This window comes from Canis aureus, unplaced genomic scaffold (genome assembly GCF_053574225.1).
Source record: "Canis aureus isolate CA01 unplaced genomic scaffold, VMU_Caureus_v.1.0 ptg000216l_RagTag, whole genome shotgun sequence".
NCBI classification, from domain to species: domain Eukaryota; kingdom Metazoa; phylum Chordata; class Mammalia; order Carnivora; family Canidae; genus Canis; species Canis aureus.
Genome location: NW_027554486.1, coordinates 6,649 through 63,651, shown reverse-complemented (window position 1 = coordinate 63,651; position 57,003 = coordinate 6,649). Strand labels below are relative to the sequence as shown.

Genomic DNA, 57,003 nt, shown 5'->3' with positions numbered 1-57,003 from the left:
ATGTGCTTATGGCCACCGTACACCATGCATACTCACTGCTCCAGAATATGACAAAAATCTAACTGCATGCATGTTGGGCTTTGATCTCTACAGGGTATAATCTTACTTAGGAATATTTAGTATTATTTCATAACATTTTCCTATCTATGGACAAACAGATCATTACAAATCAGGATGAAAACTGTTCATGACTCTGAAAGCTCTACATCTCTAGGGGAAGAAAATGCGTCAGAAACAGAAAAATCTTATACACTGTATGTATCCATGTGCTCTCTGATAAATACAAAAGATTTTCTCACCAAAAGAGCACGACACTTCAATGTACTTGCACAAGGCTCACATATGTCTTAAAATAATGAACAATCAGAAACTGAAGAACAATAGTAAGTTCCAACAAAAATAACAGATACAGCGTGTATCTGACTTTACTTTGTCTCTACCAATACTGGGGGGAACACTCTTTAATGGGGTGGCCGTTTCCCAGTTAACACTGTTCAAACCCGAACAGTAAAACTTTGGTTGAACAGCCAAAGTCAGGTCTCTACCCTAGAGGATCATACAATGTTAATGATAGGAAGTTTTCTATTTTCCTTCCCTCATCGCAGAAATAAAAAGTTGTGAGGAAAACAAAAGTTACTTATGGTATCCAAAACTCAGATAATGCTAGATTTAACATATGTTTATGCTGCATTCTGCAACTAAAACAATTTGCATTGAAAATGTCGAGTAGGTATTTCTCTCTATCACTACAACTATAAACCGGACAGGATAAATCAGACCACTGTGACAGTTCAAGTGGAGAATTTAGGAGCAGAAAAAAGATTTTCAGCAATATATGACAAGTTCAATTATTTTAGACTTAAATCTGGTAAAAAATGTAATTAAATTTAAAACATGCAATCAATAGCATATATATATATATTTTTTTCCCATATAGCACAAGATGATGAAAGATAAGATAATTTTCCTTATGGAGATTCCGATCTAAGCCCAAATGAAAAGAAAAAAGAAACCTATCTTCATCATGGCAGGTGACTATGTCCTACAAAAAGATCCTTGCATCATACAAAAATGCAACTCCTATAACATAACAGAACTTTAACATGGGGGAAAACGAGGCCTTTTTTTAAAGTAAACTGCTGTTGCAAGGTAACTTTTAATTTGCGCACATAATGTAAATTGCTACGGTCAGCGCACCTTGGGTCACGGAAACAACGGTAGCTGGATCCAGAGGTGCCCCGGCAGTCCGGGTGTTCAGGCAAAGTGCCGTGAACAGTGAGGATCGATGAGCTCCTCAAAGTGTCACGGCCAGATCCTCGGCAGGGTGGCTGGAGAATAATATTCAGAGAGCAAGCACATGCTTAGTGTTACACTTTAAATTGATGCTGACATTTTGGATTGTGAAAAGAAAGTTTTTCCTAAGTAATATAGGAAACAACCCAGCTAACCTTCTGGAGGATATCAGATAATCATGGTAGGTTGTTGTGTAAGAGCTAACTTCTCAGAAATGTGAGCCCATGTGAAATACAAACAAGCAGCCGTTGCAGAGATTTACTATAGTGATCAACATTTTAATTACTTTCTGTTTTCTTAGATGTACAGGACTATTGCGATGAATATTCGCTCCATCTACAAACAAAGCAGTATTTTTAGCCTGGTATTTGCATTTGGTGGCAAAAAACTCCCACAAGGGTACGAATAACCACAAGTCATGTGCTGATTAATCCGAGACTTCTCAAGTCACGCATTAATTAAAGGAATTAATATGATCTTTGCTGGTAACGCTACACATTTGTCACACGGCATGCAGAGAACGACTTATTGGATGGTCAGATTTCAAACAAATCTCCAACCCTGCAAATACAGAGAGGATTTTTTCGAATCACTGCTGATGGTGACTCAATAAAAACCGAGGGCCTAAGTATGAAAACAAACTCCTACCAGAAAATCGCTAGACCAGTCTACACATGTGTGATGATTGACAAATAACTCGAGTGTGCAAAGAAGTGTTCTCCACATAAGAGAAAGGAGGACCACAATGGAAGGTGTGCAATGCAGGCCAAGCCACATCCTCAGCCGGCCCCGGCCCCCCGGCTCCAGGCCCCCCAGCCCCGAAAGGGGCGCGCACACACTGCGGCCCTGCTGCTCCGTACTCCTGCCAATGCCCTACGCTCTGGACATGCAGCCTTACCTCAGAAGCCACGGACTATCTATCAAGTGGGTTAAATTGCTTCATGTTTTCAAGGCGTCTTATAAAGCATTCTCGGGAAAATGTTTTGCTCCGTCATTCCTGACCTTTTAGAAACGGTGCCCCAGCAAGTATTAATATTGATGAAAACCACATGATCTCGGTCATTTACTGCCGACTGACACACACAGGCCCAAGGTAACACAACACAGCTTCCCTGGTTCTTAGAACGTATACATAGACCAAAGTTGAAATACTGAACTTTCTTTTTTCAGAAGAAGATCCTACATTTTTCTGGTTAAAACTGACCCATTGCTTAAACTCTGCCCTTTATTTTTATTTTTTTATTTTTTATTTTTTTAGTTTCAGAAGCAGAATTTATTTATTTTTTTAAGTTTTTCTTTTTTTTGTTTATAATAAATGTATTTTTTATTGGTGTTCACTTTGCCAACATACAGAATAACACCCAGTGCTCATCCCCTCAAGTGCCCCCCTCAGTGCCCGTCACCCATAAACTCTGCCCTTTAAACATCTCTGATAAAATCGAAGATGTCAAAGAAACCACATAAGACATTTCAGAAAATCAATTTGAAAGGTGTTAATCTCTATATGGGAAATATTTTTCTGCCGCAAAGGAATCTATATGCATCCTTCCTTCCTTAACAAAACAAAGTGAATTTTGTCACGTTCGGTTCTATAAAAAGAGAAGCCCCACAGCCCTATTCTGAATGTGTCAGCAGGTCTTCTCGTGTAGGGAGTCGAAGGGTACAAGTCTCCTCTTCCAGAAGTGGGCAGGCAGCAGCGCACTTACAAGCCACAGGCCAGAAGAAGAGGATTATTTCCACAACAGGCAAAACTGCCAGGAGGAACAAGCCACGACAACCGCGTGCATATTAAAGCCTTACAGTGGCTCCACAAGACCAAGGGAGCACCGAGAGCTCCCACTCATGCAGTTTAGCTCGAGATTCGGGGAAAGCATTTGACTATGGGGTTTGGAGGATGGAGCATGAACAGTACTTTTGTAAGACTTCTGCAGGTGGGAAAACTGGGCTGTGCTCACATAGCTATCACCCACCAAGACCAAGAAAGCCTCAAACGTTATTTTTAAACACTGGATTCTCACATCCATTCCTTATTTTTCATGCCTGAATTACAGATGTCATGATACCATGAGATACTTTAGGATGCCTACGCATTGCGAAGTAAAAACTTCTACCAGCAGCTGGCTGACCACTAACCCTAGGTCAGAACATGGGCTACTGTATTTATCACTAATCCTGATATGACAATTTACTATAAACTTAATTATTAAAGCTCTCCTAAAACATCAAGAGTCTGACACCATGTGTTTACATCAAAGCCAACAGACATATAAAGGTGAAATCGGAGTATATTAAGTATTACTCCTTTTTCCCCACTGGATAATCAGTATTTGATATTTCAAACACTCAGAATATTTCTCAATGTTTTCTGTCAAAGTATTGTTAATGAAAGGAAAGAGGGAACGAGTTACAGAACTTTAGAACTGAGCTGATGCAAAGAAAATTAGACATTTCTTTGAAATCTCACATTTTTGTAACTGGCTACATAAAATATGGGTTTACTTTAATATAAAAATGACAATCTTCTCCATTCCTCACGTATACACAGTAAAGCAACTACCACGTTTGGTGGAAACATGAAGCGGAAGATGGGTCAGAGGGAACGAGAGATGGATGCTTTAGCACCAGCTCTCAAGCTTAAACAAGGAAAATAATAAGTTAGGAAAGATTTACACATAGCATTGTTTTCACAGTAAATATTTAGAAATATAAATTAAAGTAGCGTGAAATTGCAGTATCATGATATGGATAAACAACAGATTGTGAGGTCATTAAATTATAATGTAAATCTGTTATCTATAAAATATATGCAATGATGTCTATGATATATGGAGGAGACAGAGCATGCTGCAAAACATCATGATCAACAGATTCTCCTTTATACAAAATCCTATATGTACATTTCTAAATATGCACGAGAACACGTGACCAGTGAGAGACATCAGCAAGAGCTAACAGGAGCTGCCTCTGAGTGACGAGATCTGCAATTCCGTTTACTTTTTGCACTTCTATATACTGATTGCATTTTTAACGATCATTTATCTGAAAAGTTCTTTCCAAAGTAAAATGTCTTTTTTTTTAAAGAGATTCTGACATGAAATGAGAAAAAAAACAAAGGGCTTTATTTTTAAAGAAGAAAAACTTCTAGCAAGGTCATGTGCTAGTCTACTACCCTGAAGGGACTGTGCACTTTGAAGACTTTGGGAAATGTTCACTGTGCCTACAGAGTAGTCCCATGCTCATTCTGTCATTTCTGCAGTGAGTAGCACCAATAGAAGAGGTATGGAGGGCAGCCCCGGTGGTGCAGCGGTTTAGCGCCGCCTGCAGCCCAGGGCATGATCCTGGAGACCCTGGATCGAGTCCCACGTTGGGCTCTCTGAATGGAGCCTGCTTCTCCCTCTGCCTGTGTCTCTGCCTCTCTCTCTCTCTCTCTCTCTCTCTGTCTCTGTCTCTGTCTCTATGAATAAATAAATAAATAAAAATCTTTAAAAAAATAAAAGAGGTATCGAGAAGAAGTGAAAGGTACTCCACCCTCTGGTACAGAACGTGTTTTCATGTGAGGCTCAGGGACCAGTAGTGGGTTATTCTCGACTATACTGCTCTCAATGACATCAAGCACAAACCCACTAAGAGACTTAGGCGTGCCTCTGCTGTTATGACATTTTGGTCAAAATGGCAAAATGCATCTTAATTACAGTTTTGATAGGTATGTACTTATAGGTGTCATATATTCAACGACCTTTCAGGTTCAGGATATAACTGAGTACACTTAGGACATGTAAAGTTAACAAATTAAAACTCTGATAGATGATAGGAAAGAAAATTCTATCCAGAGTTTCACCGATACCATGAAATTATCATTTTGATGGCCCACATTTATGATGCTCTAAATATATGCACAGTGTAAAGTAGTCAATCTGGATTTCTACAAAAGGACACTGAGCACAAAATGGAAACATAAAGACAGTTCTATGAAATGAATCTCATAAACTATCGACCGAAGAACATTATATGTTTAAACTAAACAGTTTTTGACTCCATGATCATTTATCATACTCAAGATAAAAATAGATAAAAAATAATTGATAATTGATGATTAAGACAAAATTCATATAACACTAGCATTATTCTTTCCAAGTATTCCAAGCAGAAATTCTTATAGGACACAACCAAAAGTATGGGCTATTTACTTGCTGTTATTTTAATAAAAGAACAAAGAAAACTAAGACCTCACAAAATGTTGAAATAGCTATCTATCTACAGACATTGTGAATTTTTAGGAAGACACGCTGAAACATCAATACCATTGCAAACACACACGCATGCGCATATTCTGGTACGATGAACTTGAAAATTAACAAGCTATATTGGAGTTATGAATAATGGTCCTAATTATTCTTTTCCCAAAGTAGTAAACAGAAATACTATGTCAGAGTTTTCTGATCAGTGACAAAGTCATTAATAAATGAAATCAAAATGGCTAGCAATCAATAAAAAACTGTATTTGTGAGGGAAACATTCACTGCTACACTAGGCTTCCATTCCGTATAGGCAACAGATTCATTTTAGTATGTAAAATGCTCTGGGTTGAAGAATGCTTTTGACAAGAAATGATAAAGATTTTTCCCTATCACAGTAACAAAAACATATATTCACGTTGTGTTTTTTGAACTGCTCATCTTCCTAAAAAAATTAAGTAATGAGGAAGGCCATAAGATGGCTAGGAAAACATAAACTGTAAGAAGCAAGAGGTTCATTTCCCTTAAACAAAATTCCCAGAAAGCAGGCAAGAAAAAAAATAAAAGACCTCAACAATTGGAAAAGTTGGGGAAGGAGGGGAAAATCTGAAAGCAAGCAAGATGAAAATAATGAAAATACCAGCTGACATAAACAGGGATAGAATGCAGTCTAATCCCCAGACTCCTGAGCAAGGACATATGCAAAATTAGCACGGGAACACAAAACTACAACAGAAAGATGGTACGCGTAGCACCGGGACCAAGTATTAAACAAAGCATATCGAATTCAGAACTTGCTCATCAAACTGGATTAATTCTCCCTTTTGACGAAATGCATTTTGAGTTCAGGTTACGTCACAGGAATATTTTTATGGAATGACTTTAAAAATGTAGAGAAAGACTCTGATTCCTCTGACTCCCCTTAGTGAAAGAAAATCTTCGAATGCTGCTAAAGTTAATTAAAAACCATGAGGGAGGGATCCCTGGGTGGCGCAGCGGTTTAGCACCTGCCTTTGGCCCAGGGCGCGATCCTGGAGACCCGGGATCGAGTCCCACATCGGGCTCCCGGTGCATGGAGCCTGCTTCTCCCTCTGCCTGTGTCTCTGCCTCTCTCTCTCTCTGTAACTATCATAAATAAATAAAAATTAAAAAAAAAAAACCATGAGGGATCAATGAAATGAGAGATTCAATACAGACTGTGACATTCTGGGCCAAAACTGAAGTGTCATCAAAAAGTAATGGTTTTGGTAGACCCTGGCTAACAAACGAGAAAGGATATCAAACACAAAGACTTTTTTTTGTCAAGAATGGTAACACTGATGAGAGAGAACCTCAAAGTGACATACATACATACCGACAACTGAGTATGTATATTCAGCGTAAAGACTCACCAGAAGCAGGTGTCCATGCCTCTGTGGACAAAAAACAAAACAAAACAAAACAAAACAAAACAACTTTGGTTAACAGATCAACACACATATTAAAATCCAGACACTATAAGTTCTGGCACAGAGGCTGAAGCACACATTACATGAGAACACTGTTGCTGTCTCTATCTGGTGAAACACAAAGGAGTGTGAACCTCGTAAATGCAATTTTGGGTATCAAAGTCCAACTGACTCTTTGTAATGTGCTCTGGCTTTGCAATTCTCAACATAGCAGGTGATAACCTGATATAGAAGCGAATACTACCGTGACTTCAGTTAGCTGCATGTGAGTTGTTTAAATATCAAAAGGTGAAGTACGACAAATTAGGAATAAAACACAAGTTTATGGAAAGGGTGCTTCAAAGAATGAAACCTGGATAAAACTCAAAAGCAGGAATCCTCCCAAGTGATCCTTTGCTACAAAATTAATTCACATTAGTGGAAGGCTTTGCTATGCCCAGTGCTGGGAATGTTTTTGTCCTGTCGGAAACAGTTCACGCAAAATACCGAATTTCCATATTTCACCGTTATGTCCCGTTGTTTTGCTCAGAAAGAGCACCAAATCTCTGTGCTTAATTTAAAATGAATTACAATTTTGCTGGGGGTTTAATTGCTAAGTAATTTGTTTGAACAGTTTAAACCACTTACAATTTTAGTCAACATAAAAATTTGTGGGCAATCATACGGGAAAACTCATAAAACCACAGCTAAATTCCTAGGGATCAAAGTGTTATAGACTGAAATAGCCTTTAACTAACAAATGATCATTATGATTGGATGTCAACTGCATTCCTATATTGTAATTCATTTGCATATGTAAGAAAAAATAGAAAACCATTAGGCCAAGTAAAGGACTAAAAATTGCTTTTAAAGCAGCAACACTATGCAAATCTAAACAGAAATTCCAAACGTCCTGTTATTCTTCTGGGAGTTCAGAGCAAAAGTCGTTCTTACGTAAAAACGGAATTAAGGTTGAGAGCCCACAAGACTTCCTGACGGTGCTTCGTAAGTTAGAAAATGAGCCCATAGATAGGAGATCGTAAAGACGCTTTTCTTCCAACAGAGACGGCTTCCTTACTGCTCACCCAGTTCCTGACCTCTGTCATGAGCTAGTGAACCCCCAGAACAAAGCTGAGAACAAAACCTGGGTTTCGGTACGACTCCACAGTTGAACTCAGAACCAGATTAAAACCAGGGCTTACGAGAGCTTTCCCGCTGTCAGATTCAACCGTGGGTCATCCCTAATCCCGCCCCAGACCAGCGAGAAGACAGCAAGCTCCCATCCTTGCAGGAGTGTGCCGTGGAAGCGTCACAAGCCAGAGACAGAGGGGTTGTGTCCCTCAGAGTGAAGCTACAGGAAATGGTTTCCTTCTTTTCATTTTTTCGTTCTTAAGGAACTTTCATAAAACAGCTCTGAATCATGCAGTCTCCTTTAAAAATGTTCTCCTCATAAGGAAAACAGAAGAAAAATCAACCACCAAAGGTCACACTTGAAAACGCAGAACTTCAGAACTTGTGGAAGAAACACCTGTAAGACCTCTTTCTTTGTACCACTTCATGCAAAGTTTCTCATGAGAAATTTATGTACTGGTTTGTGTTTTATGAATCAGACCTGAATAAAAAGAGAGACTTCTGCCATGAAACTTAAAGGGTAAGAAAATCTCCGTGTGCGTGCCACTCCCAGCATCATGAGTCAGGTTTTTCCCCTCCCCACGCAGACTGTTCCAGAGTCTCACCTCAATCCCCCCTACTGGTCCTTACAGATGCGCTAAAATGGATTACCACTGCAGTGGTTTATCAGTCCTCCTCCGATATCCATAGAAAACTAAAGAAGACCAAGGAGGGTCCTCAAACTCCCATTCCCGACCTGGTGAAAATGGCATTTAAAGTCCTTAACACCCGAGAGGAAGTGGCTGAACTTAAGAGGCAGGCCAGGCTCCAGCAGAAGGTCCAACTCCAGACCCAAGCGTCGGTGGCAGCCCTGCGGCCGGCGGGCTCCAGGAGCCCGCAGAAAGGGGGAACCAACCGAATCCCACCTGGGGCTTGCTTCAGATGTGGCACCGAGGGACAATGGGCCCGTCAATGTCCCAATCCCAAGGAGCCAACGCGGCAATTCCCTCAATGTGGAACGATGCGCCACTGGAAATCCGCCTGCTGGGTCTCGGGGGATCCTTGGCGCCTCCACACAGAGGAAACCCTGAGCCGGGAAGTCCAGCCTTTCAACTACTCGGATTGGATGATGACTGACGGGGCCCAGACTCAGACACCCCCTAAGCCAGGCCAAGCCCAGGGTCCTGCTCCAGGTAGCAGGGAAGCCCATCTCTTTCCTGTTGGGCACGGGGGCGACTGACTCCATTGTGCCTTCCTACTCGGGGGCCAGCTTCCCCTCTCCAGTAGCCGTGATGGGAACTGATGGCACCTCCTCTATTCCACGGACTGCCCCACTCCTCTCTTGCAGCCTGGATGGGTTCTCCTCCTCACACTCCTTCCTTACAATCCCTTCCTGCCCAGCTCCTTTTCATCGAAAATCCTGACATCTATCTATCAGCTTCTCCTCGGCTAAGTCCGGCTACCCTCCTACTTACCCCCTCTACTAACCCAGAACCCTCCCATTCCTGCTCTCAACTCCTGGAAGAGCTGCCCCCTCCACATCCAGGACTTTAGAATCAGCCCTTCCCTAACCCTGACCAAATTCTCTTTGTGGCCAGAGACACGCAGCATAGGCCATCGTTACCCTAGATGCCATCCTAGAGGCAGTTCCCCCCTCCTCGGGACAAGCTCTCGGAAGGCAGAACTTAGAGCCCTCACCAGGGCTCTTCGCCTGTCCAAAGGGCAATGAGCTACCATATACACGGACTCCAAATGTGCCTCCAACATCACACATACACATTCTGTCCTCTGGCAAGAGAAAAGGTTTCTTACAACCAAGGGAAGCCCCATAATCTATGGGCCCCTCATTTCAAAACTACTAGAGGCCCTCAGCCTTCCCACTGAAGTAGCCATTGTCCACTGCCATGGACATCAATCCTCCATGGACCCGGTGTCCTGGGCCAACAACAAAGCTGACTCAACTGCCCAAGCCACTGCCTTAGGCTCCTCATCAGCTCCCCTCCTCTTCCTCAACACACCACATTCCCCCTCTTACACAGATGAGGAAACTCACACACTAAAAAAGATGGGAAGAATAGCCGGGGAGAAAGACTGGATCTTCATTCAAAAGAAACTCGCTCTTCCAAACCATTTAGCTCCTGTGATCATTTCAGACATACGTCAATCCCTACACATTGGTCCCAAGGCCTTACACCAGTTCCCAGGATTCCACTATCCACATCTCCAAAAGGTAATTGGAGAGGTGCGTTAGTCTTACAAAACCTGCTCCACTGTAAATGCTCAAGGGGGGAATTCGCAGGCCAGGACCCAATCACCAGCTCCATGGCTACCAACCTGGCAAGGACTGGCAGCTTGACTTTTCCCACATGCCGCGCCATAAATCCTTTCGCTACCTATTAACCTTAGTGGACACCTTTACAGGCTGGATAGAGGCTTTTCCCACAGCTCGGGAGATGGCGGATGTGGTGGCCACCATACTCATCGAACAGATCATTCTGAGATTCAGCCTCCTGGAGATCCTACAATCTGACAACAGCCCGGCTTTCATCTCCAGCATCACCCGGCAAGACTCCGAGAGCCTAAATATTACCTGGAAACTCCATATCCCATATCACCCCCAGTCTTCGGGTAAGGTAGAGTGGGCCAACGGCCTTCTCAAAGAACATCTCACCAAACTTGCCCTTGAAACTCCACCTGTCCGGGCCAACCCTCCTCCCGCTGGCTTTAACAAGGCTCAGAGCCACCCCTAGAGGGCCGTCGGGCCTAAGTCCCTTTGAGCTTCTCTACGGGGCGGCCCTTCCTGCTCACTTAAAATCTTCCATTATCACCTCCTCCTCTCCTATCTTACTCACCTACCTTCCCTAACTCTTCTAAGAGCCCTCTTGCGGGCCCATGTGGATTCAGTCACCCCTACTCCAGGAGCACCCACCTACAGGCTAACCCAACTCAGGACCAGGGCCCCTTCTCCTGGATAAAACTTATCCAACAAGGCACTTCCCTCGCCAGCCTTTCCTGCATGGGCAATCTGTCCCACTGTTTTATCTGTGCCGCTTTAGGCAAAACTCCCCTTGTGGCCATTCCCCTCCCCAAGTGCATTCAGCTGCACCAGCCCCGCACCCACACCTCCAGTGCCTGCCTCATCCCTCTCTCACTAATGTTGCCCTATTTACTGACCCTCTCAACCATCAATTCCCCTTCTGTTATTCTGCCCCTAACTCATCCCTGTGCAACGTCACCCGGTCAAACGTCACCTCTCATCATGCTGCTATTGCCTGATTCTTTTGGTGCCATGGCACCCTATCTCAATCTCTCAATACCTCTGCCTCGCTCCTGACTGTCTCCCTAGTTCCGCGATTAACTATCTATAGTCAGGCAGAAGTAGCCCTCCTCATCAGCCCCCTGGAAAAGCAGAAACGAGTGATCTTTCTCCCACTGGTTGTCAGGGTCTCCCTGGCCTCAACCCTGGTGACCACTGGGTAAGGGGCCCTTATTCTACTCTGTAGATTCCTCCAGGGACCTATCCGAGAGGCTTCAAATGGCTATCGAGGCTTTGGCAGAGTCTTTTGCTTCCCGACAACGCCAAATAAACACGGTGGCCCAGGTAGCTCTTCAGAACCGACGTGTCTTGGACCTCCTCACGGCCAAGAAAGGAGGAACTTGTATGTGTCTCAATGAAGATTGCTACTACTACATCAACGAAACAGGTGTAGTTGAAAGCAATCTCCACGTCCTCGCCAAAGTTCGTGAGTCTCTCCAAAAACAGTATCACCCTGTCGACCCAACTACACCCCAATGGTGGCAGACCCCACTAACCATATGGCTCCTCCTCTCTCTAAGCCCACTCCTAATCATTGGCATACTATTAATGGTGGTCCCTTGCTCTCTCTGAATCATCAAGGAAGGAATCCGCGAAAGATCTCGGTTATCAGTCAACCAACTTCTTTTACACCCCTACGCTGGCCTGCCCACCTCCGACAGGCACCACGACGCCCCTAAATCAGCAGGAAGCAGCCGGATCTGAATCATCGCCCCATTATAACATAACAAAAAGATCTGAATGTTGGGCTGGGGAGACTGGGGACCTCAAAATGGCTGACCCCAGGCCAGCAACCTCCCAATAAGGCCGCCTTGCGGCCCTACCCTAACTGAGCACCCAAAGACCTGTAACCCTTGCCCTAATTGGAATGCCGCCCCGCCCCCATCTTCCAGAGGAAAACTCTTTATAGACCCCCCCTGCAGTTTGCTTGGGTGTGACTCCCCCCCTCGCTCTCTCTCCCCTGCGGGCCTCAGAACCTAGCCAGGGAGCGCATCCCATTAAAAGCCTGTTTCAAACAAAATAAATAAATAAAAATAAAAGCCTGTTTCCACCAACTTTTGCCTGGCCTCTCTCTTCCAGTTCACTACCAATCAGATTAAACCTGACAAAAACCATGGTCCTTTTGTACCAAACTGCCACTTAAAGACTGTGACAGCTAATCTCTATGTTGTTAGGAACTATATCATTTCAATATGTGTGAAACTGGCAGGGACATAAATTCCAGACATCATTCACTCTTGGCTTTGAAACAGGCTCATGGTATCTGGTATTAGGCAATGTTCTTTGGAATTTGTAGATGAATCTGACCACATCTAGCTTCAGACGTGGAAAAAAAAAAACATATCTTATTTAGCAAAGTGATAATGCAGTGTTTTAAATACATCCCAGCTTAGATGACACACGATACTTTTCTCAATGGTTCCGGGGAGCCTCAGTCATTGTGATTTGATAGCACGCAAAGTCAATGAGAAACAGACACGTGGAATTTGAAGCAGAAAGGTACGGTCTTTCTGGATCTTCACATTTGTTTCAATTTCTCACTAATGACTCCTCAAGGCCTTGAATACATGAGTCACCCTTTTAGGCAACTACTATGATTAAAAGTAAGAGAAGAGCAAGTAGGATGTTACCTATTCATTTGGCTGAGTCTTCGAACTCTAAAAGACGATGATGAGACCACCAGTCCATGGGGTGTCAAACTTAACAATGCAGCAGAGGCAACAAGAAACTGCTCGACCCAGGAGTAGATGTGAGTGAAGGCTCACCGGAGGAATCATTCTATACCATAATCGACAGTCTGTACACGTCACTGCCTCGGGCTTGGCTCGGCTTCATCTGGTGCACGTGTTGGTCTCACCCAGGAATTCAAGAAGGGCACTGAACACTAGTGATGAAACTGCTCTGCAAGGATATTCTGATTGTTCCATCACATGGGCCTCTTAACAATCCTAGCTTCCCAAACTGCATTCTCAGTGTGTTTCTCCAAAACAATGAGGTGCCACCCTTTATCTGAACTCTTGAATACCACCTCTGCCTGTGGCTGTCCTGTTATGGGGACACCTTTTGCAGCTGCATGCTTTCCCCATTTCTCATTGTGTCCCCTGCCAAGTTTGGACCCCTAGAATACCTACCCTGTCCTGTGTCCAGGCTTGCCGTGTCGGTGATTCATTCACATGGACATTCTGCTGTGGGCTTTGTTCTCTCGGGGCTCACGATATTTACATTCCTTCCCAAGCTTTGCTGTAGGCCAAATCCTTGCTCCTCACCTGGTCCCATCTGGTCTACCCAGACTCAAAAAAATAATCACAACCAAAAGTCAAAACAAAGGAGGAGCAGGTGGAGATTTTTCCAAGCCGAGACCCTGAAGACGAGAACTGAGGAAGACGGACTCGACATTTACTGGTGTGAGGATGAAAAGAGATACTCAGGATGATGGATATTACACACCATCTCACAAGCTTTCCGTGCCTGAAGTGTCTAGCCCGTTGTTCATTCCACGCAAAACTGTGAGACTCAGGCACTCTTTCAGAGCCTTCTGGGACAATATGGGACAACATGTATAAAATATGGGATGATCACCAAAATGAACCCGATTAAACTCAAACAATGGACTTAATTTTTTTTATCATCTCCTTTTTTTAAAAAGATTTATTTATTCATGATAGATATAGAGAGAGAAAGAGAGAGACAGAGACACGGGAGGAGGGAGAAGCAGGCTTCATGCTGGGAGCCTGACGTGGGACTCGATCCCGGGACTCCAGGATCGTGCCCTGGGACAAAGGCAGGCACCAAACCGCTTAGCCACCCAGGGATCCCGATCATCTGCTTCCTAATCCCCATCTCCCTACAAAGGTGGTCAATGATTCATTATGTTATTATCTGTTTCTCACCCCAACATTTCTATCTACCTGTATCCATCCATTTGCTGATGACTGAAACCAGGCAGCCATATCTGTTTCTACATCTAACCCATGACCGTTCTGATTTAAAATATACTTTTCATCCATCTTATTATTTTCTTCTCTATATTCAGCACCCAGGTCACATTTATATGTCCCATTGTCATCTCTCACTAGAACTAATATCATTGCATTCTGGCTAGCCTTCCCACTTGTAACTCAAGTCTTTTCAATTTTTTAAAGATGACTTTTATCTCTTTGAGAGAGACCATGAGAGAGAGTGCATGAGTCGGAGTGGGGAGAGGCAGAGGGAGAGGGAGAAGCAGATGCCCCACTGGGCAGGGATCCTGACCTGAGCCGAAAGGCAAAGGCTCAACCGACTGATCCCCCCCACACCAGGTGTCCCTAACTCTGTTCTTTTCTGAATCGTTCCCAAACCCACAACAGGTAGCCTAATAGTGAAAGCCCCAAACATCATTATGTTGTTACTTTGCTTATTAGTTCTCTTCAAAGTCTTCTCTTTGTACCTTGGATGAAATCAAAACCCTCTGAGCCAATAAATCCTGGTGTGATCTAGTCCATGCTGACTTTAGTCACATCTAATGCTGCTCTCCTATCTATCTATTCATTATGTTCCACCTTCCCTGACCATTTTTTCAATCTTTCTCAATCTTGGAGACTCCCATCAATATTTTTTTTACATTCTTCAACATCTCAATGGCTATTAAGATTTCCTATGTAGGAACTTAGCCTTAGCCTTACAACATTCATCACATATGTTACTTCTTTAACGGGGTCTTCCCTGAACCTCTAATTTAAGAGCTAGTTCTCTCCATTATGATATTTTATGGTACATTGTCATTTTCTTTCATAGCACCTTTCCCACGTTTCTTGTAGGCACTTGTCAGTATGAATATTTCTAAAGTGACTGTCCTCTGAGTAGGCCGTGAGAAAGCTCCATGGGAACATGGGTCTTTTGCTTTCTACTGTATGGCAATGCCTGGTACAGGGACTGCAATCATTGGCACTCAATATATCTGTCCAATGAGTGAGTGGAAATTCTGTATCTCATAGTTTATTTGTTCAATTATTCAATAAGCTATTATCTTGTGTAAAGCATGGTCTTCACCTCATTGGGTACAGCAGAGACAAAGAGATGCAAAAGTGCCTGCTCTGGTGAAGCTTCTAGAGTGGGAAACCAGTAATTAGCAACGAATACAAAACATCACATCGCATTTTAGAAAGAGACATGTAGCAAAGAAAAAATGGAGCAGGACAACGGAAATGAGGGGTGCCAGCGAGATGGGATTTACAGTTAGAATAAATGATCAATGTAGGCCTTCATGAACAGTTTACCTCTGGGAAAAGACTTGAAGCAAGTGAAGGCTCTCTAAGAGAAATTCAAGTCAAAGAATTTTCTAGGCAAGGGAATGAGCTAGAATGAGTCCAAGAGTGGGAACTTGTATGGGTTTCTGAGAAACAGTAAAGGAAGATGCAGAGTGGTCAGGAAGGCAGACATAGAGGTTGTGATAAAAGAGACAAGGAAGGGCAGACAGATCACGTAGGCCTTTTGACCACCATCCCCACTTTGGCTTTTACAGTGACTGAGCTGAATGAGCCTTCAAATGGTTTCAGAAGAGTTATAGGATCTTACTTTTGCTTTAAGTGGATCGAGATGGCTGCTCCATGTAGAATCTCACAGCGGGGCATGGGGAAAGGCAGGAAAACCCCACAAAAGGCTTCTGAAGAATTCAGGCAAGAGAAGATGGTCACTTGAATTAGTATCTAGCAGTGGAGATAATAGAAAACAGCTGGATTCTGGATCTATATTGAAGGTCAAGATAAAAGGTTTTTTTTTTTCTGATGCACTGGATGGGGGTTTGAAAGACAGCAAGGAATTAAAGACAACTCTGAGGTCTGGAGGCTGAGTAACTGGGAAGACAGCCTTGCAGTCAAGTCACAGGGGTGAAGAATACAGAGGAGTATGTGTGGTGAGATCATGTTTATTTGCAGAAACTGGAGGAGAGGTTACATGAGTAGTTGGATATACAATTCAGTGGGAGAATGACAAATGTGGGAGGTGTCCACCTACAAACAGCACGGAAGGCAGGACAGGAGATGATCTCACTCCAGACCCGGCCCCCACCCCGGAGTGACTATAAACAGAAAAGACCAATTGCCATGCACCACGCCTCGTGCAAAGCCTCGTGCCCTTGTGTTCGGGTCGCGCTCAGGTGGGCCTTACTCCTCAACTTACCAGGATTATGGGAAATATTTCAATCTGACACATATAATAAGCATGATGCATAAGTAGGTAGCCATTTAGGACAGATCTCTCATTGTCAGACTCTTAACTGTGAAATGAATAAATTAAATTTCTTCTATCAGGTAACATTTTTATTATCATGTATATTTTCTACTTGCTAAGAAAGAAAGCAATGTGCAAATATTTTGTGGTTTAAGTAAGTATCTACAGGAATAGCCATATGGTGTGATGATGGCTAGAGGGCCTCACAGATCCTACTTTCATGCAGTGCACATGCCTCCCAGGCACAACCGTACAATCTACATTAGAGAAAATATAGCATTTGAATAACAAGAGATCACTGCGATAAACTGGGCCCATAAGGCTTATTATAAACATCTTCTAAATATAAATTGCTCTTCGAATTCTATCCTGTAGGAGGAATAGAGTTTTTCATGCAAACCAAAGAACGTCATAAAGCCGACTGGCAGACACCTAAAACCCTTATCATAGGAACTTAGTTTTTAGTGATCTCTAAATTATTACCCAGAAATACAGTTTGGATCCTAATAACTAACTCATTCCAGAAACATTCACCACGAGCTTCATGTGGTTTCCGACACGCTCTGACGCAGGCGCTGATGACACAGCGATGGGCAAAACACATCAGGCGACTGCCCCCATCCACAGGGTTTGGTCTTCCTCCGCAGGTGGAAGAGACAATGACTGAATAAATCTGTAACATGTCACAAGGTGGCGAGCACCACGAAGAGCGGGCACGCAGGGCAGGGGATCCGGGGCGGGGTGGCTGTCGTGTAAGTCCTGCGCTCAGAGATTTCCAACTAGATTATACTGTATGAGACTGGTTGACGACTGTCTGCTATTCAAGCACACATAACAGAACAAAGGCCCCATGGAGTGAGGAAAGGTGACCCAGCTTGGAAAGGGCAATCGTGGAAACAGACACCAGGTCTTCTAAATTGCCCTCAGAGATCTTTTCCTGCTAATGCAGTAGAGAGGGGCAGCATTCCTGTTCTGCAGACTAGGAGTAGGAGAGAGAGAGAAAAAAAAGCTCATTAGCCTTAGGGACAACTGCTGATGACTGTCTAATGATCACAGTTTAATAAGTGGGATATATATATAGTAAGAGTACAGTTGTTACTTGAACAACATGTGTTTGCATTGTATGGGTCCACTTCTTTATACAGTACAGCACCATAGATGTCTTTACTCCCATGATTTTCTTTTTTTAAAGATTTAGTCATTTAAGAGAGAATGAGAAAGAGTGTGTACACGAGTTGGAGGGGCAGAGGGAGAGAATTCCAAGTAGACTCACTGCTGAGCATGAGTCCCGATGCAGGGCTTGATCCAGAGACCATGAGATCATGAGCTGAGCCAAATCCAAGAGTCAGGCACTTAACTGACGGCATCGCCCAGGAGCCCAATGGCTGCACCACCCAGGCGCCCCTCTTCCTTATGATTTTAATAACATTTTCTTTTCCCTAGCTCACTTCATTGTAAGATACATATTAATCTACTGGTTATATCATCGGTAAAGTTCCAATCAACAGTGGGCTACTAACTAACAGTCAAGTTTTGGCAGAATCAAAAATTATATGTGGATTTTCAGCTGTGCTGGGGGATGCTGTCGGGACCCCTAATCCCCACGTTGCGGGGAGGTCAGCTATATTCTAGTGAATTTGTAGTTCTTTACGGTATTACACTGTCCAATTTTGTCACTTCTACAAAAACCTGAAGCAGAGAATACAATGTTCATTGAAACCTGTTTCAGTAACTAAATTTGAGCTACTGTTGATGAAATTGAGTACTGTATATTTCCTGTTATGAGAGTATCTCATGCGCACGCATGCACACACACCATCCCTACAGAGCCTTGTGTGCCACTCGATGCCAGAGAAACTTCCCTGTTTTATCCACAAAGTTCACATTTCCAAAGCCAACCAACAGCACTGCACACATGGACTAGCGGTAATAGAAGTGAGGGATGTCTCGGTCCAGTTAGACCAGAGGAGTGGCAAACATTGTTGCCGCCAAAACCAACGGAAAACCCATTTACAAATATGACGGTCACAAATGACACTTCCCTACAAAACAAAAGTGGCACATCCTGCTGTCTTGTCCAAACTCTCTGTGGCCACAACCAATCGAGAGCTTCCAGCTTTCCTGCACTTGCTTGCTTCCCTTACGTTTGTCACCTCAGATACATGACTTTTCTTTTTTGCAGCTCAGGTTTTGATTTTTTGGTAACTTCTAAAACTTTCTAAGGTTTGGTTGTATTGATTTCTTCAAAGAATATTAAAACTTTCTAGCTAAGGATCTCCTACAAATGACTGTGTTGTCTTTACTTCAAATAATTAATAAACTTCCTTTGTACTTAAGAGTCATTAGGCACACACACACACACACACACAAGAGTCATTAGGCACCATGACAACCCACTGGTTAGTTCTCAACATTTTGCAATTCAGATCACTAGTCAGCTTTCTTCCTGGTCTTCAGACCTGCTTCAATACAACAGGGAAGTATAAAAACAACTTTCATCAGTGAAAAATCCCTAGGAGTTCAGGATTGTTGCACTCTAATGGATACATGGAAGCAAATGTGTATTTCTAGAAATCAATGAATTTATGACTATGAAATATACAGCACCTGTAAATTGAAGAGCTTCTTCCTCAAAAATATAGCCAATAAAAAAGACAGTGCATACATACAAAAAAGCCTTAAATAATAAGGGAGGAAAATAAGTAGAACATGTTAAAAAGCTGGCCAAATGAGAGAGGCATCCTGCCTCTCAGGATGGTTTCCTTATCTTTTACTGCATTTTATAAATGTCATAAAATAATGATGATTTTTTTTATTGGAGTTCAGTTTGCCAACATATAGCATAACACCCAGCACTCATCCCATCAAGTGTCCCCCTCAATGTTCGTCACCCAGTCACCCCACACCCCCACCCTACCTCCTTTTCTTCCACCCCTTGTTCATTTTCCAGAGTGAGGAGTCTGTCATGTTCTGTCTCCCTTTCTGATATTTCCCACTCATTTTTTCTCCTTTCCCCTTTATTCCTTTTCACTATTTTTATATGCCCCAAAAGAATGAGACATTATAATGTTTGCCCTTCTCCGATTGACTTACTTCACTGAGCGTAATACCCTCCAGTTCCAAATGATGACTATTTTACAGGAGAAAAAAACACTTTTTTCTTTAAATTAAGAGGTATCACACTGGGAGAATCCTTTCAATGACTGGGAAAAAAATACGGTCACACAATACAGTTTGCGAACAGCAGACATATACAATGCCTGTTGTCAACTTTCTCCATCATTAACCCCATGACAAAACTCTTTTAAAAGTACAAGGGGAGGCTACAGAAGGAGTTGCTTCCACCTGTATTCCTGTTTGCAGTTTCTTCCTCATGTTTGTCAAGACAGAAAGAAGCATTTTTTTTCTTTTCTTGCTTTTAAGTCTTTAGTTTTAAAAAAAAGGCAAACCTATAGGATTTTCAATTTTTGGTGACAGTCATGGAAATCTGGAGACTCATGAGTTCTACGACTAGGGTTTCTGAACTGAAATTAAGAATTCAAGGATTACAGTTAAAGTCTCAGAGCAAAAGATATGAGGCTGAGTATTTTTCAACGAAAGCCCAAAGAGAAAAACAGAGGCTGATGACAGAGAAGAGCTGTGACATAAACCACAGATGATGTCGGAATTGTGATTTCTGTTAAATCTTGCCATGTATGCATGGATGTATGTACAGATACACACACATAGATCTCCGACAGTTCTTGTTCCTCAACGGTTATGCTCAAGGTTTGGTGGGGGGGGGGAACCATCATTCTTTGTCTTGGGATATTTTGCTTACTTTTTGCTATGAATGGACATAGAAAATTAAGTATAAAGATAATTTACAGATTTCAATTATAAAAGAAAATATCACCTTTTTAGTCCATAAAATCCAGACACCTACTGATAAAGCATCCTAGGAGAATCATCACTAGAAAAGTCCAATGGGACACACGGAAAAACTGCACGTTAACTACTTCCAAAGACAAAATTATTTTCACACTTTCTAGAGGTATTCAATATTTAATGTTGATGCCTGATGGAAAGGTCTTAAGTACTACAAACACTCAGACATTGTAGAAAAGGATGTAGTACTGCCACGTCTACCATCAATTCTATCTAAATAAGTGCTATTTTATGGTGTTAGTTATTACTGTATATAAAAGTATTGAAGACCAAGATTCTTTGGACATATTCTTACAGTTTCCCCAAATGTGTAAGATGGCAATAGGACTTTTTTGAGCATTTATTTTTTTCCCTCCTGATTCACTAGCACCTCTCAAAAATAAGCTCTAGAGAATCATGAAGTCCATTCAATAATTTCCTACTAAACACCCTAAATTACATATAAGACCACCATGATGATATAGATCTACTCAGATTGTCAAGGAATTATTTAACTTAGATTATGAGCAGCTACATTTACCAGTGCTTCCAGTCTGGGACCTCATTTCTAAGTGTGTGAGTTGGTTCTCCTGTTTCCATAATAACCAATTTAACAATCAGCTTGGCAGTCAACTACTTTAGAGGTAGTTTCATTAATGTTAGCCCTCTTCTCATTTATACATGAATCGACTGATACTGTGGGACTACTTATTTTTCTAATATACTTGTAAAAGGGCTCTGAATTCAAAGTAACAAACCTTCTGGAAGAATTAGCTCAGGCTCTTTTGTTTAAACTCAATCTTTTCCTTGTAGAACCTCAATGTATATTTTAGAATTTTCTTCCAATACTTTAGGACTCACTTAAAGTTCTAGTCCTAATATGACAATCTCCTTTTGTTGCTGCAAGGACCTAGAAATGCAACAAAGTTATGAGCTAGAAGTTTTTCAGTTTTTGAATGTCAGTAAAAACCAAAAAGAAAAGGAAACAATTAAGAAATTCAAGAAATTAAATTGGAATACAAAGTGGTCTTCATTTCACAGGACTCCCTCTATCGTTAATCCTCACGAGAATGAAGGAAGCTACTCCCTTACTGTATAATGAAAATTGTGATTTTTGTAATGCTTTTTCCAAATCAAAAAGCTCTCAAAACTAGTTCTTTCTCTCTCCTCTTTCCTGGTTTTGGGTAAAAGACTATTCTTAGTAGATGATCTGGTACATAATGAGCACTGCTGGTTGGCTGCACACACACGTACAACAACATGAACCCAACAAGTAGACAAACATCACTCTCCTTTCACGGCATTTGTCGTTTCTAATGGCTGAGTAATATTCCATTGTATCATAGACCACAGATTCTTGTTGTTGTTGTTGTTGTTTTCTCAACTTTATTGAGGTGGTGGGGGGAGTCAGGGAAGGAAGAGGTGTGGACTTGAAGGTTTTTGTTTTTTTAATGCAAAATAATTTATTTTGTGTTTGATACCAGATGAGACGATAAGGGTGATGGTGCTCATGCCCATACGCCGGCTCCAGGTGAAGTGCTCTAGGCTTCGGGCTCACTCTGCTACCTAAGAAGGTCTTTCTCAGCTTTAGCTCTACACAATGCTTGTGACTCAGCGCCTTGCAGGTTTGGGCATTATGGAAACTTTCACAGACTTGCTGAAGGGGATGGTGCCCTCGATGCTGGTTTCCACCTGGGGTGACGCTTCGCCACCGTCAATCCAGGGGGATTTGGGAATGCGGGAATTGGAGTTGTAGGCCAGCAGCAGCCTCACATCCACCTGGCATGGTTCTGTCCAGGCAGTATGGGAGGGGTACACCTGAGTGATAAGCCGGTGGCGCCCTGGGCCAGGATTCTGCAAGTCTGCCGGCTTAGGATGAATCATCTGAGCCTGGCCATCTGGATAGAAGACCTGGACCTTCACAGCACTCTGAGGGTCCTGGACATTTTCCAGGGTCGCATCGACATGCAGGGCCACAACCAATCCAGATGTAAACTGCAAGGGGTTGTCTGACTCACCTGCTGGCTCAATGATGCTGGCTGAAGTGTGTGGATCTGCTCTGGAAGGGGGAGGTGCAAGAAGGTACTCTGCCTCAGCATGGTCCATAGAATTTTGACCACTTCCACAGGTTTGGATGTCATGAGTCGGGGCATAAGGTCAAGAAGTTTGTCCACAAAGCTGTCCTTTAGGTGGGGCAAATCCGCAATAAAACACCTCTGAAAAAAGTCCACTTCCTGTAAAAAGTTTTGACACATCCCAAATAAGGGGTCAACTCCTCGAGTAGTCCGTGCTGTTACTATAAGTTGCAAGGCTTTGGCCTGCAGCCTCAGGTGATGTATAATCACCACCTGTTTATTCTCCACACCACTGTACATGAACTCCATTTGGTAGGTCTCTTCCATGATCTGTTTTGCTGCTGTGGAGGCCAAGTCACTCTGCTTCAAATATAAAGGGGCAGCCACATTCCAGAGCTTTTCTTGCAAGGCCTTGATGAGAAGAAGCTGACACCAAAGATAGGTAGCCGAGAACTCCTAGCAGCGACTCCTGCTAGTTCAGACTGAAGTTCTCCACGTTTTTGAAGATCCTGGATGGTGAACTCCAGCAGCTTCTGGGTTCCCTGAGGGTTCCGGTGCTCTGAAGACTGTACACCCTTTCAGAGCTCTGCTGCAGGAACTGATGGGACGGGTCCTCATGGGGCGCAATACCGGGAGAAATGGCCGATGACACTAGTTTTCTACCTGGTAACCTTAAGGCAGGAACAAGATGAGAAAGACTGTCTCAGAGGTAGGCATAATGCCTGAAGGTATGATCTGAGAACAGTGCTGGCATTGTTGAACAGGTTTTAGCAGCATTAAAAATAAGAACCAAAACTGCAATGTAAGCTGGTTCATCCATGTCTGGTTCAGCTGTGTCAAAAAACGGATGGGTGCTCAGGAGCTCTGGCACCAAGGGAAGCACCAGGGTTGGATGCCGACTTCCCAGAAACTTCAAGCACTTCCATATAGAGTCCCTATCAGTAGGGTACTTGGTTAAATTTTTCAGCAGCTCCGCCAGTGCAAGATGAAGCCCTTCTTTAGTCGAAACATTAGTACAGCATAAAAGTTCATGAAGAGCCTCTCGAATATCTCTGGATGAATCCTCTAACACAGCCAGGACAGTGTCAAGCTGATCCTCTCGGAGAGTGATATTATTAGAAATTTTTCTCATGCTGTGTATGGGCTGCAGATGTACTTCCTCAATTTCATCATTAAACATGTCAACCAGGAAATCAGGGCGGCACTTCTCCGCAAAAGAAGGTGAAGATTGGGCCAGCACGCAGAGAGCCTCCACAGCAGCAATGAGGACCTCATACATCTCATCTTCCAATCCCTGAACAAAGGCTCCACAAACTCCTGACTCAATCAAGTTCACAGCTCCTGTATCTATTTCTTCTTTGGGAGCATCACCTCCTCACTTTCTGCCACTGGAAAACTCTCCTGACCTGTAAAGTTCCTTGGCATGTTCATGTGCAGTGCATTTTCTCCTGAGATCGGACATGAGCTTCTTGTCGAGTGTTTGCTCCAGGAAATGAGAACTGACTTGTTCCATTGAGCCCAACAGCTTTGCAGCCTGAACTCGAACCACCCAGGAGCCATCATTGACCATGGGGCAAATTTTTCCAAATGCATCACCAACTAAGCGAATTTCTTCATTAGGAGAAGGAATGGAGACAACGCTTTCAGGATAGAGCTGACTGACAACCCAGATAAGTTGGACTGCAGCACTGCGCCCTTGTTCATAGTCATCAGACAACAATTTACAGGCCTGATTATAAATTGCTTGGTGTAATTTCAGTCCTCTCTCATGAAGCTGCAACATGGCTTTTATAGCTGCTGTTCTGACACGTGGGTCTTGGTCACTGAAGTAATCCCCTATCATCTTCTGGACATCTCTGACAGCTAGGCCTTCTCCATCTTTTGTGACACTTTTCTCCAAAGAGCCAAGATTGCCAAGTAATTGCAGGCACTTATTTCTTACACCATGAGACGTATCTGTGAGGTGCTTCCAGGCTACATCAACTAATCCCATCTGGATAGCTTGATTCTCTGGGAGTCTGGTGCCAGTTGCAAGCAAGCTGTCCAACAGTTGAGCAAGGACTTGATGAGACTTTTCATTCTGCAGGATGTTATTGGCATCATCCATAATGCAGTCTGGTGAAAATCCTGCAGTCTTTGATAATAAACCCAACAATGATGCAATTTTCAGTCTCACAGATGGATCATTCTCCATAATAATGTTCCAAGAGAATCCTAACTACTCCTTCCACACTTTCTGCTTCAACAGGCTTTCTGGCAAACTGGAGTAGATACTGCAAAGCATCCGCTGGGAAGGGAGCTTTACACAGATCTACGTGGAGTGCTGCAGATTTACTTGGTTTTGTCAATCGCAGTTTCTTGGTTGCAATTTCCTCCTGTTGTTGCTGGACCTCCTTAGTGAATTCGTCGTACACTCGTTTCTTTAGGTGAGCCGCCATGACTTCCCGCCAGACCACAGCTTCTTGATCCATCATCTTTCGATGGACACCGAGGTTCCTTCCACAGTTTGGCTATTGTGGACATTGCTGCTATAAACATTGGGGTGCAGCTGTCCCGGGTATTATGCTGAGTGAAAACAGTCAATCGGAAAAGGACAGACATTATATGGTCTTATTCATTTGGGAAATATAAAAATTAGTGAAAGGGAATAAAGGCAAAGGAGAGAAAATGAGTGAAAGTATCAGTGAGGGTGACAAAACAGGAGACACCTAACTCTGGGAAACAAACAAGGGGTAGTGGAAGGGGAAGTGGGTGGGGGTGGGTGACTGGGTGATGGGCAATGAGGGGGGCACTTGGCGGGATGAGCACTGGGTGTTGTGCTATATGTGGACAAATTGAACTCCAATAAAAAATTAAAAATTCAAAAAAAAAGAAAATGGGCCCTTTATGTAAAATAAGCAAACATTTAACTGATGTATTCAGTAGGTCCAATAAATGGAAATGTAGGACACTAAAAAAAAAAAAAAAAACACCAGGGAAATCTTCAGGGTTCTAAAGTATGTCATTGTTTTTCAAAAGATATCCGAGTGATATAAACAGGAACACCACAAGTACAGAAGTAAAAGCTGCTGAAGGCACAGATATGAACAATTTCACTACTATGTTAAATGCCGTAGATCATCATGAGAAAGATTTAAATGCATCAGTAAATAAGAATCTTTAAGTTTTGGACACAGTTATTTTTTTAACATAAGCAAATATGCAATAATGTATTTCAAATGTGAAAAAGTACCTGTACCCATGGCCACCCTGGAGGAAGAGCACGCCAAGGGGCATGCTATCGGGATCCCCCACATGACAGAGCAGCCACCTGCCTCAGTGAAGCAACCGACTTCGGCCACTGAGCAACATCCTAAACGAAATCAAGAGCCCGCCAGAGCTACTACACTGGGGCAAGCTGAAACTTATGGGCCTGAGCAGTTTGAGCCGGGCATGGCAGTTGGTGCTGAGTGCATGGCCCGAGCCGAGATGCTAGCTGCTGAGGCCAAGCCAATTTACAAGGCAGTCACACCTCTGATTCACTGTCCCGACCTGGAAGAGCCACCTACACACTTGGCCACCCTGCAACAAGAGCTCCCCCAGGTGCCCACTATCAATGTCCCCGGCATGCCATGCCAAAGGAATCACCTGCCTCAGTGCAGCAACCAGCTTGGGCCCCTGAGCAACATCATGTCAGCAGCCCACCCCAGCTCTGAAGGTGGGGCCTGATGAAGCTTCTGGGCCTGAGGTGATCGAGCTGGGCAGGGCTGTCGGTGCTGAGTGCTTGGCCAGAGTAGAGATACCAGCTGCTGAGTTGAAGCCAATGCATGAGGTGGTCAAATCTCTGATTCACTCTCCCAACAAGGAGGACCCACCTGCAATCTTGGCCACCCTCGCAGTAGATCATGTCCCAGCGCATGCTATCAGGGTCTGCCACATGCCGGAGCAGCCACTCGTCTCAGTGGAGCAAATAGTGTCCACCCCTGTGCAATATCCTGAACCACCTCAACAACTGGCCCCAGCTCCTACCTTGGGGCCTGCTAAAGCTTCAGGGCCAGAGGTGATTGAGCTGGTCATGGCTCGAGCCGAGAAGCCAGCTGCTCAGACCAAACCAATGCATGTGGTGGTAACACCTCTGACTCACTGTTCCGACATGCAAGAGCTACCTGTACCCGTGGCCACCCTGGAGGAAGAGCACGCCCAGGTGCATGCTATTGGGTTCCCGCACATGCCGGAGCCGCCACCTGCCTCAGTGGAGCAAATGACTTTTGCCACTGAGCAACATCCTGAACCAAATCAAGAGCCTGCCAAAGAGACTACAGTGAGGCCAGCTGAAGCTTCTGGAGATGGAATACTTCCAAACTCGTTCTATGAGGCCAGCATCACCTTAAGTCCAAAAGCAGACAAAGACCCCACCCGACCAAAAAGGAGAGTTATAGACCAATGTCTCCGATGAACACGGATGCAAACGTTCTCAACAATATACGAGCCAATAGGATCCAACGGTACATTGAGAAGTTACTCACCGTGACCAGGTAGCATTTATCCCCGGGATGCAAGGCTGGTTCAACACTTGTCAAACACTCCATGTGACTGATCAGATCTGCAAGAGAAAAAACGAGAACCAGATGATCCTCTCAATAGATGCAGAGAAAGCATTTGACAAAATACGGCATCCATTCCTGATCCAAACGCTTCAGAGTATAGGGATAGAGAGAACATTCCTCAACATCTTCAAAGCCATCTACGAAAAGCCCACGGCAAATTATCATTCCCAAGGGGGAAACGCTGGGAGCCTTTCCCCGAAGAAGATCAGGAACGAGACAGGGATGTCCACTCTCATCACTGCAATTCAACATAACACTAGACGTCATAGCCTCAGCAATCTGGCAACAAAAAGAAATAAAAGGCATTCAAATCGGCCTAGAAGAAGTCAAACTCTCCCTGTTCACAGATGACATGATACCATACACCTGGAAAACCCAAAAGACTCGACCCCAAGACTGCTAGAACTCATACAGCAAATTCGGCAGTGTGGCAGGGTACGAAATCAATGCCCAGAAACCAGTGGCCTTTCTAGACGCTAACGATGAGACTGAAGAAAGAGAAATTAAGGAGTCAACCCCATTTGGGATGGCACCCGAAAGCATGCGCTACCTAGGAATAAACCTAACCAAAGAGGTCAAGGATCTCTATCCGAAAAATGACAGAACACGTCTGAAAGAGACTGAGGAAGACACAAAGAGATGGCAAACTATTCCATGCTCATGGATCTGAAGAATGAATATTGGGAAAACGTCAACGTGACCCAGGGCAATTTACACAATGCAATCCCTATCAAAATACCATGGACTCTCTTCAGAGAGCTGGAACAGATCATCTGAAGATTTGTGTGGAATCAGAAAGGACCCCGAATGGCCACAGGAAGAGTAGCCAAGAAAACCACAGCGGGGGGCAGTACAATGCCGGATTTCAGGTTGCACTGCAAAGCTGTGCTCACCAAGACAGTGTGGTACAGGCACAAAAACAGACACATCCATCAATGGAACAGAAGAGGAATCCAGAAGTGGACCCTCCACTCAGTGGTCAAGACCACATATTCGACCAAGCAGGAGAGACCATCCACTGGAAAAAAAGACAAGTCTCTTCCATAAATGCCACTGGGAATGCTGGACAGCCACATGCAGAGGAGTGAACCTGGACCACTGTCTCACACCAGACACAAAGATAAACTCAAAATGGATGAAAGATGTAAATGTGAGATGAGATTCCATCAAAACCCTAGGGGAGAACACAGGCAACACCCTTCCCGAACTTGGCCACAGCAACTTCATGCAAGATACACCCACAAAGGCCAGAGAAACAAAAGCAAATATGAACTATTGGGACTTCATCGGGATGAGAAGCTTCTGCACAGCCAAAGAGACACTCAACAAAACCAACAGACAACCTCCAGAATGGGAGAAGCTACGTGCAAATGACCCGTCGGGTAAAGGGCCAGCATCCTAGATCTCTAAAGAACCTATTCAACTCAACAGCAGAGAAACCAACCATCCAATCCGGAAATGGGCAAAAGACACGAACCGAAATGGCACAGAGCAAGATGTAGATGTGACCGACAAGCCCATGACAAAGTGCGCTGCATCACTGTATTTCCATCAGGGAAATACAGATCAAAACCACAAGGAATTCCACCTCACAGCGGTGAGAATGGGGAACATTGGCCAGACAGGAAACCACAAATGTTGGACCGGATGTGCAGAAAGGGGAACGCTTTCAAAAAGGAAAAATTTCAGAGGTAGCCATACTCACCTGATAGGGACCAAGCGGGAGGGGCGGGCTCCCGGCCAGGCTGGGGTGCTTAGGGAGGGACCCGAGAGCAGGGAGGGGGGAGGGGGGTGAGGGAACAGCCAAGGGCCCTGGGGGGGCTCCTGGGGCCCAGCGGCCCAGGCCCTCAAGCCACCACCCCAAGGCCCTGCCCTGACATTGCAAGGTGCCTGCACCCTAACCCCTCTGAGCGCACGCACATGGGTTCGGCGGCACCTCCCTGAGCCCGGGGGGAGGGGCCCCACACCCTCCCTGAGCCGCTCCTGTGAGACCTGACCTGACACGTAGGAGGCCCCTCCGCCGCCCCCTCCGCCAACAGGTCCCACCACTCCTCCCCCATGTAGCCCTCTGCCCTTGGCAACCTGGCGGCCCAAAGGGTGTTGGCCCAGCTCGCCACGGGAGCGCCTCCATGTGGCCACCAAGGACCGCTGTCCCCCACCTGGTCCCTCCCAGGCATCCGCCACGCCACAAGCGAGGGCCAGATGCCCCTCGCACAGCCACCCTGGGGCCCGTCACGCCTCCCGGGGCCCACGCTGACCTGCGTGCCGGGGCCGAGGCCTGCAGAGCCACTGCCGCGAGCCCGCAGTGCGGGGAACCACGGGCCTGGAGCGGCGGCGAGGCCGACTAACCTCCTGCCCCAGTGGCGGGATCGCTGCATCTGTGCCCAGCTCCTCCCGGGCCACGCCCTGGGGACTTTGGTCACGCTGGGGGTCAGGCGCCAGGGTAAGCTCCCGGCCATGCCCCGGCCACGCCCTGGCCACAGAGAGGCCCGCCCCCAGCAATAAACCTAACCAAATAGGTAGATCTATACTCTTAGAGCTATAGAACACTCATGAAAGAAATTGAAGCGAACACAAAGGAATGGAAAAAATTCCATGCTCATGGATTTGAAGAACACATATATGGCCCCTGGGCCTCGAGGCACGAGGCCGAGACACTACAGAATGCTGCCCTAGAACACACATGGGGCTTCACGCTCTCCTGGGAAGACCCAGCATCACGGGGCCCCACGACCCTGGGCCGCCCGGGCTGCCGAGCTGCGGTTAGGGGCTCAGGGGTGGCTCAGGCACCAGCATGCCCCACATGGAGGGTCCCTGGAGAAGTGCACGGTGGCCTGGCCTTGCATCGCATCTCTGCCCTGTCTGAATTCCATCACACCAGACAGGGAGACAGGCGCACCACGTCCTCAGCAGGTGCTCTGTGAGGGGGTCATTGCCCCCCAGACCCTGCTCCCCCTTTGCCTGCCACGCCTCCAATTCCCACTGCTCAGGGCTCAGGTCTTAAATCCCTCACCTGTACCTACAAATACACTACATCGGATCAAACAAGGGAGACTGCCCCCCACACCCGCCGTGCCCAGCACACCGTCCTCCCCGTTCAGTATTCTCCTAATTCCCTGGAACCCCTCCCTCTCCAAGGACCCCAGCTAAGGGCACACCTCCAGGACCTGGTCTCTCCATCCCATCACTGCCCTGCACCGTGGAGTTAGGACAGGGAAATTGAGTCAGCCATAGACCACAGGAGAGTACCACGCTGGGAATGCTGGGCAGTGGCATCTGGTGCTGGAAGTGAGGCCAGGGCAGAGCTGGCTGCTGTTCCCACATCCTTTCTTCACCACTAGCACAACCGTCTAGCCTCTTACTTTCATCTGGGGCTCAGAGACCTAAGATAAACACCCTGTGATCCAGCCTGCTCTTGCAGCTAGATGTGGCCCAGAAGACAGGGGGTGAAAGGTCATGTAAGAGCTTCTGGAACGGCTCTTAAAGATGGCCTATTCTTCCTTTTGTCCCTCTGTTGCTGGGGACATGGTATTGATGTCCAGCCCTCTACCTACCATCTTGGTTAACGAGGATGAGGGCCACACACCAGCAGTGGCAGATCAGTGAAGAGATGGGAGACTGGGCTGGAAGGGCTGCATGGATCAGCCCTGCCACCTCAGCCATAAAGAGGCTCTCTGGAACCCGCACATGAGGGGGAAAGAGTGTTCACACTTGCATAAACCACTGTCATATGAAATTCCTAAGGACAGGCTGTGGCTGTCCTTCTGACCAGGGGCTCAGCATCAGCTGCACCCACGAGATTAGGGATGGTCCCTAAAGCTGACACACATAACCAAGAGTAAAAGCACACAACTTTCCCATAGGGAGCAAAGTGCCATCTGGCAAGATCAAGCACCCATCCCCGATTAAAAACAGCAAAACCTGGAACAAAGTAGTTTTCTGACATCATAAAGATATTACCTGCAATCCACGTCCAATCTCAGACCCAGCCCGAAAGCCCCAAGCAGAAGTAAACGCTGCATCAGGAGCCGACAAGCCTGATGTGTTCTGACCAGCAAAATAAAACACAAAGCCAGAAATCCAAAGGACAAACTCATGAACGTGGATCCTACAATGTCTCCCAGCATCCTACAAACATTACTACATTTAACTTGACTACCAAAACGTGACTTAAGATAAATGTATTAAGGATGCCTGGATGGCTCAGTGGTTGAGCATCTGCCTTCCAACCGGGGTGTGACCCTGGGGTCCTGGGATCAAGTCCTGCATCGTGCGGGCTCCCTGCAGGGAGCCTGCTTCTCCCTCTGCCTCTGTCTCTACCTCTCTCTGTGTCTCTCATGAATAAATACATAAATAAAATCTTAGAAAAAAAAAGAAAATCACGCAGCACATGAGAACCGGAACGATCTCAACAAATGAATAAAGACAATCAATAGACAGCAACAGCATGATTAACAGAATAATCACCATACCTAACGAGATTTTAAAGCAGCTAATGTAGGAATCATTCGATAAACAGCCACAAACACACCTGGAAAAAATGAAAGAAGAAAAAGGAACCAGCAAAGAGATAAAAGATACAAGAGAGACTCAAATACAAATGTTGGAGCTGAAAAAAAAATCAAATAAAAAGCTCGACAGGTGCAGAGAACGGAGAGCCTAGTGAACTTGCAGGCGGAATGACAGAGATAGCCCACATGGATAAAACAGAGCAGAGACTGGGAAGGAAATCCCCAAAATACAGTGACCCATAGGACCGTAACAAAAGATCCCACATTCATGTCCACGGAGTCACCAAAGACGAGTAAGAAAATGGCTACAAAACTTCAGAGAATTAGTGGATGAAAAGACCCCAAATTTGACAAAAGACCTAAATCTCCACACTCAGGAAACTGGAAAGACCCCAGTGCAGACAAACCGAAGAAATCCACACCAGGACACAACACAGTCAAACGTCAGAAACATCATGACAGGGGATGAGGCCGAACAGTAACGGGGGAGTAACGGTGCCTCTCCCACGAGAAACACGGTTGGAATTACCGCAGATTTCTCATCGGGGATCATGGAGGCCATGAGATGGTGGCCGGCTTTTCTAGTGCAGAGAGAAAAGAACTGTCTACCCAGAGCCCTTCAGGAATGAAAGAAATCAAGAGGGAAAAGTAGGAGGCCTTGTCACCAACAGACCTGCCCCAAGAGAAAGACCTGTAACCAGAAAGAAAAGGAGAAAAGGAAGCACCTGGGCATAGGGGAGGAAAAAATAACATAACATAAGCAAAAATATCCATGAATAAAATTTACTTCCCTTCTCTGCTACGTGCTGGTTGAAGCAAGTCACACAGCACTGCCTGGTGTGGCTCAAATGTATGCAGAAGAAATATTTAAGACAGTGATGTTGCAGGTGAGGCTGAAGGCCACGGAGGTGGGGTTTCTGCACTTCGCCCTATCCGGTAACATGTCGACAACAGTAGAATGTGACATTACGTGTCTGTAGTATAAAACCTCAAGCAGCACTGAGAAAGATACGCACTCACGGGCACAATGATATATCAAAGCTGAATTCTAAAAACGCGTTCGACTAACACAGAGGAAAGCAGGAAAAAGAAACAAAACATAAAATGACAGGTGGATGCTCTGACATAATAATTACATGAAAGAGAAGTGTTCTAAACATACAAAAGACAGACATTGGCAGACTGGTTTTTAACAAGTATGACCCAGGGACGCCCGGGTGGCTCAGCGGTTGAGCATCTGCCTTTGGCTCAGGGCATGATCCCGGGGTCCTGGGATTGAGTCTCGCATCCCTCCTGTGGCGAGCCTGATTCTTCCTCTGCCTGTGTCTCTGCATCTCTGTGTGTGTGTGTGTGTCTCTCATGAATAAATAAACTCTTTTTCAAAAAAAAATTTTAAGAAGAAAAATAAATGATAGAAAATCTGGACAAAGATTAGCAATGATACAGAGCACTCGAGAAGACCATCAGCCAACAGTATGTCAACAACAGGTATAAAACACCTCGCCCAAGAAGTGCAGAAAACACGTTGTCTTCAAGCACCCACAGAACTCACACCAAGACAGGCCATATCCTGGACCATGACACAAACTTCAACGTATTTACAAGAATTAAAATTCTAGAGCATGGTCTTTGAAAATCATGGACTCAAACTAAAAATCGGTAGCAGAAAAATCTCCAAATATTGAGAAACTAAGCAAAATGATTCTAAGCAATCCAGGAGTTGAAAGGAGATGTCAAAGGAAAGTTTTAAAAATACACAGAACGGAATGAAAGTGAGAATACCACACACCAATATCGGTGGTGCGTAGCTCTGAAAGGGAAATTTATGAGATTATTTGCTCATACTAAAAAAGAGAAAGTTGTCAAATAATCTAAGCTTCCATTTAAATAATCTAGAAAAAGAAGAACAAAGTAAAGCAAATTGAGAGGAAGGAATACCATAGTAAATACAAGAAAAAAATCAAAGAAACTGAAAACAGGAAAAAAAACCCCAAAATCAACGAAACAAAAATGTGATCCCTTAAATATAGGAAATAAAATACGCAAACCTCTAGAGAAATGAGTGAGAGAGAGAGACTGATATGACGTAAATTAACAAAATCAGGAAAGAAACGTTATCATTACAGACCCTGCGGAAACTGAAAAGATAAAGGAAACAGTAGTAAGACTTCACACATCAATTTGACCAATTCAAAGATACGGACAAGCTTCTCAAAAAACCACAAGCCACTACAACTCATGCAGTAACATGTAAGTACTGTGAATAAAACATCTGAATAGTTCTGTAGTCTATTAAGTAAACTGAATTCTTAATTTTAAAATTCATATACCAATAAAATATAAAGAAATAAAGAAATAAAAAATAAACAGCGTATGTTCTCATTCATTTGGGGAATATAAATAATAGTGAAAGGGAATATAAGGGAAGGGAGAAGAAATGTGTGGGAAATATCAGAAAGGGAGACAGAACGTAAAGACTGCTAACTCTGGGAAACGAACTAGGGGTGGTAGAAGGGGAGGAGTGCGGGGGGTGGGGGTGAATGGGTGACGGGCACTGAGGGGGACACTTGACGGGATGAGCACTGGGTGTTATTCTGTATGGATGAAAACCTTCTGCTGGGTACGCATACTGGGAAAAAAACCTCAATTATCATAAAACCCATGTACAAACGACCCAGAGAGGGAACGTGCTCTTCATTGGGAAAAACCTGGAGCTTTTCCCTTAAGGTCAGGAACACGACAGGGTGTCCACCCTCCACACTCTCGTTCGGCAGAATAGTAGTGGTCCTCGCTTTCCCAGCGACATTCCGAAACAGAAAAAAAAGGCATCCGGATCGGCAAAGAAGTCAAACTCTCACTCTTCACAGAGGACATGACACTCTATGTGGGAAACCTCACACAATCACTAGACTAGATCGTACGTAAGGGATCTATCCAACAAGACGACCTAACTAACGATCGTAGGTATCTATGCCCTGAATGAGGGAGTTGCCACGGATATCAATCAATCGCTAAGCAAAGTTAAGACATACTTAGATAATAATACCCTTTTACTTGGAGACTCGAATACGGCGCTTTCTGCAATTGACAGGTCTTCCAGGCACAGCATCTCCAAAGAAACAAGAGCACTAAAGGATACAGTGGACCAGGTGGATCTCACAGATATTTACAGAACTTTACATGCAAATGCAACTGAATTCACATTCTTCTCAATTGCACGTGGAACTTTGTCCAGAAGAGACCACATACTGGGTCACAAATCAGGTCATAATCGATACCAAAACTTTGGGATCGTCCCCTGCATATTTTCAGCCCATAATGCTCTGAAACTAGAGCTCAACCACAAGAAGTTTGCAAGGATTTCAAACACGTGCAGGTTAAGGACCATCCTGCTAAAAGGTGAAAGGGTCAACCAGGACATCAGAGAAGAATTAAGAAAATTCACGGAAACCAATGAGAACGAAGATACGACCAACCGTTCAGAATCTCTGGGATACAGCAAAAGCGGTCCCAAATAGGGGAAAGACATCGCAATACAAGCATCAATCCAAACACTGGAAAGAACTCAAATACGAAAACTAACCTGGCACCTAAAGGAGCTGGAGAAGGACCAGCAAATGAAACCTTCACCCAGCAGAAGACGACGGTTAATAAAAATTGGAGCAGAACTCAATGAAATAGAGAGCAGAAGAACTGAGGAAACACATCCACAAAACCAGGTGGTGGACCTCTGAAAGAACCAATAAGAGAGAGAAAAACCATGAAGCCAGCCTTATTAAAAGAAGAGAGAAAAGACTCCAATTAACAAAAACATGAATGAGAAAGGAGAGATCACCACCACCACGTAGGAAATACAAGCGATCTGAAAAACTCATCCTGAGCAGCTATACGCCAATAAATTGGGCAATCGAGAAGAAACGAACGCATTTCCGGAAAACCACAAACTACCAAAAACGGAACAGGAAGACACAGAAAACCCCAACAGGTCAATATCCAGGGAGGAAATTAAAGCAGTCGTCATCAAAGACCTCCCAGGACACAAAAGTCTAGGGCCGGATGGCTTCCTGAAACACTGTGGAACACGTCGGAAAGAAACTGAGGAAGACACAAAGAGATGGAAAAGGGTTCCACGCTCCTGGGTTGGAAGAATTGATATTGGGGAAAATGTCAACGTGACCCAGGGCAATATACACAACTAATGCAATCCCTGTCAGAAATAGCACGGACTCTCTTCAGAGAGCTGGAGCAAGTCCTCTGAAGGCTGGTGTGGAATGCGAAAAGACCCCGAACGGCCACGGGAAGAGTCGCCAAGAAAACCACTGCGGGGGCAGCACAATGCCGGATTTCACGTTGTGCCACGAAGCTGTGACGGGCAAGACAGTGGGATACTGGCACAAAAACAGACACGCCGATCAATGGAACAGAAGAGAGCATCCAGAGGTGGACCCTCAACTCTATGGGCAACTAATATTCAGCCAGGCAGGAAAGACCATGCACGGGGAAAAAGAAAAGACAGCCTCTTCAATAAATGCTGCTGGGAACACTGGACAGCCACACGCAGAAGAATGAAACTGGACCATTCCTCTCACACCATACACAAGGATAAACTCAAAATGGATGAAGGATCTCAATTTTGCAAGACAAGAGTCCATCAAAATCCTAGGGCAGGACAAAGGCAACAACACCCTTCTTGAACTGGGCCACAGCAACTTCGTAGAAATGACATCAGCCACGAAGGCCAGAGAAACAAGAGCGAAGAAAAGGATTGCTGGGACTTCACCAAGTTGAGCAGGTTCCACACAGCAAAAGAAACACCCGACAAAACTCAAAGCCAACCCACAGAGTGGGAGAAGACATGTGCAAATGACCCTGTCAGGTAAAGGGCCAGTATCCAAGATCTCTGAAGAACTTCTGCAACTCCACAGCAAAGAGACCAACGATCCAATCCGGAAGACGGGCAAGAGACATGAATGGAAATGTCACAGAGGAAGACTAGGCATGGCCGACAAGCACGTGAGACAATGCTCCGCATCACTGGCCGTCAGGGAGATATGGGTCAAAAGCACCACGAGATCCCACCTGACACACCAGTGACTGCGGTGAACGTTAACAAGATAGGAAACAGCGAAGGTCGGCGAGGATGTGGCGAAAAGGGAACCCTCTTGCACTGCTGGTGGGAATGTGACCTGATGCAGCCACGCCTGGAAAACCGTGTGCAGGTGCCTCAGAGAGGTAACAACGGATCTGCCCTGCGATCCAGCATGGGGGTGCACTGGTGGAGATGTACCCCAAAGATACAGATGCGGGGAAACACCGGGACACGTGCACCCTGAGGTTTCGAGTTGCAATGCCCACGATAGCCACACTGCGGAAGGAGCCTCGGTGCCCATCGAAAGATGAATGGATAAGGAGGGCGAGTGGTCTCTGTACACGATGGAAGATTACTCAGCCATCAGAAACGACAAACACCCACCATTTGCTTCGATGTGGATGGAACCAGAGGGTATTATGGCTGAGTCAAAGAAAAAGAAGGCAGTCGGCGAAGGACAAACATTCTATGGTCTCGTTCTTTTGGGGAGTATGAAAAAAATAGTGAAAGGGAACAGAGGAGAAAGAAGAAAAAAATGAGTGGGAGATGGCAGAAAAGGAGACAGAACAGGAGAGACTCCTAACCCTGGGAAATGAACAAGGGGTGGAAGAAAGGGAGGAACGCGGGGGGCGGGGTTGACTGGGTAACGGGCACAGAGGGGGGCACTTGATGCGATGAACACCTGGGGAGTTACACTCGATGTTGGCAAAATGACCTCCAATAAGAAAGAAACCTATAAACAAACACACAAACCTCCCAAGACACAAAAGTCCAGGGCCAGATGGCTTCCCAGGGGAATTCTATCCAGCGCTTCAAGAAGAAAGACTACCTATGCTACTAAAGCTGCTCCGAAAGATAGAAAGAGATGGAATACTTCCAAGCTCGTTCTTGGAGGCCAGCATCACCTTAACTCCAAAACCCAAGACCCCAAAAGGGGACAATGCTGGACCGATGTCCCTGATTAAGGCGGACGCACACCTTCTCCACAAGATATGAGCCAACAGGATCCGACGGGACATGATCAAGAAGTTACTCACCACGACCCAGTGGGGTTAATCGCCAGGGTGCAAGGCTGCTTCAGCACTCGGAGAACACTCGATGGGCTTCATCAGATCTGCAAGAGAGAAAACAAGAACCAGATGATCCTCTCAAGAGACGCAGAGGAAGCATTTGACAAAATACGGCATCCATGGCAGATCCAAACCCTTCAGAGTACAGGGATAGAGGGAACGTCCCTCAGCATCTTCAAATCCATCTACGAAAAGCCCGTGGCAAATTATCATCCACAATGTGGAAACACTGGGAGCCTTTCTTCGAACATCAGGAACGAGAGACAGGGATGTCCACCCTCACCACGTCTTCTCAACATACTACTAGACATCTCGGCCTCAGCAATCAAGCGACAGAAAAAATAAAAGGCATTCACATTGGCAAAGAAGTAGTCAAACTTGCCCTCTTCACCGATGGCATGCATGGTACTGTACCCGGAAAACCCAAAAGACTCCACCCCAAGATCGTAGAACTCATACAGCAAATTCGGCAGCGTGGCAGGATCCTAAATCTATGCCAAGAAATCAGTCACCTCTCTATACGCCAACGATGACTCTGAAGAAAGAGAAATTAAGGAGTCGGTTCCAGTGACAACTGCACCCAAAAGCATGAGATACCCAGGAATACACCTAACCAAAGAGGTAAAGGATCTCTACCCGAAAAACCACGGAACACATCTGAAAGAAATTGAGGAGGACACTAAGAGATGGAAAACTATCCCATGCTCCTGGATTGGAAGAATTCATATATTGGGAAAATGTCAACGTGACTGACCCAGGGCAATTTACACATTGATTGCAATCCCTATCATCAAAAATACCAAAGGCTCCCTTCAGAGAGTCGCCACAAATCATCTGAAGATTAGTGTGGAATCAGACAAGACCCCGAATGCCCAGGGCAATATTAGAAAAGAAAACCACAGCTGGCGGCATCACAACGCCGGACTTCAGGTTGTGCTACAAAGCTGTGCTCATCAAGACAGTGTGCTACTAGCAGAAAAACAGACACACGGATCAATGGGACAGAAGAGAGAAATCCAGAAGTGGACCCTCAACTCTACGGTCAGGACCATATATTCGACCAAGCAGGAGAGACCATCCACTGGAAAAAAGACAGCCTCCTCACTAAAGGCTGCTGGGAACGTTGGACAGCCACATGCAAAAGAATGAAACTGGACCATTCTCTCACACCATACACAGAGATAAAACTCAAAATGGATGAAAGATGTAAATGTGAGATGAGATTCCATCAAAACCCTAGGGGAGAACACAGGCCACGTCCTTCCCGAACTTGGCCACAGTAACTTCTTGCAAGATACACCCGTGAAGGCCAGAAAACAAAAGCAAAGATGAACTATTGGGACTTCATCGGGATGAGAAGCTTCCGCACAGCCAAAGAGACACTCAACAAAACCAACAGACAACCTCCAGAATGGGAGAAGCTACGTGCAAATGACCCGTCAGATAAAGGGCCAGCATCCACGATCTCTAAAGAACCCATTCAACTCAACAGCAGAGAAACCAACCATCCAATCCGGAAATGGGCAAAAGACACGAACCGAAATGGCACAGAGCAAGACGTCGACGTGGCCGACAAGCCCATGAGAAAATGCGCCGCATCACTGTTATTTCCATCAGGGAAACACACGTCAAAAGCACAACGAAATCCCACCTTACACCGGTGAGAATGGGGAACATTGGCCAGACAGGAAACCACAAATACTGGACAGGATGTGCAGAAAGGGGAACGATTTCAAAATTCAACAATTTCAGAGGTAGCCATATTCACCTGAAAGGGACCAAGGGGGAGGGGGGCATGCTGCCGGCCAGGCTGGGGAGCTTAGGGAGGGACCTGAGAGCGGGGAGGGGGTGGGGGGAGGAGGAACAGCCAAGGGCCTTGGGGGGCCTGGGGGGGCCCAGCAGCCCAGGCCCTCAAGCCACCGCCCCAAGGCCCTGCCCTGACATCGCAAGGTGCCTGCATCCTAACCCCTCTGAGCAGCCGCGGATGGGTTCGGCGGCACCTCCCCGAGCCCCGGTGGAGGGGCCCCACACCCTCCCTGAGCCGCTCCTGTGAGACCTGACCTGACACGTAGGAGGCCCCGCCGCCGCCCCCCTCCGAGAACAGGTGCCACCACTCCTCCCCCGCGCAGCCCTCTGCCCGGCACCCTGGCGGCCCAAAGGGTGTCCGCCGGGCTCGCCACGGGGGCGCCTCCATGCGGCCCCCAAGACTCACTGTCCCCCTCCGGTCCCTCCCAGGCACCCGCCGCGCCACCAGCGAGGGCCAGATGCCTCTCGCACAGCCACCCCGGGGCCCGTCACGCCTCCCGGGGCCCACGCTGACCTGCGCGCCGGGGGCCCAGGCCTGCAGAGCCGCTGCCGCGAGCCCGGAGCGCGGGGAACCGCGGGGAACCGCGGGGAACCGCGGGCCTGGACTGGGGGCGCGGCCGCGCAACCTCCTGCCGTGCCCACGTCGCCGCATCTGCGCACAGCTCCTCCTGCGGCCACGCCCCGGCCCCCTTCAGGTCACGCTCGGGCTCAGGCGCCTGGGCAAGCTCCCGCCCCGCCCCCGCCACGCCCCCCGCAGACCTGCCACACAGAGGCCCGCCCTCCGCGGAGCCTACAGGGGACCCGAGACCGCCTCTGCCTCCCCCCGCTAGTCTAGTCGGGGCGCCGGGGCCGAGGCCTTGCGCCCCGGCTCAGTCCCGAGGGACACCTGCTCACGGAGGCACGGAGCCTCTCTCTGGCTCTGTGTCTCCATCCCTGTCCCTCCGTCCCGGTCTCTGTCTCTCCCTCACTGTCTCCCTCGCTCTCCCTCCCGGTCTGGCCCTGTCTCCCTCCCAGTCTCTCTGCCTCTGCCCCCACCCCCATCTCTCTCTCTCTCCCTCGCCCTCCCAGTCTCTGTGTCCCTCCCAGTCTTTCTTCTCTTACTGCCTATCATGGCCTGTCCCTCGCTGTCTCTCTCTCCCTGTCTCTGTGCCTACCTTCTTGTCTCTCGGACTCTCACTTGTCTCCCTCCCTGTCTCATTCTCTCCATCCTGTCTCTGTCTCGCTGTCTCCTCCCTCCCTGTCTCTGACTCTCCCCTCCTGTCTCTCGGTCTCCCTCCCTGCACCTTGGTCTCTCCCCTCTGTCTCATCTCTCCCTCTCTGTCTCTTGGTCTGTCTGTCCCTCCCTGTCTCTGGATCCTTCCTTCCCTGTCCTGTGTCTCTCCCCCATCTCGATCTCTCACCCCCGTCGTCTCAGTCACTCCTCCCTGTCTCCATCTCTCTCTCCCTGCCTGTCTCTCGGTCTCCCCCTCGCTTTCTCTCCGTCTCCCTGCCCACCTCTATCTATCTCTCCCTCCCTGTCTGGGGGCTCCCTCCCTGTCTCTGTCCATCCCTCCACTTCTGTCTCTCCTTCCCTGCCTCGGTCTCTCCATCCCTGTCTCTCGCCACCCGTCTCCATCTGTCCCTCCCTGTCTGTGTGTCTCCATCCCTGTCTCTCTCATCCTGTCTCTCGGCCTCTCCCTCACTGTATCTCGGTCTCCCTCCCTGGCTCTGGCTCTCACTCCCTGTCTCTCTGTCTCCCCCTGCCTGTCTCTCGGTCTCTCCCTCCCTGTCTCTGGGTCTGTCCCTCCCTGTCTCTCGGTCTCCCTCCCTCTCTGTCTCTCCCACGGTGTCTAGATCTCACCCTCCTTCTCTCTGTGTCTCGGTCTCTCCCTCCCAGGCTCTCGGTGTCTCCCTACCTGTTTCCCTGCCTCTCCCTGCCTGTCTTTCTGTATCTCCCTCGCTGTCTCTGTCTCTCCATCCCTGTCTCTCTGACTCTCCTTCCCTGTGTCTGTGTCTGTCTCTCCCCGCTGCCCCATCTCAGTCTGTCCCCGCCCTGCCCCCCACCCCGTCTCCTCTCCCGCCCTCTCTCTGACTCTCGCTCCCTGTCTCGCCGACTCTCCCTTCCTGTGTCTCTGTCTCTCTTTGCGTCTCTGTCTCTCTGCCAGTCTCTGTGTGTCTCCCTTCGTGTCTCCCAGTCTCTCACTCCGTCTCGTTCTCTCCATCCTGTCTCTGTGTTCCCCTCTCTGTGTCTCAGTCTCCCTCCCTTTCTCTCTGACTCTTCCTCCCTGTCTCTCAGTGTATCCCTCCCGGGCTCTCGGTGTCTCTCTGTCTCTGTCTCTCCCTCCCTGTCTCTCTGACTCTCCTTCCATGTCTGGCTCTCTCCCTCCCTTCCTCATTCTTCCTCCTTGTCTCGGTCTCTCCCTCACCATCTCGCTGTCTCTCCCTCCCCATCTCTATCTCTCCCTCCCTGTCTGTGTCCCCCTCCCTGTGTCTGTCCATCCCTCCAGTTCTGTCTCTCCTTCCCTCTCCACGTTAATGAAACAAAGGATGAGAACCGTAGGATTCTCTCAATAGATGCAGAAAAAGCATTTGACCAAATAGACCATCCTTTCATGATGAAAACCTTCTGCTGGGTACGCATACTGGGAAAAAAAACCTCAATTATCATAAAACCCATGTACAAACGACCCAGAGAGGGAACGTGCTCTTCATTGGGAAAAACCTGGAGCTTTTCCCTTAAGGTCAGGAACACGACAGGGTGTCCACCCTCAACACTCTCGTTCGGCAGAATAGTAGTGGTCCTCGCTTTCCCAGCGACATTCCGAAACAGAAAAAAAAGGCATCCGGATCGGCAAAGAAGTCAAACTCTCACTCTTCACAGAGGACATGACACTCTATGTGGGAAACCTCACACAATCACTAGACTAGATCGTACGTAAGGGATCTATCCAACAAGACGACCTAACTAACGATCGTGGGTATCTATGCCCTGAATGAGGGAGTTGCCACGGATATCAATCAATCGCTAAGCAAAGTTAAGACATACTTAGATAATAATACCCTTTTACTTGGAGACTCGAATACGGCGCTTTCTGCAATTGACAGGTCTTCCAGGCACAGCATCTCCAAAGAAACAAGAGCACTAAAGGATACAGTGGACCAGGTGGATCTCACAGATATTTACAGAACTTTACATGCAAATGCAACTGAATTCACATTCTTCTCAATTGCACGTGGAACTTTGTCCAGAAGAGACCACATACTGGGTCACAAATCAGGTCATAATCGATACCAAAACTTTGGGATCGTCCCCTGCATATTTTCAGCCCATAATGCTCTGAAACTAGAGCTCAACCACAAGAAGTTTGCAAGGATTTCAAACACGTGCAGGTTAAGGACCATCCTGCTAAAAGGTGAAAGGGTCAACCAGGACATCAGAGAAGAATTAAGAAAATTCACGGAAACCAATGAGAACGAAGATACAACCAACCGTTCAGAATCTCTGGGATACAGCAAAAGCGGACCCAAATAGGGGAAAGACATCGCAATACAAGCATCGATCCAAACACTGGAAAGAACTCAAATACAAAAACTAACCTGGCACCTAAAGGAGCTGGAGAAGGACCAGCAAATGAAACCTTCACCCAGCAGAAGACGACGGTTAATAAAAATTGGAGCAGAACTCAATGAAATAGAGAGCAGAAGAACTGAGGAAACACATCCACAAAACCAGGTGGTGGACCTCTGAAAGAACCAATAAGAGAGAGAAAAACCATGAAGCCAGCCTTATTAAAAGAAGAGAGAAAAGACTCCAATTAACAAAAACATGAATGAGAAAGGAGAGATCACCACCACCACGTAGGAAATACAAGCGATCTGAAAAACTCATCCTGAGCAGCTATACGCCAATAAATTGGGCAATCGAGAAGAAACGAACGCATTTCCGGAAAACCACAAACTACCAAAAACGGAACAGGAAGACACAGAAAACCCCAACAGGTCAATATCCAGGGAGGAAATTAAAGCAGTCGTCATCAAAGACCTCCCAGGACACAAAAGTCTAGGGCCGGATGGCTTCCTGAAACACTGTGGAACACGTCGGAAAGAAACTGAGGAAGACACAAAGAGATGGAAAAGGGTTCCACGCTCCTGGGTTGGAAGAATTGATATTGGGGAAAATGTCAACGTGACCCAGGGCAATATACACAACTAATGCAATCCCTGTCAGAAATAGCACGGACTCTCTTCAGAGAGCTGGAGCAAGTCCTCTGAAGGCTGGTGTGGAATGCGAAAAGACCCCGAACGGCCACGGGAAGAGTCGCCAAGAAAACCACTGCGGGGGCAGCACAATGCCGGATTTCACGTTGTGCCACGAAGCTGTGACGGGCAAGACAGTGGGATACTGGCACAAAAACAGACACGCCGATCAATGGAACAGAAGAGAGCATCCAGAGGTGGACCCTCAACTCTATGGGCAACTAATATTCAGCCAGGCAGGAAAGACCATGCACGGGGAAAAAGAAAAGACAGCCTCTTCAATAAATGCTGCTGGGAACACTGGACAGCCACACGCAGAAGAATGAAACTGGACCATTCCTCTCACACCATACACAAGGATAAACTCAAAATGGATGAAGGATCTCAATTTTGCAAGACAAGAGTCCATCAAAATCCTAGGGCAGGACAAAGGCAACAACACCCTTCTTGAACTGGGCCACAGCAACTTCGTAGAAATGACATCAGCCACGAAGGCCAGAGAAACAAGAGCGAAGAAAAGGATTGCTGGGACTTCACCAAGTTGAGCAGGTTCCACACAGCAAAAGAAACACTCGACAAAACTCAAAGCCAACCCACAGAGTGGGAGAAGACATGTGCAAATGACCCTGTCAGGTAAAGGGCCAGTATCCAAGATCTCTGAAGAACTTCTGCAACTCCACAGCAAAGAGACCAACGATCCAATCCGGAAGACGGGCAAGAGACATGAATGGAAATGTCACAGAGGAAGACTAGGCATGGCCGACAAGCACGTGAGACAATGCTCCGCATCACTGGCCGTCAGGGAGATATGGGTCAAAAGCACCACGAGATCCCACCTGACACACCAGTGACTGCGGTGAACGTTAACAAGATAGGAAACAGCGAAGGTCGGCGAGGATGTGGCGAAAAGGGAACCCTCTTGCACTGCTGGTGGGAATGTGACCTGATGCAGCCACGCCTGGAAAACCGTGTGCAGGTGCCTCAGAGAGGTAACAACGGATCTGCCCTGCGATCCAGCATGGGGGTGCACTGGTGGAGATGTACCCCAAAGATACAGATGCGGGGAAACACCGGGACACGTGCACCCTGAGGTTTCGAGTTGCAATGCCCACGATAGCCACACTGCGGAAGGAGCCTCGGTGCCCATCGAAAGATGAATGGATAAGGAGGGCGAGTGGTCTCTGTACACGATGGAAGATTACTCAGCCATCAGAAACGACAAACACCCACCATTTGCTTCGATGTGGATGGAACCAGAGGGTATTATGGCTGAGTCAAAGAAAAAGAAGGCAGTCGGCGAAGGACAAACATTCTATGGTCTCGTTCTTTTGGGGAGTATGAAAAAAATAGTGAAAGGGAACAGAGGAGAAAGAAGAAAAAAATGAGTGGGAGATGGCAGAAAAGGAGACAGAACAGGAGAGACTCCTAACCCTGGGAAATGAACAAGGGGTGGAAGAAAGGGAGGAACGCGGGGGGCGGGGTTGACTGGGTGACGGGCACAGAGGGGGGCACTTGATGCGATGAACACTGGGGGAGTTACACTCGATGTTGGCAAAATGACCTCCAATAAGAAAGAAACCTATAAACAAACACACAAACCTCCCAAGACACAAAAGTCCAGGGCCAGATGGCTTCCCAGGGGAATTCTATCCAGCGCTTCAAGAAGAAAGACTACCTATGCTACTAAAGCTGCTCCGAAAGATAGAAAGAGATGGAATACTTCCAAGCTCGTTCTTGGAGGCCAGCATCACCTTAACTCCAAAACCCAAGACCCCAAAAGGGGACAATGCTGGACCGATGTCCCTGATTAAGGCGGACGCACACCTTCTCCACAAGATATGAGCCAACAGGATCCGACGGGACATGATTAAGAAGTTACTCACCACGACCCAGTGGGGTTAATCGCCAGGGTGCAAGGCTGCTTCAGCACTCGGAGAACACTCGATGGGCTTCATCAGATCTGCAAGAGAGAAAACAAGAACCAGATGATCCTCTCAAGAGACGCAGAGGAAGCATTTGACAAAATACGGCATCCATGGCAGATCCAAACCCTTCAGAGTACAGGGATAGAGGGAACGTCCCTCAGCATCTTCAAATCCATCTACGAAAAGCCCGTGGCAAATTATCATCCACAATGTGGAAACACTGGGAGCCTTTCTTCGAACATCAGGAACGAGAGACAGGGATGTCCACCCTCACCACGTCTTCTCAACATACTACTAGACATCTCGGCCTCAGCAATCAAGCGACAGAAAAAATAAAAGGCATTCACATTGGCAAAGAAGTAGTCAAACTTGCCCTCTTCACCGATGGCATGCATGGTACTGTACCCGGAAAACCCAAAAGACTCCACCCCAAGATCGTAGAACTCATACAGCAAATTCGGCAGCGTGGCAGGATCCTAAATCTATGCCAAGAAATCAGTCACCTCTCTATACGCCAACGATGACTCTGAAGAAAGAGAAATTAAGGAGTCGGTTCCAGTGACAACTGCACCCAAAAGCATGAGATACCCAGGAATACACCTAACCAAAGAGGTAAAGGATCTCTACCCGAAAAACCACGGAACACATCTGAAAGAAATTGAGGAGGACACTAAGAGATGGAAAACTATCCCATGCTCCTGGATTGGAAGAATTCATATATTGGGAAAATGTCAACGTGACTGACCCAGGGCAATTTACACATTGATTGCAATCCCTATCATCAAAAATACCAAAGGCTCCCTTCAGAGAGTCGCCACAAATCATCTGAAGATTAGTGTGGAATCAGACAAGACCCCGAATGCCCAGGGCAATATTAGAAAAGAAAACCACAGCTGGCGGCATCACAACGCCGGACTTCAGGTTGTGCTACAAAGCTGTGCTCATCAAGACAGTGTGCTACTAGCAGAAAAACAGACACACGGATCAATGGGACAGAAGAGAGAAATCCAGAAGTGGACCCTCAACTCTACGGTCAGGACCATATATTCGACCAAGCAGGAGAGACCATCCACTGGAAAAAAGACAGCCTCCTCACTAAAGGCTGCTGGGAACGTTGGACAGCCACATGCAAAAGAATGAAACTGGACCATTCTCTCACACCATACACAGAGATAAAACTCAAAATGGATGAAAGATGTAAATGTGAGATGAGATTCCATCAAAACCCTAGGGGAGAACACAGGCCACGTCCTTCCCGAACTTGGCCACAGTAACTTCTTGCAAGATACACCCGTGAAGGCCAGAAAACAAAAGCAAAGATGAACTATTGGGACTTCATCGGGATGAGAAGCTTCCGTACAGCCAAAGAGACACTCAACAAAACCAACAGACAACCTCCAGAATGGGAGAAGCTACGTGCAAATGACCCGTCAGATAAAGGGCCAGCATCCACGATCTCTAAAGAACCCATTCAACTCAACAGCAGAGAAACCAACCATCCAATCCGGAAATGGGCAAAAGACACGAACCGAAATGGCACAGAGCAAGACGTCGACGTGGCCGACAAGCCCATGAGAAAATGCGCCGCATCACTGTTATTTCCATCAGGGAAACACACGTCAAAAGCACAACGAAATCCCACCTTACACCGGTGAGAATGGGGAACATTGGCCAGACAGGAAACCACAAATACTGGACAGGATGTGCAGAAAGGGGAACGATTTCAAAATTCAACAATTTCAGAGGTAGCCATATTCACCTGAAAGGGACCAAGGGGGAGGGGGGCATGCTGCCGGCCAGGCTGGGGAGCTTAGGGAGGGACCTGAGAGCGGGGAGGGGGTGGGGGGAGGAGGAACAGCCAAGGGCCTTGGGGGGCCTGGGGGGGCCCAGCAGCCCAGGCCCTCAAGCCACCGCCCCAAGGCCCTGCCCTGACATCGCAAGGTGCCTGCATCCTAACCCCTCTGAGCTGCCACGGATGGGTTCGGCGGCACCTCCCCGAGCCCCGGTGGAGGGGCCCCACACCCTCCCTGAGCCGCTCCTGTGAGACCTGACCTGACACGTAGGAGGCCCCGCCGCCGCCCCCCTCCGAGAACAGGTGCCACCACTCCTCCCCCGCGCAGCCCTCTGCCCGGCACCCTGGCGGCCCAAAGGGTGTCCGCCGGGCTCGCCACGGGGGCGCCTCCATGCGGCCCCCAAGACTCACTGTCCCCCTCCGGTCCCTCCCAGGCACCCGCCGCGCCACCAGCGAGGGCCAGATGCCTCTCGCACAGCCACCCCGGGGCCCGTCACGCCTCCCGGGGCCCACGCTGACCTGCGCGCCGGGGGCCCAGGCCTGCAGAGCCGCTGCCGCGAGCCCGGAGCGCGGGGAACCGCGGGGAACCGCGGGGAACCGCGGGCCTGGACTGGGGGCGCGGCCGCGCAACCTCCTGCCGTGCCCACGTCGCCGCATCTGCGCACAGCTCCTCCTGCGGCCACGCCCCGGCCCCCTTCAGGTCACGCTCGGGCTCAGGCGCCTGGGCAAGCTCCCGCCCCGCCCCCGCCACGCCCCCCGCAGACCTGCCACACAGAGGCCCGCCCTCCGCGGAGCCTACAGGGGACCCGAGACCGCCTCTGCCTCCCCCCGCTAGTCTAGTCGGGGCGCCGGGGCCGAGGCCTTGCGCCCCGGCTCAGTCCCGAGGGACACCTGCTCACGGAGGCACGGAGCCTCTCTCTGGCTCTGTGTCTCCATCCCTGTCCCTCCGTCCCGGTCTCTGTCTCTCCCTCACTGTCTCCCTCGCTCTCCCTCCCGGTCTGGCCCTGTCTCCCTCCCAGTCTCTCTGCCTCTGCCCCCACCCCCATCTCTCTCTCTCTCCCTCGCCCTCCCAGTCTCTGTGTCCCTCCCAGTCTTTCTTCTCTTACTGCCTATCATGGCCTGTCCCTCGCTGTCTCTCTCTCCCTGTCTCTGTGCCTACCTTCTTGTCTCTCGGACTCTCACTTGTCTCCCTCCCTGTCTCATTCTCTCCATCCTGTCTCTGTCTCGCTGTCTCCTCCCTCCCTGTCTCTGACTCTCCCCTCCTGTCTCTCGGTCTCCCTCCCTGCACCTTGGTCTCTCCCCTCTGTCTCATCTCTCCCTCTCTGTCTCTTGGTCTGTCTGTCCCTCCCTGTCTCTGGATCCTTCCTTCCCTGTCCTGTGTCTCTCCCCCATCTCGATCTCTCACCCCCGTCGTCTCAGTAACTCCTCCCTGTCTCCATCTCTCTCTCCCTCCCTGTCTCTCGGTCTCCCCCTCGCTTTCTCTCCGTCTCCCTGCCCACCTCTATCTATCTCTCCCTCCCTGTCTCTGTCCATCCCTCCACTTCTGTCTCTCCTTCCCTGCCTCGGTCTCTCCATCCCTGTCTCTCGCCACCCGTCTCCATCTGTCCCTCCCTGTCTGTGTGTCTCCATCCCTGTCTCTCTCATCCTGTCTCTCGGCCTCTCCCTCACTGTATCTCGGTCTCCCTCCCTGGCTCTGGCTCTCACTCCCTGTCTCTCTGTCTCCCCCTGCCTGTCTCTCGGTCTCTCCCTCCCTGTCTCTGGGTCTGTCCCTCCCTGTCTCTCGGTCTCCCTCCCTCTCTGTCTCTCCCACGGTGTCTAGATCTCACCCTCCTTCTCTCTGTGTCTCGGTCTCTCCCTCCCAGGCTCTCGGTGTCTCCCTACCTGTTTCCCTGCCTCTCCCTGCCTGTCTTTCTGTATCTCCCTCGCTGTCTCTGTCTCTCCATCCCTGTCTCTCTGACTCTCCTTCCCTGTGTCTGTGTCTGTCTCTCCCGCTGCCCCATCTCAGTCTGTCCCCGCCCTGCCCCCCACCCCGTCTCCTCTCCCGCCCTCTCTCTGACTCTCGCTCCCTGTCTCGCCGACTCTCCCTTCCTGTGTCTCTGTCTCTCTTTGCGTCTCTGTCTCTCTGCCAGTCTCTGTGTGTCTCCCTTCGTGTCTCCCAGTCTCTCACTCCGTCTCGTTCTCTCCATCCTGTCTCTGTGTTCCCCTCTCTGTGTCTCAGTCTCCCTCCCTTTCTCTCTGACTCTTCCTCCCTGTCTCTCAGTGTATCCCTCCCGGGCTCTCGGTGTCTCTCTGTCTCTGTCTCTCCCTCCCTGTCTCTCTGACTCTCCTTCCATGTCTGGCTCTCTCCCTCCCTTCCTCATTCTTCCTCCTTGTCTCGGTCTCTCCCTCACCATCTCGCTGTCTCTCCCTCCCCATCCCTATCTCTCCCTCCCTGTCTGTGTCCCCCTCCCTGTGTCTGTCCATCCCTCCAGTTCTGTCTCTCCTTCCCTCTCCACGTTAATGAAACAAAGGATGAGAACCGTAGGATTCTCTCAATAGATGCAGAAAAAGCATTTGACCAAATAGACCATCCTTTCATGATGAAAACCTTCTGCTGGGTACGCATACTGGGAAAAAAACCTCAATTATCATAAAACCCATGTACAAACGACCCAGAGAGGGAACGTGCTCTTCATTGGGAAAAACCTGGAGCTTTTCCCTTAAGGTCAGGAACACGACAGGGTGTCCACCCTCCACACTCTCGTTCGGCAGAATAGTAGTGGTCCTCGCTTTCCCAGCGACATTCCGAAACAGAAAAAAAAGGCATCCGGATCGGCAAAGAAGTCAAACTCTCACTCTTCACAGAGGACATGACACTCTATGTGGGAAACCTCACACAATCACTAGACTAGATCGTACGTAAGGGATCTATCCAACAAGACGACCTAACTAACGATCGTGGGTATCTATGCCCTGAATGAGGGAGTTGCCACGGATATCAATCAATCGCTAAGCAAAGTTAAGACATACTTAGATAATAATACCCTTTTACTTGGAGACTCGAATACGGCGCTTTCTGCAATTGACAGGTCTTCCAGGCACAGCATCTCCAAAGAAACAAGAGCACTAAAGGATACAGTGGACCAGGTGGATCTCACAGATATTTACAGAACTTTACATGCAAATGCAACTGAATTCACATTCTTCTCAATTGCACGTGGAACTTTGTCCAGAAGAGACCACATACTGGGTCACAAATCAGGTCATAATCGATACCAAAACTTTGGGATCGTCCCCTGCATATTTTCAGCCCATAATGCTCTGAAACTAGAGCTCAACCACAAGAAGTTTGCAAGGATTTCAAACACGTGCAGGTTAAGGACCATCCTGCTAAAAGGTGAAAGGGTCAACCAGGACATCAGAGAAGAATTAAGAAAATTCACGGAAACCAATGAGAACGAAGATACGACCAACCGTTCAGAATCTCTGGGATACAGCAAAAGCGGTCCCAAATAGGGGAAAGACATCGCAATACAAGCATCAATCCAAACACTGGAAAGAACTCAAATACGAAAACTAACCTGGCACCTAAAGGAGCTGGAGAAGGACCAGCAAATGAAACCTTCACCCAGCAGAAGACGACGGTTAATAAAAATTGGAGCAGAACTCAATGAAATAGAGAGCAGAAGAACTGAGGAAACACATCCACAAAACCAGGTGGTGGACCTCTGAAAGAACCAATAAGAGAGAGAAAAACCATGAAGCCAGCCTTATTAAAAGAAGAGAGAAAAGACTCCAATTAACAAAAACATGAATGAGAAAGGAGAGATCACCACCACCACGTAGGAAATACAAGCGATCTGAAAAACTCATCCTGAGCAGCTATACGCCAATAAATTGGGCAATCGAGAAGAAACGAACGCATTTCCGGAAAACCACAAACTACCAAAAACGGAACAGGAAGACACAGAAAACCCCAACAGGTCAATATCCAGGGAGGAAATTAAAGCAGTCGTCATCAAAGACCTCCCAGGACACAAAAGTCTAGGGCCGGATGGCTTCCTGAAACACTGTGGAACACGTCGGAAAGAAACTGAGGAAGACACAAAGAGATGGAAAAGGGTTCCACGCTCCTGGGTTGGAAGAATTGATATTGGGGAAAATGTCAACGTGACCCAGGGCAATATACACAACTAATGCAATCCCTGTCAGAAATAGCACGGACTCTCTTCAGAGAGCTGGAGCAAGTCCTCTGAAGGCTGGTGTGGAATGCGAAAAGACCCCGAACGGCCACGGGAAGAGTCACCAAGAAAACCACTGCGGGGGCAGCACAATGCCGGATTTCACGTTGTGCCACGAAGCTGTGACGGGCAAGACAGTGGGATACTGGCACAAAAACAGACACGCCGATCAATGGAACAGAAGAGAGCATCCAGAGGTGGACCCTCAACTCTATGGGCAACTAATATTCAGCCAGGCAGGAAAGACCATGCACGGGGAAAAAGAAAAGACAGCCTCTTCAATAAATGCTGCTGGGAACACTGGACAGCCACACGCAGAAGAATGAAACTGGACCATTCCTCTCACACCATACACAAGGATAAACTCAAAATGGATGAAGGATCTCAATTTTGCAAGACAAGAGTCCATCAAAATCCTAGGGCAGGACAAAGGCAACAACACCCTTCTTGAACTGGGCCACAGCAACTTCGTAGAAATGACATCAGCCACGAAGGCCAGAGAAACAAGAGCGAAGAAAAGGATTGCTGGGACTTCACCAAGTTGAGCAGGTTCCACACAGCAAAAGAAACACCCGACAAAACTCAAAGCCAACCCACAGAGTGGGAGAAGACATGTGCAAATGACCCTGTCAGGTAAAGGGCCAGTATCCAAGATCTCTGAAGAACTTCTGCAACTCCACAGCAAAGAGACCAACGATCCAATCCGGAAGACGGGCAAGAGACATGAATGGAAATGTCACAGAGGAAGACTAGGCATGGCCGACAAGCACGTGAGACAATGCTCCGCATCACTGGCCGTCAGGGAGATATGGGTCAAAAGCACCACGAGATCCCACCTGACACACCAGTGACTGCGGTGAACGTTAACAAGATAGGAAACAGCGAAGGTCGGCGAGGATGTGGCGAAAAGGGAACCCTCTTGCACTGCTGGTGGGAATGTGACCTGATGCAGCCACGCCTGGAAAACCGTGTGCAGGTGCCTCAGAGAGGTAACAACGGATCTGCCCTGCGATCCAGCATGGGGGTGCACTGGTGGAGATGTACCCCAAAGATACAGATGCGGGGAAACACCGGGACACGTGCACCCTGAGGTTTCGAGTTGCAATGCCCACGATAGCCACACTGCGGAAGGAGCCTCGGTGCCCATCGAAAGATGAATGGATAAGGAGGGCGAGTGGTCTCTGTACACGATGGAAGATTACTCAGCCATCAGAAACGACAAACACCCACCATTTGCTTCGATGTGGATGGAACCAGAGGGTATTATGGCTGAGTCAAAGAAAAAGAAGGCAGTCGGCGAAGGACAAACATTCTATGGTCTCGTTCTTTTGGGGAGTATGAAAAAAATAGTGAAAGGGAACAGAGGAGAAAGAAGAAAAAAATGAGTGGGAGATGGCAGAAAAGGAGACAGAACAGGAGAGACTCCTAACCCTGGGAAATGAACAAGGGGTGGAAGAAAGGGAGGAACGCGGGGGGCGGGGTTGACTGGGTGACGGGCACAGAGGGGGGCACTTGATGCGATGAACACCTGGGGAGTTACACTCGATGTTGGCAAAATGACCTCCAATAAGAAAGAAACCTATAAACAAACACACAAACCTCCCAAGACACAAAAGTCCAGGGCCAGATGGCTTCCCAGGGGAATTCTATCCAGCGCTTCAAGAAGAAAGACTACCTATGCTACTAAAGCTGCTCCGAAAGATAGAAAGAGATGGAATACTTCCAAGCTCGTTCTTGGAGGCCAGCATCACCTTAACTCCAAAACCCAAGACCCCAAAAGGGGACAATGCTGGACCGATGTCCCTGATTAAGGCGGACGCACACCTTCTCCACAAGATATGAGCCAACAGGATCCGACGGGACATGATCAAGAAGTTACTCACCACGACCCAGTGGGGTTAATCGCCAGGGTGCAAGGCTGCTTCAGCACTCGGAGAACACTCGATGGGCTTCATCAGATCTGCAAGAGAGAAAACAAGAACCAGATGATCCTCTCAAGAGACGCAGAGGAAGCATTTGACAAAATACGGCATCCATGGCAGATCCAAACCCTTCAGAGTACAGGGATAGAGGGAACGTCCCTCAGCATCTTCAAATCCATCTACGAAAAGCCCGTGGCAAATTATCATCCACAATGTGGAAACACTGGGAGCCTTTCTTCGAACATCAGGAACGAGAGACAGGGATGTCCACCCTCACCACGTCTTCTCAACATACTACTAGACATCTCGGCCTCAGCAATCAAGCGACAGAAAAAATAAAAGGCATTCACATTGGCAAAGAAGTAGTCAAACTTGCCCTCTTCACCGATGGCATGCATGGTACTGTACCCGGAAAACCCAAAAGACTCCACCCCAAGATCGTAGAACTCATACAGCAAATTCGGCAGCGTGGCAGGATCCTAAATCTATGCCAAGAAATCAGTCACCTCTCTATACGCCAACGATGACTCTGAAGAAAGAGAAATTAAGGAGTCGGTTCCAGTGACAACTGCACCCAAAAGCATGAGATACCCAGGAATACACCTAACCAAAGAGGTAAAGGATCTCTACCCGAAAAACCACGGAACACATCTGAAAGAAATTGAGGAGGACACTAAGAGATGGAAAACTATCCCATGCTCCTGGATTGGAAGAATTCATATATTGGGAAAATGTCAACGTGACTGACCCAGGGCAATTTACACATTGATTGCAATCCCTATCATCAAAAATACCAAAGGCTCCCTTCAGAGAGTCGCCACAAATCATCTGAAGATTAGTGTGGAATCAGACAAGACCCCGAATGCCCAGGGCAATATTAGAAAAGAAAACCACAGCTGGCGGCATCACAACGCCGGACTTCAGGTTGTGCTACAAAGCTGTGCTCATCAAGACAGTGTGCTACTAGCAGAAAAACAGACACACGGATCAATGGGACAGAAGAGAGAAATCCAGAAGTGGACCCTCAACTCTACGGTCAGGACCATATATTCGACCAAGCAGGAGAGACCATCCACTGGAAAAAAGACAGCCTCCTCACTAAAGGCTGCTGGGAACGTTGGACAGCCACATGCAAAAGAATGAAACTGGACCATTCTCTCACACCATACACAGAGATAAAACTCAAAATGGATGAAAGATGTAAATGTGAGATGAGATTCCATCAAAACCCTAGGGGAGAACACAGGCCACGTCCTTCCCGAACTTGGCCACAGTAACTTCTTGCAAGATACACCCGTGAAGGCCAGAAAACAAAAGCAAAGATGAACTATTGGGACTTCATCGGGATGAGAAGCTTCCGTACAGCCAAAGAGACACTCAACAAAACCAACAGACAACCTCCAGAATGGGAGAAGCTACGTGCAAATGACCCGTCAGATAAAGGGCCAGCATCCACGATCTCTAAAGAACCCATTCAACTCAACAGCAGAGAAACCAACCATCCAATCCGGAAATGGGCAAAAGACACGAACCGAAATGGCACAGAGCAAGACGTCGACGTGGCCGACAAGCCCATGAGAAAATGCGCCGCATCACTGTTATTTCCATCAGGGAAACACACGTCAAAAGCACAACGAAATCCCACCTTACACCGGTGAGAATGGGGAACATTGGCCAGACAGGAAACCACAAATACTGGACAGGATGTGCAGAAAGGGGAACGATTTCAAAATTCAACAATTTCAGAGGTAGCATATTCACCTGAAAGGGACCAAGGGGGAGGGGGGCATGCTGCCGGCCAGGCTGGGGAGCTTAGGGAGGGACCTGAGAGCGGGGAGGGGGTGGGGGGAGGAGGAACAGCCAAGGGCCTTGGGGGGCCTGGGGGGGCCCAGCAGCCCAGGCCCTCAAGCCACCGCCCCAAGGCCCTGCCCTGACATCGCAAGGTGCCTGCATCCTAACCCCTCTGAGCAGCCGCGGATGGGTTCGGCGGCACCTCCCCGAGCCCCGGTGGAGGGGCCCCACACCCTCCCTGAGCCGCTCCTGTGAGACCTGACCTGACACGTAGGAGGCCCCGCCGCCGCCCCCCTCCGAGAACAGGTGCCACCACTCCTCCCCCGCGCAGCCCTCTGCCCGGCACCCTGGCGGCCCAAAGGGTGTCCGCCGGGCTCGCCACGGGGGCGCCTCCATGCGGCCCCCAAGACTCACTGTCCCCCTCCGGTCCCTCCCAGGCACCCGCCGCGCCACCAGCGAGGGCCAGATGCCTCTCGCACAGCCACCCCGGGGCCCGTCACGCCTCCCGGGGCCCACGCTGACCTGCGCGCCGGGGGCCCAGGCCTGCAGAGCCGCTGCCGCGAGCCCGGAGCGCGGGGAACCGCGGGGAACCGCGGGGAACCGCGGGCCTGGACTGGGGGCGCGGCCGCGCAACCTCCTGCCGTGCCCACGTCGCCGCATCTGCGCACAGCTCCTCCTGCGGCCACGCCCCGGCCCCCTTCAGGTCACGCTCGGGCTCAGGCGCCTGGGCAAGCTCCCGCCCCGCCCCCGCCACGCCCCCCGCAGACCTGCCACACAGAGGCCCGCCCTCCGCGGAGCCTACAGGGGACCCGAGACCGCCTCTGCCTCCCCCCGCTAGTCTAGTCGGGGCGCCGGGGCCGAGGCCTTGCGCCCCGGCTCAGTCCCGAGGGACACCTGCTCACGGAGGCACGGAGCCTCTCTCTGGCTCTGTGTCTCCATCCCTGTCCCTCCGTCCCGGTCTCTGTCTCTCCCTCACTGTCTCCCTCGCTCTCCCTCCCGGTCTGGCCCTGTCTCCCTCCCAGTCTCTCTGCCTCTGCCCCCACCCCCATCTCTCTCTCTCTCCCTCGCCCTCCCAGTCTCTGTGTCCCTCCCAGTCTTTCTTCTCTTACTGCCTATCATGGCCTGTCCCTCGCTGTCTCTCTCTCCCTGTCTCTGTGCCTACCTTCTTGTCTCTCGGACTCTCACTTGTCTCCCTCCCTGTCTCATTCTCTCCATCCTGTCTCTGTCTCGCTGTCTCCTCCCTCCCTGTCTCTGACTCTCCCCTCCTGTCTCTCGGTCTCCCTCCCTGCACCTTGGTCTCTCCCCTCTGTCTCATCTCTCCCTCTCTGTCTCTTGGTCTGTCTGTCCCTCCCTGTCTCTGGATCCTTCCTTCCCTGTCCTGTGTCTCTCCCCCATCTCGATCTCTCACCCCCGTCGTCTCAGTAACTCCTCCCTGTCTCCATCTCTCTCTCCCTCCCTGTCTCTCGGTCTCCCCCTCGCTTTCTC

The 57,003-nt window shown here is 47.8% G+C and overlaps 1 pseudogene; it reads right to left on the bottom strand.

Annotated features, from left to right (window-relative positions):
- Positions 1-21,659: 21,659 nt before the first annotated feature.
- LOC144309858 (integrator complex subunit 4 pseudogene) lies at positions 21,660-45,832 on the bottom strand (annotated as a pseudogene).
- Between the last annotated feature and the right edge of the window lie 11,171 nt (positions 45,833-57,003).